The sequence below is a fragment of the Helianthus annuus genome, chromosome 15, assembly GCF_002127325.2.
Source record: "Helianthus annuus cultivar XRQ/B chromosome 15, HanXRQr2.0-SUNRISE, whole genome shotgun sequence".
NCBI classification, from domain to species: Eukaryota; Viridiplantae; Streptophyta; class Magnoliopsida; order Asterales; family Asteraceae; genus Helianthus; species Helianthus annuus.
Genome location: NC_035447.2, coordinates 64,094,423 through 64,166,511, shown reverse-complemented (window position 1 = coordinate 64,166,511; position 72,089 = coordinate 64,094,423). Strand labels below are relative to the sequence as shown.

Below are 72,089 nucleotides of genomic sequence, written 5' to 3'. Positions count from 1 at the left end.
AGTGTTGCTTAAAGTATCACCCTGGAAGGGGGTGATGCGTTTCGGCAAGAAGGGTAAACTGAGTCTGAGATACATAGGACCTTTTGAGGTCATTGAACGTGTCGGATCGGTTGCCTATAAGTTGAACTTGCCAGAAGAGCTCAATGGAATTCACAATGTGTTCCACATCTGCAATCTCAAGAAGTGCTTCGCCGATGAATCATTGGTGATCCCACACACAGATGTGCATATAGATGAGAGCTTGAAATTTGTAGAGAAGTCGTTGTCGATTGAAGATCGACAGGTGAAAAAGCTTCGAAGAAAGCACGTACCGATTGTAAAGGTTAAATGGGATGCTCGTAGAGGTCCCGAATACACGTGGGAAGTTGAAGCCACGATGAAAGAAAAATACCCCTATTTGTTTGAGTAAATCTCGGGTCGAGATTTATTTTAAGGGGGTGAGGATGTAACACCTCGAATTTTTGTGTCCAATAATATGTTAACACGTGTCATTAGTTACACGTGGCATTTAATATTAAATAAAGGACTAATGTTGACAAACCTTGAAAGTATATAAATTCGAGGGTTATAAATGTCAAACAAGGGTAAATATACTGTATAGTAACCCTAAGTGATGCTTGTACCTTCAAACGAATAAACCATGGATCGTACGGTAGCGAAACGCGGAAGAAAGTGAGAGGTTACAAGCTACAGGGGTTAACTGTGTCAACATGTTCAATTATACCTCTGAGTGACCCTTTAACGCTCCCGAGGCTTTGTAACAGTATTATACGCTCACTAGAATATACTGTATAAATTCCGCGAAGTTCCGTTTTAAAACGAGAAAGTTGTGGTCGAATTCGTATAAGAAGGGTTAAAAGCGTCAACAATGAAAGTTAAGGCTTTCAGAATAATTAATAAACTAACCGGGGACTTAACAATGCGGGTAAATAACACGAGGTCCTTAGTTGTAATTAACCGAGGGCCAAACCGCAAAGTTACCCCTTCAAACCCGAAAGGTCAGGTTAATAATTACGAAAGATTTCGTTATTAATTACCAGGATTTCGTCATGATTACAAAAGATTTAAAAGTTCTGAAAATCTAACCTCTCGCGACCCGCGTTATGTTTTGGGTTAAGTGGAGGCGGGCCGCGAGCCACCTCTTATTCGCGTCTGATTTTTAAACATCAGGCGGCCCGCGTTAAAATGTGCCTAAACCTCCAGGCGGGCCGCGTGGGACGCCCAGATGCAGAAACTTTGGATTTTTATGCCTTTTGAGCTAGTGAACGATCAAACAACCAATAAATGAGGCATGGGCGCCCCCTACTCGACCCATAGCACCATGGGACACCTGCCCATCATCCATGATCAGTTGTAGACCAATGTGTAATGATCTAGAGGCATGTTGAGCACTATAAATAGGCATGATATGTGCATAAGTGAACTCACACCTCAAAACTCAACTACTGATCATTCTAGGAGCTCTCAAGTTTTCTTCTCTGTTCTTAAGTCTTGCCTTAAGCTTCTGTAAGTATACCATACCTTCCATAGTTCTGTTTTTGCTTAGTTTAGCTTATAAACCTAACCGTCGTAACTAACGGTTGTCATGGCAATAATTCACGAATGGTCCAGTGAATTGACGAATCAAAAGTAGTTATGAGTTGGTATCTATGTGGGTAATAAACCCCTAAAAGGGTTCCCTCTGATCACCACTCTAACTAGTTCAAATGTCGAGTCAAACGAATGCTTAAAAAGTCAACAGAAAGCTATTTTAGCGATTCTTGTATAAATTGTAATGCAGATGATATGAAACCTGTTTTCACACTTATAAAACATGATATTAAGTATATAAACTTGTCTAAGCTCGTTTGAATCGACCATTTGCTATATTGACCCGGTTCGGAGCCGAATGTCGCAAAAGTTTGACTTTTGCTTTGACTTCAGTTCTGACCCGTTTTAGTGAGGTATAGATATGCCTTAGGACTCTCTTAGGACCAGGTTACATGATGGTATAACCCTCTGTGACCGGTTCATTGTTTGTCCGAGTCTTTTACGCATTTCCGTTAATCGCCTAAAAGTTGACCGTAACGCCCTTTTTAAAATAAAACGAGTATTTCGGACACGTGAACGGACCATAACCTTGCTTACTAAATTATAAGCATGTCCTTAAAGTTTCACGTCAATCCGAGGTCTAGAATGGGAGTTATGCTAAATAGCGCAATTAAAGTAAACTTTTGTAATAAACGACACAATTAGCATAACGCCTATTTAAACCAAGATTTCGTCACCAAAACTTTTACCCACTGTTATAAAATAATATTTTGGGATTTTTAAAGATTTTTAATAATTTTTACCTTGCTCATAACCTGCGGTTATGGCTACGGTTCGGTAAATACCGAATATGCCCTTTTTGGCCGAAACTTGAGTTCTACAAGGTCTTTTGACCCGATTCCAGTTGCTACTTATTTTAAATAATAAATAAAGTATTTTAGACTCTATAAACTGTTCGGGAAACTCAGATTTCCTGTAGAACTCGAAAAGCTCTTTAAAAGTCTTTAAAATGACCGAAAAACCCCTACGGGGCGATATATTAACTAAAACTCGTTACGGGCATCACGGAAGGTATCCTACTGATACCACAACCTCTTTAAGGCATATTAACTTAGGAAATAAGCGTAGGACTCTCATGGCTAACCGTTTCGCCTAATGCGCGCACGGTTCGGCTTATGAAACTAGTTTTCGTAAATTAGCCGATATGGGTCAAATTATATCATTGTGACCCCAAAATCCAAAGTGTGAACCTTAAACCCATATAAAACAAGTCTCTGAACTTGTTGGGTCAGAATCACACTCCATTCTCGGTTTCCGCCTTTTCGCGCGGTTAAACCATATCTATCTTTTGAAACCGACCGGTCTAGGCTACGGCTAATATAAAGACCTGTTAGGATTCTAATAGGTTAATTAAAACCTTCGTTCCAGAATAGGAGCCCCAGTAAAAGCTATCTGTGACGTAATCCAATAAGGAATATACTTGCAAAGGTAAATACTTTAACTTATTTTCCCTTATACGGGCTTGGGATACGGTATATTAATACCGCTTGATTGAGCATCATATCTTCCATCGCTTAGGTGGTTAATTGAATAATGTGATCGGCTCATTTAAACAGTCTTGTTACTTAAAAGCCTTTGGGGGGTTAATGACCGTTGTCCCGGATATCCTTGGCATCATTTTACGAAATGGCCACGACCTCGACATCCCGGTGTAGGCGTACACCCGGTATATTATGTCGACATTATTATTATTAAAAGACGTAGCCGTTGGTTTTTACACTACGGTTTTACGCAATGTGGTGTGTCTATTAATCTTTAACCCGGACAGGATCCGGGCTACTGAACGCATAAAAGGACATGTAATTCGTTCACAAGATTTTAATAATTTTCCCAAGTTATAAAAGAGTTTGTGCCTTGTGCATTCAAATCAATTTTAATAAACATTTTCAAATGTGTCAGTTGAACGTATTTACCAGTGTAAACTGACGTATTTTCCCCAAAAGATTAAGTGCAGGTACTACACGAAATTTGGCTGGTAATAGCTTCCTAGCATCACGAATAGTCTCGCAAACTTGATGCTGTATCTGACTGAACAATACTTTATTTTATTTATGATCCCCTGTGGATACAATTCGACTTCTGTAATACACTTGATATTACATTCAAAAGGTTGAATTATATTTATCTTTATGCTTTCGCTGTGCATTCATATAATTGTGTGGTTTGACTATATTGTTGCCAACTACGTCACGGTAATCCCCCACCGGGCCCACCGGTGAGACACGTGGAAATCGGGGTGTGACAAGTTATCTACAGGAATTTTGTTCAAGGTTTTGCCAACTGTCTAGTTTTTCAGACAGTGGTTTAGCATCTCAGATGATGAAGACTTTTCTACTAAAACTACTCATTTTGTGTCTAATTACTTGAACTAGAACATGAGTGTCTAGTAGTTTCAAAATCAATTTGCAATCAATTTTTGATCAGTGATAACCAAACTTGAGCTTAACATGACCTTGATATGAGTGTCATTTCCTTTTGATCAGTATTAAGGATAGTAATTTCACACAAAAAATTAGGAAATTACATCCTGACCAGAGATGAACTTTTACTATCAAAAATGAGTAAAAGAACAAAATATATTCTATAAAAAATAAAATGTATCTGGTTTTATTTAAAAGAAAACACCTTAAAAAAATTAAAGAATGTTTAGAAAAATAATCAAAAGGATCTGACAACTTTACAAATAAGTTTATGATTATATCATTCTCAAGTACTTTTGACCACTATTTGAGGTCATTTTCTTGTCAATTGATTGTAGATTCCTTTTTAAGCACCATCACTAAAGATGCTATTTTTACCAGAACAATTCCTGTATTGATGAATGCACACAGTTGCACAATGACCACTGATGACCTGATTTTAACCTCAAGAGTGTTTTATGCTTATACTCTTTTCTTTTGATTTCAAAAGTTTTGAGACAACTACACTTTGAGATTTGTTCATTTTCCTTTTCCCTCTATACCCCTTTTTATTCACATGTTCAGAAATACTCACTAGGAGATTATATTTTGAACATACTTTGTCCATAATCACTTTGAAGTAATGTTTTGAGAAATTTGACCATTTTTTAGCATGTTTTATTACAGATCTCACATTACTTATGATTAGGACTGTTTTGACACCTTATTTTCTTAATGTGTTTTGGACACGGTTGATTTGATCCTTTTGAAGGTTTTCAACCTGCCTTTGAGCACATGAGAGATTTTGACAAAACATCACAAATATCAAAACAACAATTGAAATCAATTTTGGAAAGTATCGAATGAACCCATAATTTACCAGATACTTTACAGATCTGAAAACTATGAGTTACATGTGCATGATAACACTTGTTGTGTGAGATTTGTGTGTAATATGACATCTTGGTTGATATACAGAGTTTCTGAATAATCATTTTGATCATGATTCACTCGTTACTCTGTTTTTCAACTGAATACAACCATCCCTTAGTATCAATGAATTTTTGAGCTGAACTGTTATGTCAAATTGATTGTTAGATCGAATTTGACTGTCCGAGCTCTGATACCAATTGTTAGGATCCGTGGCTCTCATGATTGTGTTTGTTTGTATGAACTTGACATATCAATAAATGTAAAACAATGTAAAGTGCAGCGGAAATGGATACAAACTTTGTAAACACAATCAAAGAAAGAAAATAGTTTGATAAACACATGCTTTTCATTGAGTCGAAGGATTAAACAATACAAAGCAAATGATTACAGCATGTTTACATACTAAACTCCCCCTCAGCCTGATACTCCAGAGTTGGTTGCACAAGATGAAAGGATTGAATTGAGGAGGAGAACTCACTCAAAACGAATCAAATGTAACATTACAGAGTACCGCTCCATTTATAGGAAAACCAAACTACTGATGTACCTCAACTGACGTCACCATGATAGTGACATCTAACGACCTAACAAACTATAAACACTGACCTATACAAACTACTGTTGTCTAAACAACTGATAGATAATACAATACAATACAAAACAAGTCTAACACTGTTCACGTTCCACTGTTGTAGCCTAAGCACTGATTACTTGAACATCAGTGCTTTCTTCAAAAGGAGATCAATCTTTGAATGAGCAGTGCTTGAATCTTCAGCAGTGCTTATGAGACAGCAGTAGATAGAGCTCAATGTTTGTCTTCAGCAGTCTTTAAGAGTATCATCAGTGTTTGGTTCATCAGTTGTTGTAGTTGAGCAGCACTTAAAGTTCATCAGCTGTTAGAATACCACTGTCAAGGGGATAGCAAAGTGTAAATTGCTGCTTATTGTGAATCCACTGTTGTGATCAGGTTTTGGCTTTACATTATCTGTTCCTCTGATAGGGTTCAATCCTAACACACCTCGTTCAATACTATACTTCATAGAATTGTCAAAGTGTGGGGCCATATGCTAGCCGATCGGCTGGCCTGGTCGATCGGCTGTCATATCCGATCGGTTGGGCTGTTCGTTCGAACAGCCTAACCGTTCAGCCAACATCCTGACCTGGTCGGCCTGTTCGTCTAACACTTGGCTGTTCTGATTATTTGACATTATATTGAGGTAGTTTGACAACGAGCTAAACCAAGGAACCTTCGTTCTTACTTGTTTCTCCGGTTCGGACGGGAACCACCCAAGTCCGGCCGGTGAGCTGTTCGGAATGGTAGTTTGATGTTTACCCCGAAGTCGGTGAACCTCGTAGATAGAATCCGAATCTTGAACCACTCACCTATTAGAATGATCGGTGAGTTGACTCAAGCTCCGTTTCTACCAGTTTGAAGGCATTGAGTGTATAAGAGTTGAAAGAAAGTTGGAAATCCTCCTTTCAATCCTTTACATCATGTAATTGTTTAGATCTATGATAGATCTTAGCTTGTTTATGTGGAAATCGGTTAGATCCGAGCGATTCATGGTGGATTAAGGCCAAAACATGATGTTCTTGAAGAAAACCATGATGACGTCATCCTAGAATGCTTAGATCTTGATGATTTCATGGTTAGAAATCAAGATTTGAAAGATAGAAAGGTGTAGGAGTGTGCATTAATCAAGAAAGTACAAGATTTAGGATGAAAACTTACCGGAATCGGAAGAAATCTGAGAAAAGAGGAGGAGCACGAGCTGGTCGGTCAGAGAGTTTCCAAAAGTGGAAAGAATGACAATGACAGCCCTATTTATAGGCTCCAAAAGAGGAAAGGGCTGGCCGATCGGCCGGGCATCCCGATCGGACAACCTGCTCGATCGGACAGTCTGTCCGATCGGCTGGGCTGTTCGATCGGCTGACAGCCTGATCGATCAACAGCCTGGTTCGAGTGTTCGGTGCGACGATTTTCGATATTTCGATTTCGATTGAAGATGATACGAATACGATAGAGTTTCCTATTCAAATTACTTTTAATCCCAACCACTATATCTATCATACAATCATCTATATTTCACACTATCCTTACATTACCATCCGACATAATTCGATTTCGTTTGCATTCGATTTGAGATTCGAGTTTCGATTCGAGTTTCGATTGATTCGATTGAATACCACACAGGACATAAAGTAAGCACGCACAGGTAACACATAAGGCACACACACAAGTAATATAACACCAAATTCGCATAGTTCGAGTCTCGAATTCGATTGATGATTCGATTAGCTTGATTATTGATTGATTAACTTTATCGCATTGTTACTTCCTACTATTCACAGTCGTAAGTCGGTTCGCGTCGATCAAACATTCGATTACTTCGATTCTTTCTTGATTACAACACTTACTCCACATAATGCAAATAAAACACAAAATAGACTAATTATAGTCAAAGAAGTCAAAGCTGACTTGGACTTTGACTTTGACTTTGACATTCGAAAACACGGGGTGTTACATGTGGTGTGAGATAATGGCAGAGAAGAAGAAGCGAGTGTATATAATGGGAAAATGAGAGCGAAAATGTATATTGGGATTGTTGATATGCACAGTAGATATGTAATCATCACCTGTCTATCAATAAACACTTTACAGCTGATTAGATTAGGAGAAAACTTGATTAGATTCGGAAAACCCAATTAGTAAATGTTAATTTACCATATTACCCTTGCATAATGTACACATGATCAAATGATGTGGCATCCTTTCATTTGTCCAAAATGGTTCTTACGGTTCTCGCAACTTGGCATGGTTTTCTCTTGAACCGGATCCTATATATATATATATATATATATATATATATAGGACAAAGATCCGTTAGGAACCACCTTTTATTGCGAGAACCACGAGAACCAATGTAAACACAACAAAAAATGCCTAAAAATAACTAAAAAACACACAAAATTTTTTTTTTTAATATTTTTTATAAGAAAATCGCTACATTTAGTAGCCAAAAAAAAATATAAAAAAAAAAAATTTTTTGGCTACTAAAAGTAGCGATTTTAACATAAAAAATAGTAAAAAGAAAAATTTAGATTTTTTTTTTATTTTTTTAGATTTTTTTTAGGTTTTTGGAGGTTTAGTTTTTAGCATTTTAGCTTGAGGGGGGGGGGGGTTTAGGTTTTTGGGGGGTGGGGGAGGGGGGTTTAGGTTTTTGGGGGGTGGGGGAGGGGGGTTTAGGTTTTTTTGGGGGGGTTTGGGGGGGGGGTTAGGTTTTTTTTTAGGTTTTTGGGGGTTTTAGTTTTTAGCATTTAGCTTTTTTTTTGGGGGGGGGGGGGTTTAGGTTTTTTTAGGGTGGGGGGTGGGGATTAGGTTTTTTTAGGTTTTTTAGCTATTTTAGGTTGTGTTCACATTGGTTCTCGCGGTTCTCGCAATAAAGGTGGTTCTCGCATGAACCTTACCCTATATATATATATATTGTAGGGTTCATGAGTGAACAATGATGTATTTGTGAAAAAATGAACTTATCCTGACCATTGATTTTGTAGATCTAGATTTTTTCTTTAGTGACAATTATCTTTTGTAACTTACATGTATTTTAATAGATACAAGGGTATAATTGTATTTTTCTCTCTTCATTTAATTAATTGACTTTTTTCTATCTTCTTATTTCTTTTTCCAATAATAAGAATATTTAATTACATTCTCTATACTTTTTTCTCTCACAAATTACCTAAGTTAATATTTGATAATTTTAAAAAAATACAAACATTATCAAATATTGTTCCATCGAGAACACGATTATAAAGATTTAATTACATTCTCTATACATATATGTATTAGATCAATGTTTGATGAAAAGATGCTTGTGGAAACAATATATAATAATACACAAGTGTATAAGTCTGGTATATACTGACCTGTATACACTATGTACTTGACTTATACACCGGCGTATACGTCTGATATTGTCACACCCCGATTTCCACGTGTCTCACCGGTGGGCCCGGTGGGGGATTACCGTGACGATGTTGGCAACAATATAGTCAAACCACACAATTATATAATGCACAGCGGAAGCATAAGATAAATATATAAATTTCAACCTCTGATTGTAATATCAAAATGTATTACAGGGTCGAATATATCCACAGTGGATCGTAAATAGATATAAAATATTGTTCCATCAGATACTGCAATCAAGCTTGCGAGGCTTATCCCGACGCTAGGGAGCTAATACCAGCCAATTACGTTTAGGTACCTGCACTTAATCTTTTTGGGGAAAATACGTCAGTTTACACTGGTAAATACATTCAACTGACACATTTGAAAATGTTTATTAAAATTGATTTGAATGCACAAGGCACAAACTCTTTTTAACTTGGGAAAATTCATAATGATCTTGTGAACGTTTTACATGTTCTTTATGCGTTCAGTAGCCCGGGTCGTGCCGGGTTAAAGATTTATAGACACACCACGTTTGCGTAAAATCGTAGTACAGAAACCAACGGCTACGTCTTTTAGTTTTAATGTCGACACTTTATACCGGGTGTACGCCTACACCGGGATGTCGATGGTCGTGGCCATTTCGTAAAATGATGCCGAGGATATCCGGGACAACGGTCATTAAACCCCCCAAAGGCTTATAAGCAACAAAACTGTTTAAATGAGCCGATCATATTTAATCAATTAACCACCTAAGCGATGGAATTATATAATGCTCAATCAAGCGGTATTAATATACCGTAACCCAAGCCCATATAGGGGAAATAAGTCAAAAGTATTTACCTTTGCAAGTATTAATCCTTAATTTAGATCAAGTCACCGATAGCTTTTACTGGGGCTCCTAATCTAGAACGAAGGTTTTAATTAACCTCTTAGAATCCTAACGGTCCTTGTATTAGCCGTAGCTTAAACCGGTTGATTCCGATATATGGATATGGTTAATTCGCACGAAAAGGCGAAAACCGAGAATGGAGTATGATTTGGACCCGACAAGTTCAGTGACTTGTTTTATATGGGTTTATAGTTCATACTCTGGATTTTGGGGTTCAAATAATATAATTTGGCCCATATCGGCTATTGCACGAAAACTAGTTCCGTGGGCCGTACCGTGTGCGCAAATAGGCGAAACGGTTAACCATAAGAGTCCTACGCTTATTTCCTAAGTCAACATGCCTCAAAAGTATTTTGGTATCAGTAGGATACCTTCCGTAATGCCCGTAACGAGTTTAAGTTTATATTATGCCCCGTAGGGGCTTTTCGGTCATTTTAAAGACTTTAAAAGGGATTTTCGAGTTCTACAGGAAATCTGAGTTTCCCGAACAGCTTATAAAGCTCAAAATACTTTATTTATTATTTAAAACCAGTGGCAACTGGAATCGGGTCAAAAGACCTTGTAGAACTCCCGTTTTGGCCAAAAAGGGCATATTCGGTATTTACCGAACCGTAGCCATAACCGCAGGTTATGAGCAAGGTAAAAATTATTAAAAATCTTTAAAATTCCCAAAATATTATTTTACCACAGTGGGTAAAAGTTTTGGTGACGAAAACTTAGGTTAGATGGGCGTTATGCTAATTGCGCCGTTAATTACAAAACTTTCTTAAAAGTGCGCCTTTTAGCATAACTCTCCTTCTAGACCTCGGATTGACGTGAAACTTTAGGGTCATTCTTATAATTTAACAAGCAAGGTTTTGGTCCGTTCACGTGTCCGAAATACTCGCTTTAATTTTTAAAAGGCCGTTACGGTCAACTTTTAGGCGAATGACGGAAATGCGCTAAAGACTCGGATAACTCATGAACCGACCACAGAGGCTTATACCAACATGTGACCTGGTCCTAAGAGAGTCCTAAGGTATATTCATACCTCACTAAAACGGGTCAGAACTGAAGTCAAAGCAAAAGTCAAACTTTTGCGACTTTCGGCTCCGAACCGGTTCTATATAGTAAATGATCGATTCAAACGAGCGCAAACAGGTTTATGTACTTATTACCATGATTTATGATTGTCAAAACAGGTTCCATAACATATATATTACAGATTATGCTTAAATCGCTAAAATAGCTTTCTGTTGACTTTTTAACCGCACGTTTGACTCGATAATTGACATAGTTAGAGTGGTGATCAGGGGGAACCATTTTAGAGGTTTAATACCCACATAAATACCAACTCATAACCATTTTTGATTCGTCATAAGACTGAACCATTTGCAAGATATTGCAATGACAACCGTTAGTTACGACGGTTGCGTTTATGAGCTATAACTATGGAAATGCAAGACCAAATTGATTGTGAACGACTTACAGAAGTGTGTTCTTGATTATAGAACAGAAGAGAATGCTAGGGAGCTCTTGAAATGATCAGTTGTAAGTGTTTTGTGTTGTGTGATTTGTTATGCACAAGGTGTGGCTATTTATAGCCAAAGGAAGCAACTTATGATCATTACAAGCACTACAATCAGTCCAGAGCTGATGGGTAGATGTCCCCTAAGTGTATGGGTTGAGCATAGGGTGCCCATGCCCCATAATTATGTGCATGATCGTTCACAAGCTCCAAAAGTCAAGAAACTACAACTTTCTGCATCTGGGCGTCGTACGCGACCCGCATGGACATTCCATGCAACTCTTACGCGGGTCGCCTGGGATCAGAAAATCAGACGCGTAATAGAGGAGGCTCGCGGCCCGCCTCAACTTATGTTTAAACCTTACGCGGGTCGCGTGAGGTTATATTTTCTGAATTTTTCAAATCTTTTACAATGATTACAGAATCGGGCCATTAATAACGAAATCTTTCGTAATGATTTGCCTGACCTTTCGGATTTGAAGGGGTAACTTTGCGGTTTGGCCCTCGGTTATTTACTGATAGGGGCCTCGTGTTAATTACCCGCATTATTAAGTCCCCGGTTTATTTATTAATTATATTGGAAAGCCTTAACTTTCACTGTTGACGCTTTTAACCCTTCTTCTACGAATTCGATCGTAACTTTCTCGTTTCATATCGAAACTTCGCGAAATTTATATATATTATTTTAGTGAGGGTATAATACCGTTACAAAGTCTTTGGAACGTTAAAGGGTCACTCAGAGGTATTATTAAACATGTTGACACAGTTAACCCCTGTAGTTTGTAATCTCTCACTTTCTTCCGCGTTTTAGTTTTGTACGATCTATAATTTATTCGTTTGAAGGTTTACGCATTATTTAGGGATACTATACAGTATATTTACCCTTGTTGACATTTATAACCCTCGAATTTATATACTTTCAAGGTTTGTCAAAATTAGTCCTTTATTTATTATAGATGCCACGTGTAAACAAATGACACGTGTTAACACATCATTGGACACAAAAATTCGAGGTGTTACATCCTCACCCCCTTAAAATAAATCTCGACCCGAGATTTACTCAAATAAATAGGGGTATTTTTCTTTCATTGTAGCTTCGACTTCCCACGTATATTCAGGACCTCTACGAGCATCCCATTTGACTTTTACAATCGGTACGTGCTTTCTGCGAAGCTTCTTCACCTGTCGATCCTCAATCGACAAAGGTTTTTCTATGAACTTTAAGCTCTCATCTATATGCACATCTGTGTGTGGAATCACCAACGATTCGTCGGCGAAGCACTTTTTGAGATTGCAGATGTGGAACACATTGTGAATTCCATTGAGCTCTTCAGGCAAGTTTAGTTTATAGGCAACTGATCCGACTCGTTCAATGACCTCAAAAGGCCCTATGTATCTTGGACTCAGCTTGCCCTTCTTGCCGAAGCGCATCACCCCCTTCCAGGGTGACACCTTAAGTAATACTTTTTCACCCACTTCGAAGTGAAAATCCTTACGCTTTGGATCAGCGTAGCTCTTCTGCCTATCGCGGGCAGCCTTGAGACGTTCCCGGATCTGGACAATCTTGTCCGTCGTCTGGAAAACAATCTCTGGTCCCGATAATTGGACCTCTCCTACTTCCGCCCAACAAACAGGCGATCTGCATTTCCTACCGTATAATGCCTCAAAAGGCGCAGCCTTTATGCTGGTGTGGTAGCTATTATTGTAGGAGAATTCGATCAGGGGTAGGTTCTTATCCCAGTTACCACCTAAATCGATCGCACATGCACGAAGCATGTCTTCTAGCGTTTGGATAGTACGCTCACTTTGACCGTCCGTCTGTGGATGGTAAGCCGTACTAAAATTTAAACGCGTGCCCAAAGATTGCTGGAAACTTTTCCAGAAATGAGATGTGTATCTAGTATCCCTGTCGGAGATAATAGACACAGGTATGCCATGTAAGGCTACAATCTTATCAACATAAAGTTGGGCTAACATATCGGAGCTATACGTCTCCTTGATGGGTAGAAAATGAGCTGATTTAGTCAGCCTATCGACTATGACCCATATTGTATCGTTTCCTTTCCTGGTTTTGGGTAACTTGGTTATGAAGTCCATAGTTACGCATTCCCACTTCCACTCGGGAAGTTCAGGCTGTTGTAGCAAGCCAGACGGCTTTTGGTGCTCGGCTTTGACTTGAGCACAAGTCAAGCACTTTGCTACATGGGCGGCTACAGACTTTTTCAAGCCTATCCACCAATAATTTGCCTTTAAGTCTTGGTACATTTTGTCAGCACCAGGATGGACTGAGTATTTGGAACTATGGGCTTCCTGGAGAACAACATCTCGTAGTTCTCCATATATCGGAACCCATATACGTCCATTCAGCCTAAGAATTCCATCCTTGCTAAGAGTCAACTGCTCCTCAGTTACTCCCAGTTTTTCATTTGGATAATTAGCTCCCAATACAGCCTCACGCTGCGCAGCTAATATCCTTTCCATTAAATTATTTTTAACTTCAATGCTCTTGGCATTGATTCGAATAGGTTTTACCCTTTCCTTCCTGCTCAAGGCATCGGCGACTACATTCGCCTTGCCGGGATGGTACCTGATTTCGCAGTCATAATCATTCAGGGTTTCCATCCAACGGCGTTGTCTCATGTTCAACTCCTTCTGGTTGAACAGGTGCTGGAGGCTTTTGTGATCAGAATAAATCACAAATTTAATGCCATAAAGGTAGTGCCTCCACAACTTAAGTGCAAATACAACGGCACCCAACTCCAAATCATGGGTGGTGTAATTCTTTTCATGCACCTTTAATTGCCTTGAAGCATAGGCAATCACCTTGCCCTTTTGCATAAGAACACACCCCATGCCTGTGTGTGATGCATCGCAGTAAACTACGAATTCATCTGTACCCTCAGGTAAGGTCAACACGGGTGCGTTGCTTAGCTTCTGCTTCAGTATTTCAAAGGACTCTTGCTGCTTCGGGCCCCAAATGTACTTTTCTTTCTTCTTGGTCAAGGAAGTCAAAGGCGCAGCAATCCTTGAAAAATTTTCAATAAATCTCCGGTAGTATCCTGCTAACCCCAGGAAACTACGTATTTCGGTAGGCGTCTTTGGCTCTTACCAGTTCATGACTGCCTCCACCTTAGCGGGATCCACTTGGATACCACGCTCACTCACAACGTGTCCTAAAAACTGAACTTCTCGTAGCCAGAATTCACACTTCGAGAATTTGGCGTAGAGTTTCTCACGCTGTAGTAATTCGAGAATGCAACGGAGGTGCTTCTCGTGGTCAGCTTGGTTCTTGGAATAGATAAGGATATCGTCAATGAAGACTATGACGAATTTGTCCAAGTACGGCTTGCAAACGCGATTCATGAGATCCATGAACGCAGCCGGTGCATTTGTGAGCCCAAAAGGCATCACTAGGAACTCGTAATGACCATAGCGAGTCCTGAATGCAGTCTTGTGTACATCTTCATCTCTGACCCTTAGTTGATGATAGCCCGACCTTAAGTCGATCTTGGAGAAGTAGCTTGCTCCTTGCAGCTGGTCGAATAGATCATCGATCCTCGGTAAAGGATATCTATTCTTTATGGTAACTTTATTCAGCTCTCTATAGTCGATGCACAACCGCATTGATCCGTCCTTCTTCTTTACAAATAGGACAGGAGCTCCCCAGGGAGATGAACTAGGTCTGATAAAACCTTTCGCCAGCAGTTCATCCAACTGGGTCCTCAGTTCTTTCATTTCCGTTGGCGCTAATCTGTAAGGTGCTCTTGCTATCGGGGCTGCTCCAGGAATGATGTCAATTCTGAACTCCACTTGTCTATCTGGTGGCAAACCAGGTAGTTCTTCAGGAAAAACCTCGGGGTATTCAGAAATGACCGGAAGATCCTCGATCTTCGGCTTTGGTTCTTCAATTATCACCTGAGCCATGTAAATTACACAGCCTCTGTTCAAACACCTTGAAGCTTTCAGCATAGATACGTCTTCGGGCAATCCGTAATGCGTATCACCTCGAATGGTAAGAGATTCACCACTCGGAGTTTTTAAAACTATCTGCCTTTTGCCGCAAATGATTTGGGCCTGGTTATGGGATAACCAGTCCATGCCTAGCACGATGTCAAAACCCGCAAGTTTGAAAGGAAGTAGAGATAAAGGAAAAGAATGGTTCCTAATGGATATTTCACATCCTTCTAGAACGGTAGAGACGGTTTCTATTGTGCCGTCTGCCAACTCTACTTCGTAATTTACGTCTAGGGTTTTGATTGGCATATTTAGTAGTTGGCAAAATTTCTGGTCTACAAAGGACTTGTCAGCGCCAGAATCGAACAGTACTCTTGCAAATACATTATTTACGAGAAAAGTACCTGTAAGCACATTGTCGTCCTTGACCGCTTCCTTTGCATCCAAGCGAAAAACTCTCGCATTTGTCTTCTTAGTCTCTTCTGCCTTCTTGGCATAGTTCGGGCAATTACTCTTTATGTGCCCCTTTTCATTGCAATTAAAGCAGGTTGCATCCTTTATCTTTTTGCACTCCACTGTCTTATGATCCTTGGACTTGCATAGCCCACAGGGTGGAGTCCTTTGTTGCGACTGTGAACCAGACGCAAACCTACACTTCCCGGAGTGAGGTTTCTTGCAGACCTTGCAGTAAGGTCTTCCATCAGCTTGCCCTTCCTTCCTTGTCTCCGACCCTTTCTTGCCCTCACCGTTTCCACGGTGCTTTTTACCGGACTTTCGTGAGGTATCATCCTCACGCTTTCGCTTCTCAGCCTCCTTGCTCCTTTGTGCCCTCAGACGGACAGCATCAAGTGTAAGAGACAAGGAGAGGTCAGTAACTGACCTGAAGGTCGTTGGCCTAGAGGCTTTTACGCTGGCCTTGATCGCCGGCTCTAAGCCCCCAATGAATCGGGCAATCCTTCGTGGTTCTGGTGTCACAAGATATGGCACCAGGCGTGACATAGTGTTAAAGCTTGTCAGATAAGCTTGACAATCCAGGTTTGTCATCACTAGTGAGACAAAATCAGCCTCAATCTTCTCAACCTCGTGCTGAGGGCAGTAGTTTTCTTTTATGAGGGTAATAAACTCCCCCCATGACATTTTGTACAAGGCAGACTTACCTGAAGCCTGCACCAGAGCTCTCCACCACGCCAGGGCCTCGCCCTTGAATGACTGGGACACAAACTTAACCACGTCCCTCTCAGCGCACCCGCTGATGTCCACAATCGTGTCCATCTCGTCCAGCCAGGTGATACAATCAACCGCACCCTTCTCCCCTGTAAATTCACGGGGCTTACATGATACAAAGTATTTGTAGGTGCAGCCCTTAGCACTGGACGCATCAGTATATTCTCTGTCGCGATGAACGCTGTGCTCAGTAGACGAATGCTTGTCGTCATCTTTCTTGGGTTCAGAGGGTGGTTTGGAGTGTGTCTTTGGTTTAGAGGGTGGTTTTGACACAGTTCTGCCTTGGGACTCTGTATGTTGACGATCAATAGCTGCCTGAACAGCATTGTTAATCAGAGCCTTCAGTTGTGCGCCGGTCAAGTGCACTGACGCGTTGTCATAGTCATCTTCATTCGTGTGGCTGTTCTCTCCATTGGGATCCGCCATTTGTAACTTGAATCTGTTACAGAAGATAACAAAATTTTAATTTAGGAGATTATTATATGATTGTCTTTTATGACAATTTGTCAACCATGGTACAGAGACCATATCTGGTTAACTTTTTATTTCATTATATATTAGGATCTGAATATCTCCTATTTCAACTATGTAAATAGTATTGGCGGCATAAAGCCTAATCATGACGATGTTTTATAATATTAGCCGAGATTTCATAGAATCAAAGGCATAGAGATTTGAACCGTAGTTCTTTTATCTCTTTCTGATAGAGAGTCATAGACTACCACTGCCTTTTGTCTTTATAAGACAATTATTATGGCCCATAGGCACTACACCTCTAATGGATGTCTTAATATGGTCGGCCCGTAGGCACTACATCTCAAATGGATGTTTTTAATATGGTTGGCCCGTAGGCACTACATCTCTAATGGATGTTTTTAATAATATTGGCCCGTAGGCAATGCATCACTAATGGATTTCTTTATAATACTGGCCCGTAGGCACTACATCACTAATGGATGTTTTAATAGTTCTGGCCCGTAGGCACTGCATCACTAATGGATGTTTTAATAGTTCTGGCCCGTAGGCACTGCATCACTAATGGATGTTTTAATAGTTCTGGCCCGTAGGCACTGCATCACTAATGGATGTTTTAATAGTTCTGGCCCGTAGGCACTGCATCACTAATGGATGTTTTAATAGTTCTGGCCCGTAGGCACTGCATCACTAATGGATGTTTTAGTAGTTCTGGCCCGTAGGCACTGCATCACTAATGGATGTTTTAGTATTGATCACCTTCATTGGTGATTTAACCCACGATTTATAAATCATTTAGTTGGGTTTGAAATCCTTTAAAGGATTATTGTATAAGAATGACGTGCGTGATTTTAACGAATCACATCTGCCATGAATGTTAACATGCGTACAGAGGTTAACAGGGAATCAGAATCTTTTCAGCTAGGTCGTACCATCTTGACTGATCTTAAAAGACCCCAAGCTAGGTTTCACCCCCTTAAGATTCTTTATTTAGGTAGATCAATGTAAAAGGAATGGTTTTGATTTTTTTTTTTTTTATATATTAAAACAAACTCATAACATACATTCCAAAATCTCAAATACAATTACATATTGCCCTAAACGGGTCTTTCAAATAATACATACCTCCATAGAGGTTTTTAAAATAAGTGACAAGTCCACGCAGGGACTAATATAAGATAGGTGTCCATGCAAGGACTAAAGATAAGTCCACGTAGGGACTGAAATACGATAAGTTGTCCACGCAGGGACTTATTTCAAAGTAGAAATTACAGTAGTACTACTATTAAGGGCTAGTGGTCACGTTTCTTCTTTTTGCCCTTTAGTAGATTCGCCAAGCCCTTGAGAAATCCTCGGTGGCTTTTCTTTTCTTCCTCGAACTCTCTCTCCACACGATCTAGTCGATGGAGTATTTCTTCCTGTTCAGGAGGAGAAAATCGTGGTTGTGGCGCTTGATGCGGAACTGGAGGTCTGGGAGGTATTGGATACCCATGAGCTGAGTAGTCCGGTGGTCCCATGTTTCCATGTGCTCCGTCAGGGTAGCGCGCATTATATCTTGCCGACACCACATATGGGTCGCGCTCATAGCCGTAGTTGTATTGTGCCTGTGACGGTTCGAACGGGTTGTAAGCCGTTGGACCCGTATAAGCTGGTATGGGTTGGTCATACCCAAATGGTGGCGAATTTCGTGCAGTAGGTGCGGAGTTCGCCTCCTGTATAGGACTTGAAGGTCCTTCTTCATGTAGTGGCGGATAGTGGCTACTACTAGAATGTCGAGGAGTGCTGAAGTGGTTACCCCCTCCTCCTCGTGTAGACATACGAGCATTTGTTCTCCTACGCCTCGGCGGATCAGGTATTACTGGTTGTGCCGGTGGCGGAGGTGGTGGCGTAACTGCCTCAAAGCGTGAATCCTCAGATGGATCCTGTGGATGTCTTGGTTGCGATGTCTGATGAGATGGTGTGTTGTACCACTCATGTCGGTCAAACAAGGCCATAAAGCTGTCTGGGCCTTGATACTGCGGACCATGATATGAAGATCCATCAGATACTTCTATCGGATGCGTGGGCGTACCACGAGCTGGTTCAGTTGGATCCTCATCTTCCTCCATGGGATCTTCAGAAAAATGGTCTTGTGGCCCTAGTGGAACAAAACCTGAAGGTTCCTGTATGTAGTCAGCCGGATTAAACTGAGCTACGTAGTATGGACTAGGGTCGTCGTAGTTTCGGTGCGATACCGAACGTTGTAGAGGTATGAAGGAAGGTTGTGGGTTATTGGGATCATTTTCCGAATTTGGCCCAAAGGAGTGCCGGTAGGATGGCGTCGAGCTGTGCGAAGTGGAATGCCTCGCTGGTTCGTATAGATCTCTTCGTCGTTGTGGCTCTTCGCTTCGTGTCATCGAAGGATGTCTTGTACCAGATGGCCCAGCTTCTTGATCGTGATGTGTCACGATTTCTCCTCGGCCTCTACGTCCCCTTCCTCTTCCTCGGAATATAACAGGTGGCATTTTCCTGCTCCAAAACTTATTAAAAATCAAATTGAAAATGAAGACAAAAAGGAGTAATAATCCGAATTTGTCCTAAGTTCTTGTCTAGACTCAAGTATGTGCAATTGTGTCACTGAGATTAAACACAATAGGATAGTGTTTAATTCACTCAATGTTGGCTCTGATACCAACCTGTCACACCCCGATTTCCACGTGTCTCACCGGTGGGCCCGGTGGGGGATTACCGTGACGATGTTGGCAACAATATAGTCAAACCACACAATTATATAATGCACAGCGGAAGCATAAGATAAATATATAAATTTCAACCTCTGATTGTAATATCAAAATGTATTACAGGGTCGAATATATCCACAGTGGATCGTAAATAGATATAAAATATTGTTCCATCAGATACTGCAATCAAGCTTGCGAGGCTTATCCCGACGCTAGGGAGCTAATACCAGCCAATTACGTTTAGGTACCTGCACTTAATCTTTTTGGGGAAAATACGTCAGTTTACACTGGTAAATACATTCAACTGACACATTTGAAAATGTTTATTAAAATTGATTTGAATGCACAAGGCACAAACTCTTTTTAACTTGGGAAAATTCATAATGATCTTGTGAACGTTTTACATGTTCTTTATGCGTTCAGTAGCCCGGGTCGTGCGGGGTTAAAGATTTATAGACACACCACGTTTGCGTAAAACCGTAGTACAGAAACCAACGGCTACGTCTTTTAGTTTTAATGTCGACACTTTATACCGGGTGTACGCCTACACCGGGATGTCGATGGTCGTGGCCATTTCGTAAAATGATGCCGAGGATATCCGGGACAACGGTCATTAAACCCCCCAAAGGCTTATAAGCAACAAAACTGTTTAAATGAGCCGATCATATTTAATCAATTAACCACCTAAGCGATGGAATTATATAATGCTCAATCAAGCGGTATTAATATACCGTAACCCAAGCCCATATAGGGGAAATAAGTCAAAAGTATTTACCTTTGCAAGTATTAATCCTTAATTTAGATCAAGTCACCGATAGCTCTTACTGGGGCTCCTAATCTGGAACGAAGGTTTTAATTAACCTCTTAGAATCCTAACGGTCCTTGTATTAGCCGTAGCTTAAACCGGTTGATTCCGATATATGGATATGGTTAATTCGCACGAAAAGGCGAAAACCGAGAATGGAGTATGATTTGGACCCGACAAGTTCAGTGACTTGTTTTATATGGGTTTATAGTTCATACTCTGGATTTTGGGGTTCAAATAATATAATTTGGCCCATATCGGCTATTGCACGAAAACTAGTTCCGTGGGCCGTACCGTGTGCGCAAATAGGCGAAACGGTTAACCATAAGAGTCCTACGCTTATTTCCTAAGTCAACATGCCTCAAAAGTATTTTGGTATCAGTAGGATACCTTCCGTAATGCCCGTAACGAGTTTAAGTTTATATTATGCCCCGTAGGGGCTTTTCGGTCATTTTAAAGACTTTAAAAGGGATTTTCGAGTTCTACAGGAAATCTGAGTTTCCCGAACAGCTTATAAAGCTCAAAATACTTTATTTATTATTTAAAACCAGTGGCAACTGGAATCGGGTCAAAAGACCTTGTAGAACTCCCGTTTTGGCCAAAAAGGGCATATTCGGTATTTACCGAACCGTAGCCATAACCGCAGGTTATGAGCAAGGTAAAAATTATTAAAAATCTTTAAAATTCCCAAAATATTATTTTACCACAGTGGGTAAAAGTTTTGGTGACGAAAACTTAGGTTAGATGGGCGTTATGCTAATTGCGCCGTTAATTACAAAACTTTCTTAAAAGTGCGCCTTTTAGCATAACTCTCCTTCTAGACCTCGGATTGACGTGAAACTTTAGGGTCATGCTTATAATTTAACAAGCAAGGTTTTGGTCCGTTCACGTGTCCGAAATACTCGCTTTAATTTTTAAAAGGCCGTTACGGTCAACTTTTAGGCGAATGACGGAAATGCGCTAAAGACTCGGATAACTCATGAACCGACCACAGAGGCTTATACCAACATGTGACCTGGTCCTAAGAGAGTCCTAAGGTATATTCATACCTCACTAAAACGGGTCAGAACTGAAGTCAAAGCAAAAGTCAAACTTTTGCGACTTTCGGCTCCGAACCGGTTCTATATAGTAAATGATCGATTCAAACGAGCGCAAACAGGTTTATGTACTTATTACCATGATTTATGATTGTCAAAACAGGTTCCATAACATATATATTACAGATTATGCTTAAATCGCTAAAATAGCTTTCTGTTGACTTTTTAACCGCACGTTTGACTCGATAATTGACATAGTTAGAGTGGTGATCAGGGGGAACCATTTTAGAGGTTTAATACCCACATAAATACCAACTCATAACCATTTTTGATTCGTCATAAGACTGAACCATTTGCAAGATATTGCAATGACAACCGTTAGTTACGACGGTTGCGTTTATGAGCTATAACTATGGAAATGCAAGACCAAATTGATTGTGAACGACTTACAGAAGTGTGTTCTTGATTATAGAACAGAAGAGAATGCTAGGGAGCTCTTGAAATGATCAGTTGTAAGTGTTTTGTGTTGTGTGATTTGTTATGCACAAGGTGTGGCTATTTATAGCCAAAGGAAGCAACTTATGATCATTACAAGCACTACAATCAGTCCAGAGCTGATGGGTAGATGTCCCCTAAGTGTATGGGTTGAGCATAGGGTGCCCATGCCCCATAATTATGTGCATGATCGTTCACAAGCTCCAAAAGTCAAGAAACTACAACTTTCTGCATCTGGGCGTCGTACGCGACCCGCATGGACATTCCATGCAACTCTTACGCGGGTCGCCTGGGATCAGAAAATCAGACGCGTAATAGAGGAGGCTCGCGGCCCGCCTCAACTTATGTTTAAACCTTACGCGGGTCGCGTGAGGTTATATTTTCTGAATTTTTCAAATCTTTTACAATGATTACAGAATCGGGCCATTAATAACGAAATCTTTCGTAATGATTTGCCTGACCTTTCGGATTTGAATGGGTAACTTTGCGGTTTGGCCCTCGGTTATTTACTGATAGGGGCCTCGTGTTAATTACCCGCATTATTAAGTCCCCGGTTTATTTATTAATTATATTGGAAAGCCTTAACTTTCACTGTTGACGCTTTTAACCCTTCTTCTACGAATTCGATCGTAACTTTCTCGTTTCATATCGAAACTTCGCGAAATTTATATATATTATTTTAGTGAGGGTATAATACCGTTACAAAGTCTTTGGAACGTTAAAGGGTCACTCAGAGGTATTATTAAACATGTTGACACAGTTAACCCCTGTAGTTTGTAATCTCTCACTTTCTTCCGCGTTTTAGTTTTGTACGATCTATAATTTATTCGTTTGAAGGTTTACGCATTATTTAGGGATACTATACAGTATATTTACCCTTGTTGACATTTATAACCCTCGAATTTATATACTTTCAAGGTTTGTCAAAATTAGTCCTTTATTTATTATAGATGCCACGTGTAAACAAATGACACGTGTTAACACATCATTGGACACAAAAATTCGAGGTGTTACAGATATATACCGACCTGTATACACGTATGTACTTGAATAATAAATAGGTGTATAAATATGGTTTATACCGACCTGTGGGAAGAAGATGTAATAATACACAAGTGTATAAGTCTTGTATATACTGATCTGTATACACATATGTTAAAAAACATAATTTAATTAGGTTTAATATTTAATTATAAAAAGTTTATTTAAAAAAACATTAGCCCTTCAATCTCTTATAATTAAAATAATGGAGAAATAATTAAAAAATGGTCAATCTTACTCTTTTAATCTAAAAAATGATCAAGGGTCAATATTAGTTCACTTAGTTCACTCTCAATAAGTTGTTCACACACACACACACACACATATATATATATACACACACACACACGCAAAGCTGTAGAGCTGTAAGCGGGCGGATGAACACGATCGAACCATGTTCGTGTTAAGAACATAAATGTGTTTATGAATGGTTCATTAACACTTACCGAACGAGCTAGATTTTATGTTCATGTTTGTTTATTGACGAAATAATTGCGAACGTGTTCGTTCGCTAATGATACGAAAGAACACAAACGAACGTAAATGAACACAAATGAATGTTCTTGAAAACAAATGGACATCCATGAAAACAATAGTCGAGAACCCCTGATGGCCGAGAAGACGAAGTAGGTGGTGGTCGAGAAGATGATGTCGACAATATAAGCGGCGATTTGCGAAGGTTATGAACTCTAGATTGTTAAAAGGTATGTAATATACAATACATTGATAATTTATTAGTGGGTCTAGATTGTTAAAAGGTATGTAATATACAATACACAGATAATTTATTAGTGCGTATTTTATAATATTTAAATAAAATATAAAAAATTAATAAACCTAATGAACTATAGAACACAAACGGACATAAGAGAACACATTATCGAATGTTCACAAACATAAATAACATAAATGAACGAACACGACCTCTGTTCATGTTTGTTCGTTTAACTAAACAAATGAATTTTCTTGTTTGTGTTTGTTCATTTATTAAATAATGAGTAAACTGCTATTTTGGTCCCTGAGGTTTGGTCACTTTTTCCACTTTAGTCCAAAACTCAAACCTTTTAAATTTGGGTCCCTCTGGTTTCATTTTTGTTGCCATTTTGGTCCAAATGTGAAATCAGGTGATATTTGTCTAATAAAATCCTGTTATTTTGTCCTTTTCCTCAGGGAAAAAATGGTCAATATAATTTTATTATAACACATTATTAATTAAATTAAATAACCCTTTGACCTTGACCCTATAAAAGCAGACTTATCATCTTCATCTTCCCGCCAAACCCAAACCCTAACCCATCATCTTCTCTAAACCCCATTCTCCTGCAACCGAGCTGATCGACAATGGTGGTATACACATGTGGAGCCCCAACCCAACTGAGAACATCTTGGACAACACAAAACCCGGGTCGTCAATTCATCGCCGCAACAAACCATCAAGCTGTGGATTCATTGCTTGGGCTGAGCCACCGAAGATTCAGAACCCTACTGTGATGATTCCTGCACTGTTGGACACCACCAAGCGGCACGAAGAGAATGTAAGACAGATGGGAAATAGGAACAGGGAACTTGAAGAAGAAGTAAAAAAATTGGCTCTGGAGAAGAAGATGCTAAAACTTATATTAGGTTTTAGTTTGTTCTTGTTCATGGTTTACTATGCTAAGTCTACGTAGGATGTGGCTTTTGTGGGGCTTTTGTAAGTTTGGTCTATATTATCAACTATGGTTTTGTAAGGGATTTTGTAAGTTTGTAATGGAATGTACGGGGCTTTTGTAATGGAATGACTAACTTATTGACCAATACATGTTTAGTGCAAATGACCTGCAAATATGGTTACCTAATGTTCAAACAATGTGGTAATGACCAAAACAGAAGTGCAAATGACCATAAGATAAGTGCAAAGTGCTTATGACCAAAACAGAAGTGCAATTCGCAAATGTCCAAAACACATGTGCAAATGACCAAAATAGAAGTGCAATCCGCAAATATCCAAAACGCATGTGCAAATGACCAAAATAGAAGTGCAATCCGTAAATGTCCAAAACACATGTGCAAATGACCATTAACATTAACAGTACGAAACAACCATTAACATTAACAACCAAGATAGAAGTGCAATACCAAATAACCAAAAGTTATAGTTTAACAACCAAAATAGAAGTACTAAACAGTTTGACATGAACTATTGTATCAAAACAGTTTGACACAAACTGTAAACATCACAGTTTGGGACAAACTGCAAAAATGTCAATTGCAGTCAAAAGATATACTTGCTGAATGAACTTGATGCAGCAACCTAAGCCTGTGCCCCTTCCTGTGCTTATGCCCCTTCCTATGCTTGTGCCCCATTCCTCGTGTTTTTTCCACAGCTCCTCTTGTTATGCCCCATCATCTTGCAGATCCGACATGTCACAGAGTTTCCCTTCCTTGGCAACTTACCAATTGCAGAGATGTTGTTGCTTACCTTTTCAACAACCATTGCAGCCTTTGCCTTCTTTTTTTACCTGTGAAGATGCAAGTTTACCCTCTGTAACCTCCTGTGCAAACTTCGTCCTTCTCTTCTTCGTCGTCCCAGTTTGGATATGATACTTTGGAGGGATCAAAATTGTTGGGCATGTAGATTTAGGCCACAAGTCACTGCCTAGTTCTACATTATGCTTGTAAACATCTTTCCAAGTCTCTATCCAATACATTGGATGCCCCCATTTTTCAGGGATTCCATCTCCTTTTCCATGCAATCCCATGTTCCAGATACATGCCAGTACATGTCTACATGGGATGCTTCTCAGATCCCATCTTCTACAGGAGCATGTTCTTTCATCCAATATCACAACTCTTTGGTCTTGGTGATGTGTGCTCACCTGAAACTTTGTTCCTCCAGTCCAAATGACAGTGTATTCTGTAGCCTCAGTCTTGACATTTTGTAACACAACAGTTGCAACTGGTGTTAATGGTCCTTTGCACTTGTCAATCAACTTATTCACCACAACAATCTTCTTCATAAGATACTCTCTGATATACTCAAGGCAGGTTATGATAGGCTTGTCCCTACCTTGTATCAATTGCCTATTGAATACCTCACAACTGTTATTAGCGATATATCACACCTAGACCTACCTGTAATATGTTCAATTAATTAACAAGGTTAAAACAAGTCAACTGAAAACAAGTAAACTGGTAAGTTCAATGCTAAATTACATACCTTTGAAGTAGTCCCTTGACCAATGTTTGCTTGGAATTTCTTTCAGCCAATCATGTAGTCCTTTGTCCTTATTAAGAACTGCCTTCATAGCCTTTTCAAACTGTGGAACGGTTGTTGCAGATGCACAGTTCCACAATAGGTTTTTGTATTCATCACCACTCTATTTTGGTTTCATATTTTCGTGTATATGTCTGAGGCAATATCTATGCTCTGAACTTGGATACACTTTCGCAGGTATTAATCCCTAACATCAGAGTTACAAAATGGGTTAATAGTTTAATAACAAAATGCAAACATAACATGTAAATTATTGAACAATAATTACCTTTTTCCTGTCACTTATGAAGGTGAAATTAGTGTTAGGTTCCAGATCAAGATCATCACCTAAGCACTGAAGAAACCATGTCCAACTTGTAGTTGTCTCAGCCTCCACCACTGTATAGGCAACAGGATAAATCCCATTGTTGCTATCCACTCCTATTGCTATCAGAATCTGGTTAGGGAATGGCTCTTTCAAAAAACATCCATCAAGCCCCAGTATAGGTCTCCCTATCAGTTTAAATCCAGCCTTCAATGCACCTAAGCAAACATAGATCCTCCTAAATTGCCTTGTGACTGCTAGGATTGCAACAAGGTTCAACATCTATCTTAACTGTGCTTCCAGGATTAGATTTGAGAAGCTCCTCACCATAATCCCTGAGATTCTCATATTGAGCCTTATAATAACCCTGCACTTTCTCTGTTACCTTCATCTTAGCCCTAAATACTTGATGCAAAGTCACTTCCACTTGATATTTCCTTTGTAGATCTTCTTGTAGAGCTTTAAGTGGTTTCCCAGGATTGTTTTTAACAGTGTATTGAATTTTCTTGGCTAACCAAGCAACTGTGCACAGTCTTACATCTCTGGTGTTCAAACAGACATGTTCTTTGTTTAAGGTTTTCATAATCCAGGAGCCTTCTTTTTTAACTTTGGAAACAAATAGCATCCATGGGCAAGTGGGTGGTATGTTCTTTTTAGGGTTAGGGTTAGGTGTTGAATTCCCTGAATTGCCCTTTGTTGTTCCCATGTGTGAGGGCCCCTCTGCCTTTTGGGTCTTTCCAGAATTGCCCTTAAATGCAGGTGGTTATGAGGTCCATTCAACATTTATTTCACAACGGCTCAGTTTTGGAATCCCACCCAAACATATGACCCGGAATCTAGTGTTATCATTCCTTGTAATATGGAGTTGTCTCCTTGTATCAATTACATGATTCTTGACCATCAGCTTAATACTGTCCTTATCAGCAAATGACTGGCCAAGATAAAATGGACATTCACCTGATGTTTTACACCTTCTCTTATTTTTCCTAACACTCCTACAAGCTTTTTCAAGAGCTATGTCAACAACTGAGTCAGTTAAACCTTCGAAACCATCTAAATCAACCTGGTCATTGTTTTCATCTACATCATTATCTTTTTCATGTTCTTCACCAATGTCAACATCTACTGCAGCCTTATATTCATTCGTATCTACACTATAATCTTCCACTACATTATCTTTATCAAATATGTAGTCTGGATCTTCATCATCCTCATCCTCTTCTTGACCCACCTTATCAGTTTTATCTTTCCTACTCTTAGCCTTTACACTTTTCCTAGCTGTAGATTTTACACGTTTGCTGGGGGGTTTGTACATCTTTCATTACTACCATCAACACTATCACATTCACTATCTTCATCCTGCTGATCACTATCCTCATAACTTCCCTCATCACTCAAGTCTAAATATTCAGGTTCTTTTTCAACATAGCTAAGCATTCTAATGATACCACTGTCCATGCCTAGAGGCCTTAGACCTACCATTAAATCTTCCCCTGGAACCCCAAAATGGTAAACCACAACATCCTCTTCTAAATAACCTAATGCTAACAACATATCATTCATAACTATTAATGAAAACATACCATAATTCACATTATCAACATAGTCTACCTTACCCCCGCCGTATTCAAACTCAATTTCATCGGTGAAATCACCAGCATGGTGAACTTTCAGGGTGAATAATTCAGGCCGATTAGCTGTAGAATAAGAAAAAAAAGGATCATTCAACATCCCCTTAACAATTTTTGAAAAAAATGGCAACAAAATTCCAAGTTATCAATCAGAAATACGTACCGTATTTTACATCAGGATCAAAAGTGGAGCCTTCATTTCGAATAGAGTAGCTAAAATCCTCGTAATCATCCATTGGAGAAGATGATCGTTGGAGAAGATGATCGTAGAACAGAGGGTTTAGAGAAGATGATTTTTGGGAAAGATGATAATATTGGGCTTTTTATGAGGTCAAGGTCAAAGGGTTATTTAATTTAATTAATAATGTGTTATAATAAAATTATATTAACCATTTTGCCCCTGAGGAAAAGGACAAAATAACATGATTTTATTAGACAAATATCAGTTGATTTCATTTTTGGACCAAAATGGCAATAAAAATGAAACCATAGGGACCCAGATTAAAAGGTTTGAGTTTTGGACTAAAGTGGTAAAACTGACCAAACCTCAGAGACCAAAATGGCAGTTTACTATTAAATAATTGAAACTTTCCGTCGAATGGTTCACGAATTCTTCTCTGAATCAGAGACCAAAATGGCAGTTTACTATTAAATAATTGAAACTTTCCGTCGAATGGTTCACGAATTCTTCTCTGAATATTCGTTCCTTTGGAGCCCTTGCGCATCTTTCCATCGAAAATGTGTAGAAACCCACTTCTTGCGATGATTTCTGACAACGTCTAAGAAAAGCTCTTGGGAAACAATTTTGACACCTTTTTATTTTGTCCCGAGTTGTCGTAAAATTAGTGTTTTAAAAAAAATACACCGTAGAATTTCCATTATTCGAATATGTATCGAAAATTTTCGTAAGAAAATATCCACTAGTGGTGATGGGAAACTTTTGCCATAGAACTTATTTGTAGATAAAATTAATTATATGGGTAAGATTATTGTACAAATAAGCTTAAAATATTGAATGTGTGATTGATTTTTCTTATCTTGTCAAACACATAATTTAGTCCCAAAATTTAAAATATAAATTTCGTGTATTTATACTAGTAGAGTAATTAGGTAACCACTCTAGTGTAATTGCACATAATTATTCTACTATACTAATTACGCGATTTTTTTTTTTTTTTTTGCATTTTACAAGTAAATATCATGTTTAAGTAGATCGAAAAAATTAAAAGAAAAAAAAATCTTACTTCACTTATAATGTTTATGCCGTGTTTGGGGTTGAGTTTTGAAAATAGATTATGCGTTTTGAATAATTAGAATCAGATAATTAGCTGTAACAAAACGTGCTGCAGAAAGATAGTGTTTGGATTTGATTATGTTGTTTGATATCACAATAATCAGATAATCAACATTGTTTGGATTTGATTATGTCGTTTTATATCACAATAATCAGATAATCAACTATTTGAGTGTTTGGCAAGTATATATATTTTAAAAAAATAAATAAGTGTAAACGTAAAAAATCAGTTTTTGAATTATCACGTTTTCCTGCAGCAAGGGGTGACCTACTTATGGATTATCACGTTTTGAACTCTACAAAACGTAAAAAATCACTTTTTATTATTTTTTTACCAAATACTCAAAATAGATTTTTTGCGATTTCAAAACACAATAATCAAATAATCAGGTTGAAAACGCAATCCCAAACACCCCCTTAGTATGTTAAGAGGCACTTAAATTTAAAGACTAACTTTGGAATATAAAATATTTTCTTTCTTTCTAGATGTATTTTGTATCCGTGAACTTACACACCTTCAGACTACGCTATACGTGTTTGTCACGTTAGCATAAGGGGGCTTTGCCCACCAAGCACCACAAACCACGAGGTGGTTGTGGGCGCTTTTTGTACCCATCTTTCTTATTTTTTTTTTAATAAAATAAAAAAAATATTTATATTAAATAAAGCAATAACGTTACATAAAATTAAAAAAATACTGAAAATAATAAAAAAAACTAATTAAAAAACATACTAAGTAAGACTATACTTTTGCATGATTAGTTAATTTCCTCTTTATATTTATCTTTCAGGGCCGGCTAGGTGATCGATGCTCAGAGTGAGGAGTTTCATGTCGTCTCATTTTTCTTTCGCCAGTTGTTTCTTCTATTTTAGATTCAATTTTTCTTAAAAAATCACCCGAATGCTTTTTCTTTACTCGAGTTTTTCTTGTTAAATGTTATTGAACGTACAAATACATTCATTTAGCTCAGATAAATGTTCGGTATATTCCACACTCGAAGTAGATGATTTTTGTGAGCACTTTTTTGATTTATCTCTACCGGGTAGGCGGCTCGCTTCAACCTCGACATCATCATCGCTTAAGTGTAGATCAATGTCGTTACAAGCATCCGAACGAGTAGAGAAGCTTGTTTTCGTATTTTGACGATTCACTCGCAAGCGGTACTTTCATCCGTTTGTTATGGTACCTCGTCACTTCCCGTGAATAAATTTGAACGGGTGTTTCTTTTTTTTCCTTGATAAGTAGTAAATGACTCATCACAAATTCGGCTTCAGTTTACCGCTTTTTGGGTTATTCTTGATGTTGTGGTAGTAATCATTAAAGGATGTGACGACGGTATTTATTTCACTATCATCTTTCTTTTGGTACAAGTCTCATTTCAATGTTTCATGATAAAGATCTTTTATAGGATCCCAAAATTCGGTTTGGTGTTGATTTGTAGCTATTTAAAAAAAATTACATATTAGTAAAATATATATAATACTAAAAAAAACAATATATATTTTTTTTAAAAATAAAACATAGTACCGATCACCGGGTTCTCCAATACGTGTATCCAATATTTGGTTAAAACTAATTTTTCTGCGAATGTCCATTTTACCGAAACTCGGTCACTGCTTTGGGCCTTCTCATCATTGGTTATCTTTCTATGGCTTCTCTTTTTATCCTTTGGAGCTGATGGTTCATCAATATTTTGCGGTTGGGTTTCTGGCATGAAGTCGGTTGTAGGGTTCGTTGGGGATATAAGAACGAGTTGTTGGTGAAGATGTTTGGTGGTGGAAATTGAGACGGGGGATATAGGAACGGGTTGTTGCTCAAATAATATTGTAGATAAAACATACTGGTTAAAAGATATGCGTACGTCACTATGTCGGGTGAATTACCCGGAATTTAGATTACGGTTTTGAGGCGGCCTAGGATTCGGGGTTTCGGGTTGGCCATATGGATTGTTTGGGTCAAATGAACGGTTGTGTAGATGCAATTTCTTTATAAATTAGAACAATGTTAAAAAAAATTAGAGTGGGGTAGAAGAGAATTGTTAAAAAATGGTGTGATTAATTTATATAGTATTCGAGAATATTTAATTTTTAATTAGAAAATTTTATTTATTATTTTTTTTTTAAATCTAGCCATTCTACATCGGCTCCAAACAACATCCACCAACCAATCGTTGCTAGTGCCCCCAACCCCGTCTTCCCCTCCAAGCCCCTTGCTCCACGCTATGTTCACACCACCATACGGGGTGATGTTGAGGATGCGGAAAGGGTTCACATCTCTCGCGGTGTCTCCACATCGCATGATCTAAGAGAAAGTAACTTTTGAGCCACCGTATATTTGCTTTTTCAAAGGGTGTACTATAAAAGTTGCAACTTAAATATTGACAAATTCGAGTAGTCCATCGTCCTCTCTTGACCGTAATTCAAACGAAAAAACAATATTTTTTGCAATTTTAAATGTTAGCAGCCTATCCATCTCTCTCACGATTTCATTTTATATAATATCTTGTTCGTACAATCTAATTATAAATGATTTATGCATCCATGTTGTGATTATCTTACCGAACCTATTCGTAAAAAACTTTAGGTGAACATTGACCTAGACAATTTGAAAAAATGTAATGTTCTCATTATTTAATGTCGAACACATGTTCTTTTTATAAATTGGCGTCGTGATATTAATATATATAAACAAAATTTTCACATGCATAGAAACGTTTAAAAATTTTGACATGCATATTTACACAGTTTAAAAGTAAGAATATTTAGTTAAGTTGCTCGACCTTGTATTACTGTACAAGATCTACATTTATAAGGAAAGAAATATAAATACATAATAAATCTTAATATTCTTTTTCACCTAAAATTGTTACGTTAGAAAAAATGTTCACACTAATGCCAAGGAAAAAGGCTCGATTCCAGTTTTTTTTTTTTTTTTTTTTTTTTTTTTGGTGTTAAACCTAATTTATAACATGGTTCACGATAATGTGTTATTCTTGATGTGTTTAATGGATGTTAACCTTTATAGTTACCTTATTTAAAGTAGAAGCCACTTAGCGTAACTGACTTTTAGCATCCACATTAGGTTGATTGGCTATGGAGAGGCTGCGACGAAGGCTCCATGGTAGCTGGCATCACATTTTACCAATTCGATGTATTGATAGTTTGATACAATGATTATTTCGTTTGTAAAGACTAAACTTTTTGCTGCATTTGGAATTGAGTTAATTACACAAATGCGTCCTGTGGTTTATACCTAATTTCGCCTTTGGGTACTAACTTTTTATTTTAACAGATTTAGGTTCTATGGTTTCAATTTTGTAACACCTTTGAGTACTAACACCAAAATTAGTTAATTAATGACTAAAATACCCTTGCATTTTTTTAAGTTTATCAATGTAACACATTTGGGTACTAACACCTAATTTTATTTAAGTTTAAATTAATTTTACAAAATCTATTTATTTTTTTATTTTCATCTTTTTATTATATCTCTTAATTAACATAAAGTCTATTTATTTTTTTATTTTCATATTTTTATTAAATTTCTTATTTAACATAAAATCTACTTGTTACACCAGTATTTTTTTAAATAGATTTTTTAAATAAAATCTACTAGCTATATAGTTTTATGTAAATTAAATTTCTTACTAGTTTTAAATAATCTAAATCTTACTCGTTTTGAATTTTGGATACATATGATTGATGATAATAATAATAATAATAATAATAATAATAATAATAATAATAATAATAATAATAATAATAATAATAATAAATATCTTTCATGTAAAAAAATTACGCCATTTTTAACTCGTTTTTTGTTCATTTACATTTTACTATTTTAGAAAGATATTTAATTTACATAAAATCTACTAGTTGCACCAGTAAAATCTACTAGCTATATAGTTTTATGTAAATTAAAAATCTATTTTACAAAAAAACGAGTTAAAAAAAGGCTTAAATCTTTTAGTTTTATCTAAAATACCTAGCTATACAGTTTTATCTAAAATACCTAGCTATATAGTTTTATGTAAATTAAATATCTTTCTAAAATAGTAAAATGTAAATGAACAAAAAAACGAGTTAAAAAAAGGCTTAAATTTTTTTACATGAAAGATATTTATTATTATCAATCATTTCAATCCAAAATTGAAAACGAAAATTTAATTTACATAAAACTATATAGGTAATAGATTTTATTTAAAAAATTATTGGTGTAACAAGTAGATTTTATGTTAAATAAGAAATTTAATAAAAATATGAAAATAAAAAAATAAATAAATAGAGTTTATGTTAATTAAGAGATATAATAAAATAGTGAAAATAAAAAAAATAAATAGATTTTGTAAAATTGATTTAAACTTAAATAAAATTAGGTGTTAGTACCCAAATGTGTTACATTGATAAACTTAAAAAAATGCAAGGGTATTTTAGTCATTAATTAACTAATTTTGGTGTTAGTACCCAAAGGTGTTACAAAATTGAAACCATAGAACCTAAACCTGTTAAAAAAAGAAGTTAGTACCCAAAGGCGAAATTATGTATAAACCACATGACCCATTTATGTAATTAACTCTTTAGAATTTAATAGTTTTATTTTGAACTATCTACCAAAGAGTAAATTCAACAAACGAAACCACGGGCTTGAGATGTTTCAAGTCTATGGTAACAAATAAGATTTACGAATAATGGAGCTGACGCCCGAAAACCCCGATAAAGAATGATTTAATATTTAGTGGTTTGATGTGTACACTTTTGTTTCCAATTACAAATCTCTCCCCTATTTTGATTTTGTCAAATAGGAGTACTGGTATCAAAAGGGTTATTAGGATAAAGGTAATAATATTCTTTATTGTCAAACTATTACAACTTTGTTACTCGACAGTCAATTTTTTCATTAAGACAATGTGATGTGGTGAATGTAAAAAAAGTGTATTACGTAGGCGGTGGTGGCTTTTACATTTCACACTTATGAACATGTGTTATGGAAGAGTGAAATGTGAAACGTGATATAGGTGGTATATGTTAAAGTGACTTTATATGATTGGCTATTATTTAATATTTAGAAACAATGAAAAGTCATCACAATTCCGCCCCCACGACCATAGTGACCTTCACGCCGGCTCCACGCACCCTTAGCGGTGTAGTGTCTCGTGCCCATCTTTGCAATGGTGGCGGGCTTGACATAGCGTAATGTATGTGTTAATAGTTTAACATATCAAGTATTCAAATATGAATCAAATTATTTTAACCTGTAAAATATCTATGGATAGAAAGAAATAGAATAACATAGAAATTATAATATAAACTTGTTAATTTAAGAATAACATAGAAATTTCTTATTTGGTAAAGAAACATAGAAATTTCTTATTTGGTAAAGAAAAAACATAGAAATTTCTTATTTGGTAAATAAAAATATTCTCAATTTTTTAATGAGAGATATCAAATAGAACCTGGTCCCTTCATTGAAGTGGGCTATAGTATAATTTCTGTCCCAAAAATTATGTTGAAGTGTTTCGATTAAAGTTTTCTTTAGTCAAATCTCGGTTTTTCTTAAATGTGAGTTCTGATTTTGTTAAAAATAAATTACAAAAATGATAATACATACCAAATTAAATTAAAATGGTCTAAAATGTCAAACATTTACCAATATCATAATTATAAAAATATTTATAAAATTATATTTGTGACTGAGATCAAGATTTCGGTTAAAAAAACCTTTACTCAGGAGCCATACAAGAATGTATTGAACTCAATCAAAAATCATATATCAATTTCAAATTATACATAATGAAAACCAACATTTAGCTGTTTATATAATCAGCGGTAGGATAGGTCACAAATTATAATTTGCACCTACCAAACTCTAAGGCTGTAAATAAACCGAACGTTCAGCGAACAGTTCGTGAATTGTTTAATAAGAAGTTTGTTTAGTTAATGAACGAACACAAACAATATATTCCGTTTGATTAGTTAAATAAACGAAAACGAACAAAGGTCTCGTTCGTTCGAGTGCGTTTGTTAACTTTCGGTAACATGTTTGTTTGTTTTTGTTAATTTGTTAAGTTTTATTTCCCTCATAAACGTTAGTTAATAATTATATTAAGAAAACAGTAAAATATAAACCCTTATATAAACATATGAAGAAGTTGGACACTAATTAAAGACATTCTTTTGTGATATATCTAAGTAACTTGAGATAATTATACATTATGTTAGCTAAACTTGATTTCTTGTATTATGCTTGTAGTAGACTTCTTGTGTCTTGAACTCTTGATTTATTATTTAATGGTTGTATTTGGCTACTTGTCTTGGATGTTTACAGATGATGGTGTGTTTTTTTAATTTCAAGTTAAATATTCGTTTGTGTTCATTTGTATTCGTTTGCGTTTATTTGTTAATAACTATATTAATAAATAGTAAAATATAAACTCTTATCTAAACATATGAAGAAGTTGGACACTAGTTAAAGACATTTTTTGTGATAGTCTAAGTTACTTTAGATAATTATGCATTAAGTTGGCTAAACTTGATTTATTGTATGGTGCTTGTAGTAGACTTCTTGTGTCTTAAATTCTTGATTTATCAATTAATGGCTGTATTTGACTATTTGTGTCGGATGTTTAAGGATAATGGTGTTTTTTTTTTTTAATTTCAAGTTAAGTATTCGTTTGTGTTCATTTGTATTCTTTTGTGTTTATTTGTGTTGGTGACCAGAACAATCTGTTCGCGAATAATTTAAATTCCTTAACAAACAAACAGGAACATAAACTTCCGTTCGACATGTGTTCGCAAACAATTCACAAACATCAGCATTTCCTTAACGAACACAACCATGGTCTCTTTCATGTTCATTCGATTCGTTTACAACCCTACCAAACTCTAAACGAGATCCATTTCAAAACGTTGTTCAAGTCGAAACAATAAACCATAATTGATGATAAAATTAGTAAAACAGATCAAAAGTCTTAATTAAAATGTTGCTACTTAGTATTGATTATAATTTTACAAACTAAAACTAAAGAATACACATCTAAATTAACTGTTTCACCTTACAATAATTACAAAAATAACACCATAAAATTATTTTCAATTATAAACCAACAAAGCCTCGCTAACTAAATGACTTTGTCCAAGATCGATGTTATTCGTAAAAGTTACTTCTATATCAAAAGAGTTGTACACACACCGACTATATATAGAATCAAGATGTCAAACATGGTGTGGTATATATGATGCGTATGAAATATATAATAATTATCATGCCTACCCTACTTATATATATCATAATTATAAGATTAAAATTAAAGTAAATGTTAGTGCTTATAATGCCCTGAAGGAAGAAATTAAAATGAAAATGATAGGAGGGAAAAAGCTTCTCCAAAGGGACCCATGACATGCCTCCTCAATAGAAGACTCAGTATGTGATCAACTTTTCCTTCTTCTCCTACCCAAACTTTATTTTTACTATTTTTCACCTGGATCATCATAATTTTTCCCAAAAATACACAAGAATTGTCTCCCGAAAACGTACCTTCATGTCAATTAACATACCAAAAGATCCATCTGAAGGTTCATCGCGATCAGCAACCGCGGATCAGAGCCATCATCCAGCACCTTTAAGTCGTTACGAATCACAAAAACGACGCGACTGGAACACTTTTGGACAATATCTGAAGAATCAAAGGCCTCCGGTTCCTCTCGCACAGTGTAACTTTAGCCATGTTCTCGAGTTTCTTCGATACCTTGATCAATTCGGAAAAACTAAGGTTCATATACTTGGGTGTGCCTTCTTTGGGCAGCCTGACCCTCCTGCCCCTTGCACTTGCCCTCTTAGGCAGGCTTGGGGCAGTTTGGACGCCCTAATTGGGCGTCTAAGAGCCGCGTACGAGGAGAACGGCGGCTCTCCCGAGAATAATCCGTTTGGAAATAGTGCGATTCGGGTTTATTTAAGGGAAGTGAAGGAGTGTCAAGCTAAGGCAAGAGGAATCCCATACAAGAAGAAAAAGAAGAGGAAGAATCAAATCAAAGCTAGTGAAGAAATGAAGGCTCCAAAGCTGCAGGCTACTTGAACTTGCTTCAATCTAGTTTTGTCCACACTAAATGGTACATAACTCTATTTTATAGTCATACATATGAGTACTTTTTATATCTACTTGTTGGTTTTGAAAACTAAGTTTTATCAAAAATAGTTAGCTAGTGACTTTAAATTTTCTTGCGATCATTGACAACCCTAAAAACCCATGAACCAAAAACCCTAATTTTCCATGTTTAAATTCTATATATATTCTTGAACACATAGGCATCTCTTGAAACATCTACAGAAACATATAAACACATCGTAAGAATACAGCGGGCATGATCAAGCTGGACAACACAGTCTCTCTCTCTCTCTCATATCATGCAAAACACTGTTTACGAATGGTGTTTAAATTAATATCTACTTTATATTGGTTTTGTCCCTTTTGGGATTCGCTACGATTTTGTGCCCCCATGGATGACCGTGTAATAAATCACCTACATTGGACTTAGATCATAGAGTTTGTCTGGTCGATGACAGTACGAAATAAATTTAAACATAAGAACGAACCTTCACTTATAAGAAGAATAAAACAAAAACAAAAACAAAAACAAACGGAAGCCACAATTATGAACAGATAAAAATGAAATAGTAATCAATAGTATTTTACCTATGAGTTCTTGTCCAAAACTAGGCAACAGCCAAGCTGTCATTGTACTCCTATCATGTTTAATGTTAATTTCTTCTCGACATTGCGTGTTTAAGATTAGTATTTGTTTTTAAAATATTATTAAAAGTCCATTAGAAGATTCTATAATCATTTATCTTAGCATTATTTTAATTTCCTTGGCTATTTCATTATACTAATATTTAGATAGGGTCAGTGTTTTTTCAAGTAATTTAAGCTGTATTCTCGTCCGTAGTGCTACTTCAGTAATGTTAGTCAATTATTAGTCACTTCTTTGGTTTATACTTTGTAAGTTGTTGCAAATCTTGGGGGGGGGGGGGGGGATGCTACACTTGCAAGGTCATGGTTATTATACAAATACTTGCAAGCTACTATGTGTTGTTACATTTGTAACTTATAATCACATTTTCTAAGTTTCATATTCTTTCTACTGTCTTTAGATTATTTAAGGATTTTCGTTCTTTCTACTATATATCTTTAGATTAGATTAGATTAGATATTTTCATTTATACAACAAAGAAGATGTTAGCATGAGAACTCATACAATTAAGGTTACATCTCAAACTCGGGTTAACAGTATCACAACCATCTACTTACTGTTGCCCCCCCCCCCCCCACACACACACACACACACACACTTCTATCCTAGTCATTAACTAATGTCTGGAGAGTTTCATGTGTTATTTCGTGGAGCTTCTCTTAAAATGTTTTGTGTTAGGCTCAAATTCTGCATGTAGTTTGAATTTTTCATGTAGATTTATTATGGAGCGATCCAACATAAACTTCTTTTTGCTACAAGGGTTTCTAAAGTTTTGTGAAGAATAAGATCCTCATTCATGTGTGTAAACATAGGTCACATTACTAAACCACGTTAATCTTTATTTTCTTGTAGGTGTACACAACTTTTTCCTTCAATTCTATATACGTCAACCATGTTGCACTCTAGAGATAATAAGTTGACTAGTAGTTTGAATCTATGGATCATCACGAGAACCAGAATTAATGTTTTCCCTAATGCCTATTAATCTCCAAGATAGATGTTTCATAAGTAGTACCGGCTATTATCTCAAATAGTTTCTCAACACTAGGTTCTAGTTAAAGCACCACCATTTGTAGGTTTATGCAAAGGCTTTTCTGCTGCCCATGGTGATTTTAGGTCCACTCAGAGGATCAAGTTTACCTACTTCCTTGTTATACGACACGACACGAGTGTGGAATCCAAGTGTAGGTGCAAACCAAGCCAAAGAACACACAAAATACAAGAAGGATTCAAAGTTAAAGCTCAATGTATTATTTCCAGAAGAGTTTGTTTACAAAGATGATACAATAAGAATTTCTCTCAAACTTTCTGATGTGTTCTACTCTCTTATCTGTTCTGCAAGCTGTCCTTTTATAGCCAAAGTAACAGTACCATACGAAACATGGTACTGGGCCCGATAAAAGCCCACAAAAAACCAAAACCCACGAAAGACACTTATGTCTTTCGTCCAAACCTAAACCCGCGAAATACCCCATGCGTACAATGTTCTTCGTGAGACTTTATATGCATGGCAGGTTCTTCATTGAATGTTCGTTGTTGCATGCATTTGATTAAAGAACATGACATCATCATGGTGATGTCATGATGATCGCGGCTCTTCGTGCTTCGGGTGTCGATCTCTGGGGCGCACGATGGAGGAATGTTGGGACGTCGGACTTGAACCAAACCGAACCGAGCCACATCCACATAAAACTGTATCAACAAACTCCCCTTTGGATGTTGCTAGTGATGGTTCGTTCTTCACACTGTAGGATCTTCAAAGTCTTCACGTGTCACAAAAAGGGAGTGAATCAACAAACTCCCCCCTTGAATGATGCTCGCGAATCTTTTGATCTCCAATACTTCAGATCCTTTTGGTGTTGATGAGTGGTCAGCTATAACTCGATCATCTGGATCCCATGATTGCATCAATGTCGTGTCTTCATTCCAAAGCTTGTCATCGAACACGTTCTCTTTGCCTTTAGCCGGTTCGGATGCCGCATCTGCACACACAACAGAGCTAAACGCGTAATGAGAACAACCTCTTGGAATATAGTTGACATAAACAAATGACACACATATGACCAACTCTTAATCAACTACCGACCGACACAGTTTGAAAATTTAAAAATGTGATCAATTTTAGATTTTAACTTTCAAAACTTGTTAACTTCGACCGTTTATAAAGATGCAATTGTTTTAGGTTTCAATCAGGTTTCAGGTAGGATAAGACTCGAGTTCCAACATCGGGCAATAAAAAATAAAATAGAAATAAAATCTTTTTGGTTTTTATAAAGTTTATATTAAAATACACCTAAAGTCCTTTTGGTATTTTTGAATATTTCAAATATAAAGACGGAAAGCAATAAATAAATATTTACAGACATTCTTTTTGCGAGTTTCGAGGGTAAGAGAATCATATCAGTTTACGGTCATGCCAAAACACTCTTGTTGTTCAATTAGTTAACATTTAGATAAGCATCCTATAATGATTATCGGTATTGTTGTCCACTTAAACTCAACTTATCAGATGTACTCGCGGTTAGGGGATACGATTAGTGTATGATTTATACTTACCGACCGGTGTTCATCCACACATGACACATTCCCGTATCAAGTTATGAACGAGAGTTCATCTTACTGGTGAGTATACCATTTATCATCGGTTTTCAACGTATATGATGTGAGATACTCACTTATTCGAGGATGAATACAAGCCCTATGTGATTAAATCACTTATTAATGAGGAACTTGATATTCAATGCATGCAGGGCACGAGAGCAAGTCTATGAACAGGTTAGTATCATCGTACCGACAAAGAGACGAACTTGACTCTCGGATGGTAGATGTGATTTATAATTACTTATTCGGGGGTGAATGTGATATTTTATCACTTATTGATGGTCGAATGTTTCATGTATTATATACATGTTGTATGGTATGTACACGTATATATGGTATCATGGAAGATCTAGACTTGCGTCCCCGTTGTTTTTCACTAAAAGAAACAACCATGACACCCACATGATAAACAGCATAAAGACCACACATCTCAGAACCTCGGCAGTCTATCAAGCGAAATTTCGGTACCAAGACCATATGTCAATCAGCGGTTCCCACACGGTCTTCAGTCGATTTAGGTTTATATCACCCTGCACACTTTAAAATGATTGTGAGCCTACCGATACATCTTATATAGAGCTGCTTATCGTTTTTCATTTTAAGTTTAAAGAGCTTTCGACAGACCACTGATGTACTATCATTTTCTCTTTTTTTTTTTTTTTTTGCTAGGAAACTCATTTTTGTTTTTCTATTGTTTTTATATTATTCTGATTTGGAAATTACTCCCCCTAAAATTCAAAAAGTAAATTTGAACTTTTAAAAACATCTTTTTGGATTTTCTCAAGAAAAATATTCACAAAAACGATTTCCCGGTGTGGATTAACTCATGTTTTACCTCGATGCCGTTTACCAAAATTAATTCTAATCAGAAATGATTTATTGAATTTTGGAAAAATGAGTTGGCACGTTGGTAATCGGTGTGGACCAAAACAACATTGTCGAGTTTCATATTGAAACAATCATGTGTGAGGTGATATTTGAGATCAACGTGTTTGGTCAAGGAGTGCTTTATGAGATGTTGGTAATTCATAAAGCAACTTAAATATCGACAAGGATAGGAGAGATTAGAAATTTGAAACCGTAGTCCTGCAATTTCTGCGTGCATTGTCAGGAATATGTGTGTTCTCCCAACTGGATATCCACCCGGTGTGGATTTCAAGGTCGATTTTGCAGCTACTTCCATTAACCGAGAAATCTCTTCACAGCAACAAGATCAGAAACCTCTGGGTCCGGCTGGTAAGTGGCATCATCATTGGTTGGTCGGTCCATACATGATGTCTTCCACATGCTTTTGCACCAGCAAAGGTCTTTATCTTTCTCCTTGAGAAGTAATGTGCGGTTGTTCAATCCATACCAAGATATCCGCACACCCGGTTGGTTTGTTCAACAAACACATTTTCTTCAACACACCGAAGAGAAAATGTACACTGCACGTTTATCTTGTAGACTTTGAACTTCTTGTGGAAGATATAAGACATGAATCTTCAAAAGCTTCAGACGTGCTGCAGGCGCGTACACTTCGTTGGAATCTTTCCTCTTGACCCAGATCAAAAAAAACATAACAATCAAAGATAGGCACATTTTTCATTTTGTCGAATTTTTCAACTTTATTCAACCACATTCTTTCACAATCATTCCTTCATCTAACATTTTTTTTCTTTTTCTCTCTCCATCAAAGGCAACAATATTCTCCTAGATGTAACAATGTTTCGGAGCCTTATGTCGCCGATCTTGTGCATGGATGCTCCACAATCAACAATCCTAAGACTATCAATAATTCTTCCAGGAACATCATGTACACTCATTCAGAGATTAGTTAGAGAGGGGGACCCAAGCCTTCATAGACTTGGGTCGTCCGTCATCATCGAGGATTGTGACATCCATTTCCCGATGATTGGGTATTGATGGAGCTTCCCCTGAAACAGTTACCGGTTTTGGTTTCCAAATATGTTTTTGTTTTTTATTTTTAACATCTAATTTAATAGACTGTGTTTGGATAACCTCTGGTTTTAAAGCCTTTTCAACTTCTTTTCTTTGTTTCTTTTTTTTGTTTCATTTCTTGTCGTTTAACAAGACGAGGGTCCTGTTTTGGTGAAACAGATCTTGTATGGTAACTCTTACCACGTGGGCATCAACTTTTGCCTTTCCTTTCATGAGATATGGACAGTTTCTGACAATGTGCCCATACTCACGGCTTTCAAAACATGATCTCCTCTCAACAAACCTCGGAGTATCATAATTGTAAGTGCTTGATGATGAACTTCGTGATCTTGAGGTACTTGGTCCTACATCACATCAGTTTGTGTGTTGTGTGTAGTTGTTTTGACTGTTTCTTTTCAAAATTTTCTTTTGCATAACAAAATATGTGTTTGATTTGTTTTCAAAAGATTCAATTTTATCAGTCCCTTGGGATTTCACGAAGTTCTCCTTCTGAACCTTCTTCTTGTTTTGGCTTTGTTTGCCTTTTCCCTTTCCTTGGGTAGCGTGATTTTGCTTTCGCTGATTGTTTTGTGGTTGCAATTTTTGATTCTCGTATTTCTTTCTAACTTCGGATTTTGGGATAGGAGCACACTGAGTTACTACAACTCCTGGGCTCGACTTTCACAAAAACTTACTAGTAGAATCTTCGAAAAATTTATCAATCAAGGATTAATTGACATTTTTTATTGGGAAATCCTTGTCTGGATATATTTTATGAGATCCAATCAACGTGTAAAGCAAATTCACGCTTTCACAACTCTCAGCAGAAGATTCAATTGGTTTGACTGTAGCAGTCACAAACGGTTTTGCAAGTGGATCACAAAGAATGTGATTTTCGAGAGGTATGTTTTCCTCTTTTGTTACCGTTTCTGACTGTTCAGGTTTGTCCTCATCCGACTCATCATCCGCACTATCATAATCCTCAACAATGACTGGAGGATCCTGATTCTGTACGATTGTGGAGTCCTTGACATCAGCTGGTTGAGCTTGATTGGAGGATATGTCCTTTTTGTATCCTAGCCCAACTGCGAATTCCTCAACGTCTAATGGAAATGATGGCTCAAAGTGAGGCTTATCTTCCTCATAAGGCATTGCGGTATAATTGTGTCTAACAGGTAGAGGACACTTCTTATATCCAATGGACGTGACATCTTCTTTCTTTTTCTGTATGTCAATGATGTGATCCAGCACATACCTCGAGTTTGAATAACTATCTAACTTAAGCTGGATCGCCTCACTTTCACACTTAACACAGGCCAATTCATTTTGTGTTTCCTCGAGCCTATTGATGTAATTGTTTATTGCAGTTTGTTTTCTTTAGCTCGGAATTATCTTCTTTTAATGTGTTAATTACCTTCTTAAAATCCTTTTTATGAATTTTATGAAACATATTGGCCTCTGTGCATTTTGAAAGATCCACGATCAAATGTTGATTGTGGATAAATATCACGTCATATTTGCTTTGCAAATCATCATATTTGCTTTGCAAATCATCATATTTGCTTTGCAAATCAGACAATTTGCTTTTCAAATCAGACAATTTGGCACTTAATTCAACACAACCGTCACACCTATCAGATTTTGGTTTATCGACACATACCTGACTGGATTCACCCTCAGACATTAACCCCTCTCCCTCAGAATCAACAACCTACCTCGATGATTCATATTCAGATCCATCCTCGCTTGAGCTTGTAACATCTTCAACTGAACTACCGCCATGTTCAGAACTGTCATCATTTCCTGAGGACTCACCATTGCTGACGTCCTTGACTATTTTGGCATAAAACGCAGTTCTTGTTTGACTATTTTTCCCCAACTGTACTGTCGGACCACAATCGACAGTAGATTCACCCCATAGATTGATTTTTAATGGTGGAGGGTTATTTGACGGTGTGGGAGACTGAAGCCAAGACGGCACTGAACCCTTTTGCTTATACGAATTGTCCGCATTTTATTTGACGGTATAGGAGACTGAGCCCATGAAGGCGTTAAACCCTTTCCCGTATGATGATTGAGATCCCAAAAGTGCTTGACCCCAAAGGTGTGTACTCATGATGGATTATAAATAATCAACTTTCAAAACTGGGAAACTTCTATGAATAACACAGTCCACGAAGTATTAAGCCCAACGAAGAATAAGCCTAAATGTTTGTTTCTCACCCCAATTATCTTACGAAGAAAAGAATGGTGTCAGGCCCAAAAAGAAGTCTATGAAAAACTCCCACTGTTTCGTGAAGTTTATAGACCACGAAGAATGGAAAGTATATTAGGCCCAATCCTCAAATTAGTTGCCAGGCCCAAACAATTCAAATAAAACCCACGATGTATACGCTAAGCCCAACTGATTTTTCATGGGTTGATACTTAGTGAGAGAATGATTTGGCTGAAAAACTCAAACTCCAAACCCCACGAAGAATAAGTTTCGTGAGTGTGGGCGAATCATTTCAAATGTTTCGTGAGATAGGCCCAATTGAGAAGATAAAGCCCAAAACAATCAACGGAGGATAAGAGTATTTCGTGAAAACTGAAAAGTAGGCCCAGAGGACGAATATGTTTCGTAAGGTGGGATTTTTCATTGAAATGAAAACAAGACAAAACAACAAGTTATTCGTCAATATAGGTTCTTCGCCAAAAAGAAAATTCTGCAGTTGAGGTTTTTCGTAAAGTGGTAGGTGAAAAGATTTCCTTAAAAGATAGAATATGGTTTCTGAACATAAAAAGAAAACTGGTGATATACTAGATTCGGATAAGTTGCAAACACACAAAAATCAAACTTTTCAGCAAGATTTTGAAAGTTATCTTCTAAACAAGCATATTCCGGTCACTTTTCCAGCCAAACACCTCACCGGAAAAATTGGCGAAACAAGATTTTGCAAGAGATTTTAAGAAAAACCCTATACTAACATGTCTCCATGTATTTTAACAAGGTTTTTGTAAAAATTTTAAGCAAACAACAAGTTTTCTTAAACTTTTAACCCATTTTTGTTTCAAGAACTTGAATATTCTTGTTTTAAACACACTAAACTTTTAGAAACCTTCAACAAACTTGCTCAGAACACAACCAAAAGCTTGGTTTTAACAAGGAAGAGAGCCAAGGCTCTGATACCACTTGTAGGTCCACTCGAAGGATCAAGTTTACCTACTTCCTTGTTATATGACACGAACATGAACACGAGTGCGGAATCCAAGTGTAGGTGCAAACCAAGCCAAAGAACACACAAAATACAAGAAGGATTCAAAGTTAAAGCTCAATGTATTATTTCCAAAGGAGCTTGTTTACAAAAGAATTTCTCTCAAACTCTCTGATGTGTTCTACTCTCTGTATCTGTTCTGCAAACCGTCCTTTTATAGCCAAAGAAACAGTACCATACGAAACATGGTACTGGGCCCAATAAAAGCCCACGAAAAACCAATACCCACGAAAGACAGTTATGTCTTTCGTCCAAACCTAAACCCACGAAATACCCCATGTGTACAGTGTTCTTCGTGAGACTTTATATGCATTGCAGGTTCTTTATTGAATGTTCATTGTTGCATGCATTTGATTAAAGAACATGACATCATCATGACATCATCATGGTGATGTCAGCTCGCAGCTCTTCGTGCTTCAGGTGTCGATCTATGAGGCGCACGACAGAGGAATATCGGGACGTCGGACTTGAACCGAACCGAACCACATCCACATAAAAGTGTAATATCAATAGTGATGTTATCATAGTTTCCTGCATTTAAGACACGTGATGAAAGCAAACTAGTAGATTCATTCTAGTAGAAGATATACAAGGTACATGACCCATTATGATTCAAAGACTCCACTATCATCACCATAAGTTTTATACTGGCTACATAGGGAAGGAGGCGCCTAGAGATACTTGTTTTGCTTCATTATAGCTACTATTTTTGTGTTCCTTTTACATTCATCTTGAACAATGTCAAACAACTAGAGAGTTTTCTCATAGTTCGAACTTTTCTTTTGAAGTGTTTAGGAAACTTATGTACTAGCTTTAATTTGATTTGAAAGACCTCTTTTTTTGTTGAGATTAATACTCTTCAAGAGTTTTTACTCATTTTGATATACTCTTAAAATCCTTCATACAAAATGGGGTTTTATATATAATAGAATCTGAGTTTGTGTAAATCAACATTTTAAGTGTTTACATATTTCCGGATAACCATAAATATAACAGAAGTGTTTTATGTATCTTGTCACTACAAGAAATGAGAGTGATAGCGAAGAAAATAGGATTGTCGCCGCTAATGCTTTTGAATCTGGGTGCGGGGCGGAGGATGATTCCTCGCTCTTGATACATGGCTTGATCCAACGACCACTGTTTGTATCCAATCAATAGCAATGACCTAAATACTGTCAACATGTCGCCGCTACTGCTCGAAACAATTCTAGATTTAACCCACCAAAAGTTCCCTCATTCATTCCTTTTCCACAGATTTGCTACTTATACTTGCTCTGAGTCTCAACGTCTCCTCTCACCACCAACCAACATCGACTTCCACCTGCAGCGACTTCGCCGCCTACGACCGCGCATCATCTCCCACTGTCGGCTGCCACCACTTCACCAACCACCGTCTCCTCCCATCTGCAGTTGTCTCTGTTACTACACCACCTCCACCTATGTCTCAAACTTTTTAATTTGTCTAATTGCAAATTAGTTTAGGTTTAATGGTTAGTTTATGCAAAACCACCGAATTGTGCTTTGTTTGTTTGATTTTGTATATATATGTGTGTATGTATGTATATTTATATGTGTATGTGTATATGTATATGTGTGTATGTATGTATGTATATTAATGTGTGTCTGTATATATAGATATGTGTCTATGTATGTATATTAATATGTGTATAGGTGTGTTTGTGTATGTATACGTATGTGTGGGTATGTATGTATGTACGTATGTACATATGTACGTATGTATGTATGTATGTTTGTATGTATATATGTATGTATGTATGTATGTATGTATGTATGTATGTATGTATGTATGTATGTATGTATGTATGTATGTATGTATGTATGTATGTATGTATGTATGTATGTATGTATGTATGTATGTATGTATGTATGTATGTATGTATGTATGTATGTATGTATGTATGTATGTATGTATGTATGTATGTATGTATGTATGTATGTATGTATGTATGTATGTATGTATGTATGTATGTATGTATGTATGTATGTATGTATGTATGTATGTGTTTATGGGTGTGATTGTGTGTATGTATGTACATGTATGTGTGTAATAGTGGTGACAATTCCTTTAAGGACGGTATATCGATCATTATCAGTCGCCGCTATTGCCTTTAGCGGTGACAAAGATGGATAATAGCGACGACAAATGTCGCTGCTTGCCCTCTTTCCTTCTAGTGTGTATGCATCATCGAAGTTAACTTCTTGATGTATTATCCAGAAAAGTGTGTTTATCGGTTGGAAAATATACTCTCCATACATGGCATCTAGTGTAATTCTATAGTTAGAAGTTCCCTTGATTTGGTGAGCACTCCATATGGTGAATACATGGCACGAGTGTAGGCAGATGACAAAGAGTTTAAATTAGTGCATTTGGTGGTCAATCCATGATCATTATGTGATATCAACAATAAACCTTTTGTAAAAATTTTGAAGTCTTCCTATGAGGTCTTTGTTTGACTTCACAGGAACATATTGGTTCGGTACTAGTACAATATCAGATTTCTAGTACTTGGCTGCTTTAGTTTTTCCTTTTTATTTTTTTACCTAATCTCCATTATCGATTGATACGAACCATTGTATTATGAATTACTTTAAAATTTCATACCGATTTCTAGTACTTGGCTGTATCTATGTTTCCGGCACTGTCACTGTTTTTTTTTCAAGCCAAGGTTCACCATCGTCAAATCATGCAACATTTGAGGTACTTTTGATGGGAATCAACTCGTCTCTCTATTTCCATAAAAACCCCATGGTTGGGTTGTTATTCTATAAAATTCGAAAGTGAATTTTGCAATGTAGGCCATGGGTGTGAAATAGGGTTCCTAATGGGTGATAAACTTATGGAGGTTGTGATGTGGGTTATGAGCTTCATTCTCAGAGTTGTGGAACTCACAAGGCATACCCGTTCCACCTACTCGGCTTGATTACGATGGTGTACCCGCTCAACCCGGCATACTTAACGGTGTTGTCACTATGACAAATGGTTTAGGGTCCACATTTGATGAACCAACTCTAGCATAAAAATTACTAAATTTCATACCTAAGAGATTCATTCAAATAGTTGCATTCATAAAGCAATACTTGGACTTAGACATTATAACTTTAGATGAAACAATTGGAAGGCCAAAGACTTTCGAAGAACGAGTCATATCTCAGAAGGCATGTCTAATAGAAAATCAAGGTAATTTTTGTTCAAGCGGCATGATAACAGTTTTAAGTCGCGAGCAACATTATGGAAGACAAGGACAAAGGAAGTTTGTTCCACGATGATGAGGTCGTGGAAAATTCACACCATCAACAAGAGAAGATTCTATAGATAACACGTCCAGAGGCACTAACAACTACATAGAGAAGAAGTTCAAAAGGGACTTAAATAAAGTTAAGTGCTTTAACTACAACAAGCATGGACATTATGTTTCAATCTGCCCTTAGAAGGATTCTACACATGATCAGGCCAATCTAGTTCAACAAGATGAGAAACCAGTAGTTCTTTTGATGGTTGTTATTAAAAACTATGGAATTCATCACGAGGTTATCTCATGTTTATTACATTCCAAGTCTAAAGAGTATTATTTGAGTCTTGGACAACTAACAAAAAATGGATGTAAAGTTGTCATAGAGTACAAGTATTTGCGTCTTTATGACATAAATCAGAAACTTCTCATAAAGGTTGCACCTTCAAAGAATAGAGTTTACAATGCCAATTTAAGAATTGGCACACCAATTGAATTGCTAGAAAGTTTAGATGATCAAGTATGGTTATGGCATGCATGATTAGGTCATATGAACTTTAATGCGACTAAAGACATGGCTCGAAAAGGATTAGGTCAAAGAGTACCTCAAATTAATCATTCAACACAAGTCAGTGATGCATGCCTTCTTAGAAAACACAATATAGTTCCATTTCATAGACAAGCTCAATCTAAATCAACTAAACCATTAGATATAGTTTATGGAGATCTCTATGGCCCCATTTCACCACCAACACACTCAAGAAAGAAGTATATATTCCTTCTAGTTGACGAATGTACTAGTTATACGTGACTATATTTCCTTGGCTCAAAAGATCAAGCATTTGAGACATTTAATAAATTTAAGTTGACGGTAGAAACGGAGGTAGGAACGAAACTAGAGATGTTCAAAGAGGATAGAGGTGGATAATTCACTTCAAATGAATTCTCTATATTTTGCAAGGATAATGGAATAGCAAGACAACTTAATGCATCATACTCATCTCAACAAAATGGTATGGTAGAACGAATAAATAAAACTATTTTATCTGCTACAAGAAGTATGTTGAAAGCAACTAAAATGCCTCAAAACGCTTTTGGGAAGAAGCAGTAAGACACGCCATTTACATCTTGAACCGTACACCAACCAGTGCACTAATAGATAGTACACCTTATGAAGCTTATATTTTTTGGTTTCAAAGCTTAAGCAAAGGTTTTATTACCACATCTAAAGAAGTTGGATGATAGAAGCGTGGTAATGATATACTTAGGAAGGGAGCTAGGATCAAAAGCATATAGAATATTTGATCCAATATTAAGAAAGATATCCATCGGTCGAGATGTAAAGTTCTAAGAAAGAGAATTATGGAACTGGAGAGAGAACAATGGGAATTATAGTCAAGAAGAATCTGAGTGGACATATTACATTGTTGAGGAGAATTCGACAACTAGTCCCCCCACTAATGATGAAACACAAGTTGAGAATGTTGAAAGTGATAACCATAAGAAAGAAGCTCCTCAATCACCTATTAGCTCACCAAATTCTCCTTTCACCCCAAATCCTATGAACCAAATTCTGAAGAATCTGCTACTTACACCTCAACAAACAAGCTCATCCTGACCTTATGATCATACACCTCTACAGTATCAAAATCTAGAAGATGTTTATTATCGAGCACCTAAAATAGAGTTAGATGGAAATGAGCTTCTACTAGTTGAGGAAGAACCACAAACGTACAAAGAAGATGGAAAATGGATTGAAGGCATAAAAAATGAATTGGACTCAAAGAATAAAAATAAGACATGGAGTTTGACCGATCTGCTTAAGGATCAAAAAGTTGTAGGTTTAAAATGAGTATTTAAAACCAAAAGGGATGCTAGTGGAAATATTGTAAAACACAAGGCAAGTTTGGTAGCAAAAAGCTATGTACAACAATACAAAGTGGATTTTGAAGAAGTCTTTGCACCCGTAGCATGAATAGAAAGTGTTTGTCTAATCCTAGCCTTAGCTGCTTACAATAAATAGGAAGTACATCATCTAGATGTAAAATCTGTTGTCTTGCGTGAAGAATAGAAAGAAAAAGAATACGTCTCACGCAACCTGAAGGTTTTGTGAAGCTAAAAGACAAAGGGAAAGTCTACAAACTCTCAAAATCATTGTATGGACTACGACAAGCACCACGAGTGTTAAATGTGAAGTTGGATCACACACTAAAGTCTCTAGGATTCGAGAAGTGTTCGTTTGAACAAACAGTATACAGAAAGATAAATTCGAACTCTAATCACATAGTTAGAGTTTTTGTTGATGACATGATACTCACTGGAACACCAAAAAAAATTTGACAAAGTCAGATTACAAATGGAATAAAAGTTTGAAATGAGCGACTTAGGACTATTAGCTTATTATTCTCAATAGAGGTCACCCAAACAAGGGGTGAAATCTTAATCAAGCAAACATGCTACGTGAACAAGATTCTCAAGGATGCCGAAATGCTTGAGAGCAACGAGACAGAGACATATTCCAATGGATCCAGGAACCAAGTTAACAAAAGTGGGTCCATACAAGAGCATTAACAAACAAAGTAACTGGTCAGGTATGTATTTATGCTAAATTTATATTTTAAAGTCGAAGTGTCATTATAAATAGTTTAGAGGTTGTATGTGTCAAAATACAAAGTCTAAAACTGTTGAATACATATATGTGTGTCGTATCAATGAATCGATGTGTCAATTCTTGTGTATCGGTATATAGCCGACACAAAACTTTATTCCAATGGTTACAAACCCAATCTATATTCAAGTATTATTTGCGTTTAAATTTGTGTTATTCATTTGTATTATCAATTATGGGCAAGTGGTGTTAACTTCTCGTTTTTTTTTCCTATTTCTTTTTGTCTTTTCTTTGCAGTTACAATTATTTTATTCTTGTCAATTTGGACGAAGCTTTTACGTACGTTGATGTCTATATTGTCCATCACATTTGTCCTATTATGATCATATCTCTCTAATTAGCAATTACGATCTAATATATATGTTTTCATCATATACATACCCTTTATGACAACACAATTAGTTGAAAATGCCCATCCCAAAATGACTAACAAGTGTACGAATGCAAAGAAGAACCAGGTGATCAGACTTGAATATTTTTTCAGGTAGCTAATCTACCTGAGTAGATTTAGGGTTTCTATACAAAATTCCAAGATAAAAAGTAAAGAGGTTTATATATATGAATTCCAAGATAAAAAGTAAAGAAGTAAACTATATATATGAATCATTTGAAACCAAATATAGAAAGTCATTAGATACAAAAGCATATAATTGAACTAATAGTCACTCAAAAACATAAAAACATTTCTTCCCAAAACTGGATCTAGCCACGCTCATCTTTGCTGCTGATTTGCAAACAAGTCGATCTCACTTGATATCTTATTCGTTAGTCCTTGTTCTTGGTTTTCTATATATAGTCATACAACGAATGATTTTAATGTTTTGGTGGGTTGGAGAAGTTTTCATGGTTTCTAGTCAATTTCGGAAACTTGTTATGATATTAGGTGATCCACTAGTTGGGCTAGGTGACGTGAATAACACATCTGCTAGTTGAACTAGCAGAACTACTTGGACCCCCTCGTTATAAACAGTAGAGAAGAGAATCTTATGATGACATTCAACTAAAAAATCTGGTTTTGCCACCTATACTTTGTGTTTCTTCCGGATTTATGTATATATATAGTTGGAATTGCTCTTTAACTGCGTGTCGAATCACTTATAATAGATTCGTACTGTTTTTGGACAGATTTCATATGCACGTAATTAACATAAGTTATTCTTAAGTCATATTTCAGGTAGATGAATTGGATGATGAAGTTTACAGAAGGTAGAAATTCTAAGCTTCGGGAATGGAGCTACAGGATTCTCTCCTTAAGGTATAATTTATAAGAACACACATTAGATTGCATATACCTTTAAAATAATTAAATGTGTAGCACATTATGTACCTTTAGTTTCATTGCTTTTTAAGTTAAAAAACCGTATTTCAACTAGAACAAAAAGTCTGTAAATCGGAGCAGTGATCAATCTTTTGCCACTTTTTTCATACATGTGTATTGTTGATATCCTTTCTCTTTCCGTAGCATATGCATTTCATTTTCGGTCTCAAGACTTTCATAATTTTTGTTTAATGATTTAAAAAGATTTAATTTTAGATAAGTCTATAGGCCTACATCCACTATTAGAAAATGGTAAATTTCCTACTGAAATTTTCTACGAAAATTTTGCTTGAAATAGTCGTTTCCTACGCATTTTTTGATCGACGAATATTGGCCTAGGAAACGATCCAGTTCTAGAACTGATATTGCTTGAATTTTTTTTTTTTTTTCTAAAAAATATCGATTTCTTAAACACTAGATTTTAATGGGCCTGAATTCATCTTAACCATACCGATGATTAGAAAAAACAAGTGTTAGTATGCTTAGGTGATCGGGTTTCAATGGTTTTTTTTGGTTGAGATAATGATCAACACAAACAACATACTTTGAGCGTTTTTAATGTTAAAAAACCCGTTAAAAGAATGTGTAATGGTTTCACAAGTTTTTTATGCCATGCTAAAAAGTGACTCCAAATCACTATTACGTAGACATAAACTTTCATAACTTTTTTCATCTTTAGTGTGTAATAGTGTGTAATAGTTTATAATTTTTCACTAACCACCACCCATTTAAAACATATTTGAATTAACTAAATTAAAAAAAAAAAGAAAAAGAAAAGGGCAGTATGATTGGTTAAGAGCCTTAGGGCCCACTAAACCCTTCTCATTCACCCGTGAACTCCCCTCCTTTAATGCTTTTGGTAATGCCCTATGAGGCGGTGTCTAACGCCGGTAATGTTGGCTTCCAATACCACCTAACAAGGGTGTGAGGCCATTAACGTGGTCTAACACGACGCAATATACGTATAAATTCTTTTATTGGTTAACATAAAAATTCTTTTCGTAAACACTTGTTCATTTAAAAATGTGTACATTCTCTATCAAACTGATTTTTAAACTAACGGTAAAACAACAAATGATTTTCTTTTTGATGCTATCGTACATGTTTTTTTTAAACAGCTGATTTAGTTAAAGACTCGACTAGCAAGAAAATAAGTAGGTTGAAAAAAAAAAAAAAACAATTACATGAACATAAGTGGATTCTGTAATCACTCAATCCAACTAACATTAGACTTCTATTTGATCTATTCAAAACCACAAAAAATCTCGTTTTACACGTGTGATCTTTGCGCGAAAGCCATGCTAACATTCTCTATATCATTCTGATTTTTTTATTGAATGTCACCGAAGGTACACCGTGGTACTCATATACAAAAACAAAATTTCTTAATGTTATCCGTTATTTGACTAATACTATACTAACAGTATTTATCCCTTCTCCATAAGACATTTAGTGTTTGCCAGTGAGTTTTAAATCAATTGGTTTAGGAGGAGGCAATCCCATACCTTTCAATGTGGAGGTCATATATGGGTTGGAGTCCTACTTTGTTTCAAGTGGGCTAGAGATTTTATCTCAGTATGCCTTTAGGGATTGGGTTTCCCCTAGAATGGTGGGCTAGCTAGTCTTGTTTCCAACGTCTACCAATGAGTTTAACCGGATGACCGGACTTGTATAGTATTTGTTGATCGTTAAGAAAATAACAATGAAAAAAAGTATATTAACTTCATTTCACATATAAAAAGTAGAAAATCACATCGGGCTGCATGATAAAATGAGTAACTTTTATATATTTTCATGTATATTTATGTAGGTATTGCACACCTAACATCATTTATGGAGAGGTTTCATTTGGGCTTTATTGAAAAAAAAGTGTTTGTTATGTGTGTGTCACGTATCGCACTTTATTTCACCTTTCACACCATCAAGGAGCTTTTTTTGAAATGTTTATTGAGTTGAGATGACTAGATATAATTTATTGGTATATTGTTTAATGTTAGAAACGAGTTAACGTCAACCCGCGCGTTGCAGCGGGACCGGTAAACCAAACACAAATTAAAAGTTAACACGTTGAAAAGAATAACTAATTTGAAAGGATAAGATTGGTTCGTTATGACCCGGACACTCGCTTCAACATAGAAAACCCAAATGTCGAAAAAAAAAATCGATCCATCGAGAACCATAAAAATAAATAAAAATAAATGTTGTTTTGATTTTTTTATATGTAAATGATAAAAATATTCATCTATCTCCTAGAAATGTTCTAGCATAATATATAACAAATAACAACTTTTATATTTTTCTCTTTGAAAATCAATAATTAGATTAATCTTTTATTATGAGGAGATATGTTACGGTTTGCGCATTTTAAGGTAAACATCGTATTTGTTAAATTATTTTAAAGCAAAAATCATATGCCAATTTTTATACATATGTCAATTTATTTTTTCTAGAATGATATATTATATGTTTGGTAAACCAAAGCTTGTTGTAAAGACGAAGGTTTGGCAAGTTGGAAGATAGGCAATGAGTGAAGTGGTGGTGCTAATCTATTTAGGTATCTTCCATGTTTTAAGTTTGTCATTCAGAAGGAATATAAGATTGTTAACTTTGAACATATTATTGCTAAAAATGTAAACCCGATCGGTTCAGCATTTATAGTTTCGCTAATCAGTTAATTGTATAAAACAAATTTAATACATATTTGAGTCTAGACTTTTATACATTACAAATACTCAAATACTTAAAGATTATTTAATCTCAACCAAAACAATAAAATTGTCACATTATATCAAACAAATCGTTTTAATTGCTTGGTTATCTAATGTTTCAATTCAATTTTGAAATATCATACCCTATTAAAAATCTTTAATTAGTTCTAATGTAAACCAACACAATAAAATTATGAAATAATCATACATTCATCTAAAAAATCTATATAATAATTAGGTTATCTAATGATGGTGTTTCGTTTATACTAATATATAAGATGTATATACACAAAGTTGGGTAGATGTTAAAACTGTGGGCTGCAAAGTACCAAATAGTCAAACTCAATTCAAATACCACCATACCAAATCTGTACAACCCAAATACATTCAAGAACAAAGTTGACAGTTTCTTCTACACACTCAAGGAACCAAGAAACGCCACCACAACCACATAGCCGAAACCACCACATCACCACCATCAAACCGTCGCTACCCCCTCAACAGCACCAACGCTGAACCACAACCATCACAGCACCGTCAGCGATTCACCGCGACCACCGTCGTTCAATTTTGTAAATCCTAAAGTCTTCATCAACCATTACCGCCACAACTGTCGGCCATGACGATCTCTCTCCATTTCTCCGTAACCGCCATGGCCGGAAAACGGTAACCGCCATGGCTGTAGATTTTTCGCCGTTGACATGTTTTCCGTTGATAACCGATTCTTCGCCGTGTTCTTCGTTGGGTTTCATCACCGTCTAGGATTTGTTGCTCTTGTGTTGTTTCTTCCATTCGGTACATCATATGAATATGAATTGGGTGTGGTGAATTTACTTTGTATGCCTTTTCATTTACCTGGATGGGATGATTTGTATGGAGGTTATATACATTTCATGGCGGTGCGTCGTTTTGTTTTAAAATAAAAACAGACGGTGGGGTTGTTACCTTTTCAAAGGGGGCGTCTGTTACTTCTTCCGGCCGTGTCTTAAGGGTATAATTGAACGCTTCGGTGGCATCAAATTGAAACGGTGGAAGTTTTGGTTTTTAAACGTCACGTCTTTCCATCCTTATACACGCAACTCAAGTTGCTAATTGTATAAGGGTATAATATAATAAAAAATCATCAAAATGAACCCATACCAGCAAGTTTCCTGAAGCCCTCGCCTCACGGCCTTTTCGGTGTCCAGTGTAACGCTGTTCTCGCACCTTGGTTTGCTGATGTGGCTTGGATGGCACCCCTTTGGAGCCCCATAACGCATGACCTAAATGGGGTAAACACACCATGTAATGTGTAATTAAAACCTTACAGGCTTGAACACGCATATGTACCGAGTAAAATGGATTACACACGCATTTGCACTGTGTAATGGCCTAATGGGTATGGGTGCATTGTTGTCGCACAATGATTACACTAAGGGATGAGCAAATAGTACCCGGTACCGAATTTACCGAACCGGTATTGGTACCGAACTGTACCGTACCGGATATATTCGGTACCGATATCCACTTTTGAGGATTTTCGGTACCGGTACCGAACGGGTACCATCCTCATCCCTAATTACACCTATTAAAAAGTGACATTTCTCTACAAAGTATATTACAATAAGATATTCACGTTAAATGGAATTGAATGAAGTTCTTGATTTTGTTACAGAACTATATTCTGGAAAGAAAAAAAAAATTAAACAAGACGAATTTCTAAATTAACAGCTATATATACACCATGTGTGTGTCTATTCGAAACTAATATTGAAAAAAAAAATCAGTTTTCACCAATTTTCTCTGGGATATTTTAAGTGTAGTTCCGTTCATCAAACATCATATATTCATACACTAGGTACAATAATATACGTACTTTCTAAATAAATCAATTGCATGTCATCCCTAAGTTCCAGTGACATATGTCCTGACAAAGACATGCATCATTGTGTCACATTTATGTTTATTCGCTATTGTTGTGTCCCTGACATCAAACAAGACCAGCACAGAAGTGTAGCAATAATGAATCTGAACCTCCACATACAATTATCTCAGCTTCATCAAATCAAAATCGCCTATGAAAACAAGTGGTTTTTGACCTAATTAATCAAGGCTCAGACTATCCGGACACCTTTTCCGCCTATTTTCACACTTTTTGAAACCTAGACGCCTCGTATAGCTCTATACGAGGCGTACATGCACTGAATTCGATGGGGTCTCAGAGGGTGTCAGGCACGATGTGTAAGGAACCCTATACGAAGGGTATAGCCCTATACGAGGCGTCCATGTTTGTTTTTTTTTTTTGGCTGAAATGAGGGGTGTTTTGGTGGGTTTTGGTATGGTTTTTTGGATAGTTTTTGAAGATGTGTTTTTTTGTTGAAATTTTTTTTGGTTTTAAAAAAAGTTTTTTTTCTTTTTTACACTATAAAAAGTTTTTGTTTTTTAAAAATCAACTATTTTAAAAATCGTTCTTTTTTGGTTTTTAAAAAAGTTTTGTTTTTTTTTTTTTTGTTTTTTACACTATAAAAAGTTTTTGTTTTATATCGATTAAATCAACTATTTTAAAAATCGGCTCTTTAAATATATTATATCGATTAAATATTATATTGTTTTTAACATTTTACTTTTTTAAATATTATTCTTTCGATTAAAATTTTATTTCTTTCAAATATTGTTTCCGTATTATATTCAGGGGGTTATATTGTTTCCGTATTATCTAAATTTAAGACAACAATCATTAAGTAACCGAATAACTGAAAACAAACATAAATATGACATATATAAGATAACTTTTTACATCCATAACAAAAATATATAAGATAAGTTTGTACATCCATAATAACAATAAAAACAACAACAGGTCTATGCATCCAAATCCGAATCTGAATCCTGATGCTGCTGCTGCGGTTGGTGTTGCTGATGTGGTGCTCGAACCGGTGGAAGCGGTATCGGGGGTAATCCCTCTCTCTCTCGTCTATCCTGCTCCGCCCGTACCAGCCAACCTACCAAATCGTTGAGCCTGTCAAGCTCGGCTCGTACATCCGGATGTAGCGCAGCTCCTGGGGCATGACCTCGAATAACGTGACGTGGAAACTGAGGTGCCCCGGCAGGTGGCGGTGGCTGTGGCGGAGTTGCACCGTCTAGATCCTCCGAAGGGTCCTCCACGGGCACTACATTAGCAGGATCTGCAGGAGGATGAACGGGCTCGAAATGCTCTGGTAGGGCCTCCTCTCTCCATACGCCCCCGTCGCGGTTTTTAAACCGCGGGCCAACGGGGAACCTCTTGATAACCCCCATCCCCCATAGCGACTGCATACCCATCCGCGTCGGCATGATTGCCGGCGTCCGTAGATGTGGGTCCTGGTGTGGTACGAGGCCCAATGAACGGGCAATGACGGTCACGTACGCCCCGCCATACAAAAATCCGCGCTCCTGCCGGTGATGGCCGGAGGCGAAGTACTGGGCTAGACCGTGTGCTAGCGCGCACGGCCTCCTATACAACAAACAATAAAGGAAAAAAAGATCTGTGGTCGTACACCACTCACGGTTGTAGCCGCGCGCTGAAATAGAAGTGGCGAGCAAATGGTGCAGATACCTGCAGATAGTGTTAGCGAAATACAAAAACAGAGATTAATAAACAGTGCATATAATCACAATAATTGCAATAATAAACGTACATACCTGTATGGTGGGTCCCTAACAAACGACACCCTCCCCTTCGACTTTTCGTGCTCCCAATGATCCGCCCCCGCAATCACCTGCCAAAACCCTACAAGAGTGGGTTTTTCAACCACCACTAGCCCCGCTGTGTAAATCTCAGTCTCGATCTCCTCCTGCATGTATAAACCACAATGCACCGCAAACTCTGCTAGCGTCATCGAACGCATAACGCCAGCAAGCCTGAAAGAAACCTCAGGCGGATGGGGAGCGGATGGGGAGCACCTGGGTACGGAAGCGGCACTGGCTCCCCAGGAGGGTGAAATGTGAATGACGAAAGGAACTCGACCACCAGCTCCCTGTAGGTCGGCGTGTGCGCCAAATCAAAAAGACGATGCCACAGCGAATCGATAGATATAAACCGACGCACTCTCGGCGTCTCAGCAATCTCATCCATCGCATCTCAGTCGATCGATGCATGCGATCCAACGTGCATCCTCCTAAGCTTCTGGCAATGACGGGCGGCGTCGGTGCCGTCGGGAAACTCTAGATATGGATGCCCCTGCAGCGTATCCACAGGCGGTCGCTGTCTCCGTCATGGACCCTGCTGAACCGGCTCTAAGTGAATGTCATCGCCCGGCATCAGATCGTCCTCCATAATAAATACTGTATACGTATACAAACAATAATAAATAAAACAATAATAAATAAATAAATAATTAAATAATAATAATATAATAATAATATAATAATAATTAATAAATAATAATAATAATAATTAATAAATAATAAATAACAATAATAATAATGTTTTTAATAATAATAATTAATAAATAATAATAATATTAACATTAATTAATAATAATAATAATAATAATATTTAATAACAATAATAATAACAATAACAATAATTAATAATAATAATAATATTAATAATATAATAATTAATAAATAATAATAATAATATTTAATAATATAATTAATAAATAATAATAATAATAATAATAATAACAATAATAATAATTAATAATAATAATAATAACAATAAACAATAATAACAATAATCATAATAACAAAAAAAAAAATTCAGAGCCTCGTATAGCCCTCGTATAAGGCTATACTCGGCGTCCTGTTCTACATGTTCATCATCATCCTCATACTCAAACCCCCAAAATCCAACAAAATTCAAATTTTAGGGCAAACCTACGGTCTAAAGGCATAAACGAGACAAAAATACTTAACTACGGGATGAAATACGTACCAGTGATGCTTCAAATCTTCAAAACTACGGTTGAAAATACGTACGAGGCGTATGGATCAGTCTTCAGCGTATGTGTGTGTGTTTTGTTTGGGTGTGTGATCTGTGTCGTCTAGCCCCCCCCCCCCCCAGAGTTATACGAAGCCTAGACGCCTCGTATAGATCTATACGAGACGTCTATGCTTTTTGTTAAATGACCATTTTGCCCCTGTATAGCCCTCCGTATAGCCTTTTTTCAGGGGCAAAATGGTAATTAACCAAACCAAAAAGATATTTCTGGAATGGTTAATTACCATTTTGCCCCTGAAAAAAGGCTATACTGGAGGCTAAACAGGGGCAAAATGGTCATTTAATAATACTTTTTAATAATTAAAAAAGGAAAAGGTGATAAAGTTGCCGCCTCAGTTGTACTCCTCGTACAGACCTGTACGCGTCGTATAGGCTTGAAATTACCTTTGAGCCCCTGCTAAATGGCTATACTGGGGGCTAAACAGGGGTAAAATAGTAATTAACCAAAAATATTTTCAAAATTCAAATTTAAAAGAAAAGAATTGTTACCGCTCAAATAGACGACCCGTACAGGTCTATACGAAGCGTCCATGTTCAAAAAATTCAAATTTTGAAATTCAGATATTCAAAATTTAAATTTTCAAAAACCCGCTCAAATAGACGCTCAGTATAGCCCTATACGAGGCGTCTGGTTTAAGTAAAATTACTTTTTAGCCCCTGAAATAAGCCTAGATTGGGGGCATATCAGGGGCTAAATGGTCTTTTGTGCAACAATATACGAGGCGTCTAGTTCTATACGAGTCGTATAGTTGTATTTTTTGTAGAAAATTATAGAAAAATACTATTAATTACAAAAAAATACTATTAATTACAAAAAAATAGTATTAATTACAAAAAAATACTATTAATTACAAAAAAAAAATACTATCAATTACAATAAAATACTATTAATTACAATAAAATTCTATTAATTACAATAAAATACTATTAATTACAAAAATCATTCTTCCGTGTAACTATCTATGTAATTAAGACTGGGGTTTGATCTTGGCCGAGGATTCATTATCGATGTATACCATTCTAGACGTGGCAAGTACATATCTTCCCATTGTTCTGTATGGGGTCTTCGGTGGGTCAACCATAGCCCGTGTGCTGGTGGCACAGGATAATCCCCTTCCAGCTTAACATGTATGAAGTGGTTCTCGTTAACATGTGTAAGCGTTATGAATAATGGTTGTTGATTAGCCGGAGGACTTAGTATTGGGAAGTAAGTGGAACTCGCACCCATGGTTGTCGTTAACAGGTGCACCCCGATACCGTACGTTTGTGCAATAAGAAGTCCTGCAAAGGGGAAGTCCATCCAGTGATTCTCCCCACAACCGGCCACTGAATCCCAAATTAGGCCCTGACGATGCGTGTAAAAATAACCATCAGCCCATGCTTCAAATATTGGGAACCAGATCGATTCGTTCTGATCCATTTCTTGGACAAGGTCCCTCCTAATAAGCCCCCATGAACTCGGATCCATCCCTAAGCCCACAGCCACAGACCGAAACCCACAATGACCGTCCGGCATCACATCTCGTATGCACGAGACGTACGGATGGAACACTGGCGGAATGTCAGACTTAAACCGTTCGATGATTCCCACGTACTCGTCCCCAATGATTAAAGGAAAACCGTGATCATCTCGTGTCTCTTTCTTCTTAGAACTCTTTGAACGGCTTAGGGTCGCTTTGGGTTTTTGGGACCTTATAACCGACTGTTGTGAGGCCTGAGACGGAACGTACGAGCTGTGGCGAGGTTTATCGTACTTACTTTGTCGTGAACCTTCAAAGCACGTGTTTGCATCACCGAAGGAGCTTCTCCTCAATTCTTCATCTATACGAGAGGCCTCGTCCAACCTTTCTTGTACCTGCTTTGTTGTTGGTCGGCCACGAGTATTTTGTTGGACAACCGGTGGTTTCTTGGTAGATTTCGTTGGAGTCAACACCGCTTTAATCTTTGAAAGCAGGCTTTTTTGCTGAGCTGGGGGGTGCGACTGTAATTGTTGTCTAACAACATCTAGCTCTTCGACCACGTCAAGGGAGTCGTCTATCAATTTACAACTTTGGAAGTTAAGTTTCCGCCAGAAGACGTCTATGTCTTCGAGTTGAATCGAACGCTCTGCACGGTTAAAAACAATATTGTTTAAGTAAAATGAAAAAAGGAAATATATCACACAAGTGTTGTACGTTCAACAATTATTACCTTCACGCATGTACTTTTCTATCCTACAAGCACAGGGCAACCCACAGCTGTGCCACATTTGGCAACCACATGATGAATTAAAGCGCTCCAAGACATCTAGCTTCCTAATTGCCTCTCCATGCAACAAGTCAAGGGCTTTGTGGGATACTTTTCCAAGTAGGTGTTGAAACATCGGGTGTTTGTGGTGTTTCATTGTTTTTTCGATGCTTTCTCGAAAAGTCTTCCTTATTTCACCGAACTGTGTCTCAACTATATCCCGGACACAACCAACTACACGGTCCAGCGAGCTCCTATCTTCGACGTATCTCTTTAAGTTGGCATGTTGGCTCTCAACTCTGTTTGTAGTACGATTACCAAAGTTGCGCCTCTTATCAGTCCACGCAAAGACAAACATCTCCTTATAGTCTTTTAGCCAGTTATCGTACATGACGACGGGGGTAGCCCAAGGATAAACAAAATGATCAATATGCAAAGAGCTTAAAAGGTTGAAAGGTTCATCGGATGAAAAGCTGTAAATTGAGGGAATCGAGAAACAGTAACTAGTCATGTCCAAACAGCTCGTCCCACCAACTCACGCTCACCAACCCACAAAGTCAGAGCAGGTCTGCACAAGCACACTCTATTAACCAGGGGTCCAAAGCCTTCAACCCCAAAAGGGGAAACCCTCCATAAGCAAACAGGTCTCGCTAGTATAGTCCATACCATTTCGGGAGGTGTCTTCCACTATAAGAAGACAGCTCATAAACACTTCAAAGACATTCCGAAAAGGCAGAGAGATTCCTTAATCTCTGGTCATTCAAAGAGTTCTTTGTCATTCGAAATAACTCTTCATCAAATTCACCTCATTCATTCTATTTGCTTTCTTTTCTGGATCCGAGCCGGCCTTGGAGAAAGAACTTCAAAGCAAATAATCCAAACATACTAGTGAACCTCCTTCCACGTTTTGCAAACGTGGAGGGACCCCGCGACCTGCGTTAGGCAAAGTTGAACCCTTCAACCCTTTTGCCTGACCAGCCCAGCTACCATCCTTGGTCCCGTATTTGTTGCATCAACAAGTTGGCGCCCACCGTGGGGCTACGCCGCTGTTTCTCCTCAAAAGAGACCTGGTACGTGTAGCTCCTTCCATCCCAAACCGCTATGTCAGAAAGTGGATCTCCGGGAGAGGTAAACCAGATCCCTAACACCTCTACCCCGGGAAGTGGTCAAGCTCACACAACAATAACAACGCCTTTTTCAACTCCGGGGAGTACACCCGAGTTCCTCACCTTTAACACACCAACCCCATCCAGATCTGGAGCTCCGTCTCCCAACGTTGGTGTGTCTGACACTCCGACACGCGTTGAACTTACCCCCGAGGGGGTCGCTCATAACTTCCTTGAGCTGAGATCACTTCTTAACCAACATGTGAACAGAGAAAGGGAAAAGGGTGTAAGGATTCGTCTAGATTACGACGAACCTGAGCCAACGTTATCTCCTGGACCACCTCTACCACCCTTCGTTACAAGAAGTGAAGCCGGTCCTAGCAACCCTTCAAACCTTCACCCTTATCTGTCCACTGTGACAAACCCCACTGTTCATCCTATTCTCTCTTCCCAACCAACTGTTAGTGGTACTCCTCTAGGACACGAGTTAACACTCGACCAACTCCTACAATCCCCGGTGACCAGTTGTCCCACTTCTCTAACTACCACATGGGAGCAAGCCCTATCCGTGCTCCCTTTAGCACGAAGTGCTGTGGCCAGCACCCCCCTTGGGGTAAGTTGCTCAGTTGGGCCGGGAAGCCTTCAAGGTTTCAATTTCATACCCAACATGATGTCTCAAATGATGGCCAACTTCCCCTGGCAACACTTCATCAATCAGGTGCTTGCCACCCAGGGAAACCCTGGCAACAACAACAACGTAGGTACAAGACATGAAGAAGACCTGGCTAAACCTTACAAGCCAAGTAACCTTTCATGCTTTTCTAGACAGATAGCTGATTATGATTTTCAGTCTAAAATCAAGATGCCAGCTCACATCAGAACGTATGATGGGACTGAAGATCCCGAAGATCATCTTCAGATCTTCACTGGCGCTGCTCGAATAGAAAAATGGACGAACGCTGAATGCTGCCTAATGTTTATGCAGACTCTTGTTGGGTCCGCTAGAATCTGGTTCAACGACCTACCAGCTCAAAGCATTCGAAGCTTCGACGATCTCAGCAGAGGCTTCCTAGCAAACTTCTCCCAACAAAGGAGATACGTTAAAGACGCGACAGTGATCTTCCAGATAAAACAACGAGATGATGAAAGCCTACGAGCATTCATTGAACGGTACAAGAAAGAAGGGCTAACCTACGTGGGGGCTGATGAGAAAATGAGGGTTGCCGGTTTTATGAACGCCATAACCTCTAAGTATCTCACACGAGATTTCAACAAATCTCTACCCAAAACCTTGGAAGAAGCCCTTGAAAGAGCCGAGGCTCACATCCGAGGAGAGGAAGCTGTTGATATCAAAGAACAAAGAAAAAGGGGTTCCGGTTGGCGAAGCAGCAGCCCAGCCAGAAAGAGAGGAAACTTTAACTCTTACGACAGGCGCTCAAAGGGTTCAGACCCTCGAAGGGTTGAAGGGCGAAACCCTCCAAGCAGAGATAAGAGTATGAGTTTCACTCCTCTCACCAAAACCCCTCAAGAAATCCTGGCAACGGAAGAGGTCAAGCAAAACTTCAGACCTCCCAGACCTCTTCCCAAAAGTCGGAAAAACGAGAACTCCACTCAGTTCTGTGAATTCCATGAAGAAAAGGGACATCACACCAACGATTGCTTCCAGCTGAAAAAGAGAATTGAAGAAGCTGTCAAGTCAGGAGAACTCGCTCACTTGGTCAAGGGAGTTCGAGACAAGATGGCTGAAAACAAAGGGAAGGAAGTAAACATGGTATGTTCTGACGAAAAGGTCCCTTACAAGAAGCGACGGTTAGAGGATTGGGAGCTTCAGTGTGTCTGCTTCCCCCCAACAAGGAAGGACCCGCTCCCTGGTCCCCTTGTGGTTGAAGCCATCGTGGGTACCTTACAAACATGCAAAGCATACATAGACACGGGAGCAGCCACTGAAATCATGTTCGAGAAGTTTTTCAATCAACTAAGCAACGAGGAGCGTTCAAGGCTTCAACCCTCCGGGACCTCCATAAAGGGTATCGCTGACATAACCCTGAAGCCTTTGGGGCAAATAACCCTTGATGTCTGTCTTAAGGAGGGATCAAAGGAAAGAACCCGATCATTAACCTTCGTGGTTATCAACATCCCTTCCAATTACGACGTAATCATAGGGAGGCCCGGACAATGTGCATTTTACATGGCTGTATCTGTTGGCCATGGCACCGTCAAGTTTCCCACTGAGAGAGGAATTGCAACCCTTCAACCCTCTCAGGAAGCTTACCTGATCGAAGGAGAGAGTTCTAATGACGAGAAAGACAAGCAGGGGTTAGTCATCAACCCTAAGTACCCCGAACAGCGGATAAGGGTCAATCCCAACCTCTCTCAAGATACTCTTTCATACCTTGAAAAGCTGCTAAAACATCACAGCGATGTGTTCGCCTGGTCTCCCGAAGACATGACCGGGATCCCTCGAAGCATTGCTGAACATGAGCTAAGAATACCACCGAATGTCAAGCCAGTGGTTCAAAAGAAAAGAAGTTTGGCACCTGAAAGAAGCCTGGCAGCTTGCCAAGAGGTTGAAAAGCTTGTATCAGCTGGCATTCTCCGAGAGGTTAAGTATCAATCATGGATTGCTAATCCTGTCATGGTCCGGAAACCCGACAACTCTTGGAGAATGTGTATAGATTTCAAGGATCTTAACAAAGCTTGTCCTAAAGATTGCTACCCGCTTCCAGAAATTGACCTTAAGGTTGATTCCCTCACGGGATACCCGTTCAAATGCTTTCTTGATGCATACAAAGGCTATCACCAGATCCTCATGAAAGAAGAGTATGAAGAAAAAACAGCTTTCCACACAGACAAGGGCATTTTCTGTTACCAAAAGATGCCTTTTGGCCTCAAGAACGCGGGAGCCACTTACCAACGACTTGTTGATAAAGCCTTCGAAAGCCAAATTGGAAGAAACATGGAAGCGTATGTCGATGACCTGGTGATCAAAAGCAAAACGGAATACCAGATGCTTGATGACATCCAAGAAACCTTCAAGAATCTTAGAAAAATCAACATGAAGCTTAACCCGGAAAAATGTTCGTTCGGATTTGATGAAGGAAAATTCCTGGGTCATATTGTTGGAAAGCAAAGCATCAAGGCCAACCCCAACAAAGTAAAAGCTGTTCTCGAAGCTAAACCACCAAGAACCAAGAAGGAGGTTGAAAGCTTGAACGGGAAGCTTGCAGCCTTGAAGCGTTTTACCTCAAAACTGGCCGAAAGGTCTCTACCATTCTACAAAACGCTCAAGAATTGTTCAGATAAGAAAGATTTCAGATGGACCGATGAGGCTGAGGAAGCTTTCAATCAAATGAAGCAGCACCTTGCTTCACTGCCAGATATTGCAGCACCAGAAACTGGGGAGCTCATATCGGTGTACCTCTCAGTCGCCGACGAAGCCATCAGTGCAGTCCTCACCATTGAAAGGGACAAGGCTCAGGTACCCGTCTATTTTTTCAGCAAAACTTTAAAACTAGCTGAAACCAAATATCCTCCCCTTGAAAAACTAGCCCTAGCCTTGGTCCAAACAGCCAGAAGGCTTAGAAGATACTTTCAAGCACATCCTATACAAGTGGTCACTGACCAACCTGTCAAGAACGTGCTTGAAAAGCCTGAAAACTCAGGTAGATTGGCAAAATGGGCAGTGGAACTAGGTGAACATAACATCACCTACGTCCCACGAAAAGCAATCAAAGCTCAGGTTTTGGCTGACTTTCTAGTAGAAGTCCCAAGCCAAAAGACTGAAGAAGTAAACACCACGACCACTGAACCCTCCAACCCTGAAGCCTGGAAACTGTTCACCGACGGGGCCTCAAGCGTTGAAGGGTCAGGAGCTGGTGTAATCCTAATCAACCCTGAGGGGCTAGAATTCACATATGCTCTTCGTTTCAACTTTCAGACCACTAATAACGAGGCTGAATACGAAGCACTGATCGCTGGCCTCCGGCTAGCCAAAGAAATGAAAGTCAAAAAGCTTGAAGTGTTCACTGATTCGCTACTAGTATCAAGCCAAGTCAATGACAGCTATGTCGCCAAGGAGCCCAACATGAGAAGGTACAAAGAAAAATCGAAGGAATTAATGAACACCTTCCAGGCATGCAACATCAAACAGATTCCAAGATCCCAAAACAAAAAGGCTGACGCCTTAAGCAAGTTAGCGTCCCTCACATTCGCCCACCTCACAAAAAAGGTGTTGGTTGAAGTGTTGAAGGCTCGTTCAATTGACGAATTGGAAGTACAAGATGTGGTCACCGAGGAAGATCCAAATTGGATGACTCCCATAAAGAAATTCCTTCAAAACAACGAACTACCCAGCGATCAAATAGAAGCTGAAAGGGTAAAGATCAAAGCAAGACAGTATGTGTTGCAAGGAGAAATCCTCTATAAAAAAGGATACCTTGCACCATTGCTAAGGTGTGTGGGCCCTGAACAAAGCAAGTATTTGGTTAAAGAAGTGCATGAAGGAATATGTGGAGCTCATTTCGGAGCTAGGTCGGTGGTTGCAAAACTCATGAACTTGGGATATTTCTGGCCTTCAATGCATCGGGACACCGTCGAGCAATTGAAGAAATGCGATGCCTGCCAAATCCACTCCCCAATACCAAAAAGTGAAAAACATGACTTGGTCCCCATAACTTCAGCATGGCCATTCCATAAATGGGGAATGGACATTGTTGGACCATTCCCTCCAAGCAAAGGGGGAGTAAAATTCCTGTTGGTAGCAATTGATTACTTCAGCAAATGGCCAGAGGTCAAACCCCTTGCCAAGATCACAGGAAAGCAAATCATAGACTTTGTATGGGAGAATATCATATGCCGCTATGGGCTGCCAGGGGTAATCGTCACCGATAATGGGAAACAATTCGCTGAGAAACCCTTCAGCCTTTGGTGCAAGGAGTACAGGATCAACCAAATCTTCAGCTCAGTGGCTTACCCGCAGTCAAACGGTCAGGTTGAAAGGACCAACAGAAGCATAGTGGAAGGCATCAAAACAAGATTGGGGAGATACGAAAGTAATTGGCTGGAAGAATTGCCTAGCGTTTTATGGGCAATCAGAACAACAGAAAAAGCAAGTCACAGAAAAACACCTTATAGCTTGGTATTCGGATCCGAAGCCGTAATCCCCGCTGAAATAGGAGTTGTAACCCAACGAATTGTCAACATGGATCCCGAGGTAAACACACAAGAGACCATGTTGAACTTACAACTCTTAGAAGAGGCCCGGGATCAAGCAGCAATACAAGAAGCCAAATACAAGCAAAGGATGGAAAGCTATTACAACAAGAAGGTCAAGAACGAACGATTCAAGCCAGGGGATCTTGTCCTCAGAAACAACGAAGCAAGCAAAAAAGAAAATCAGGGAAAACTAGGACCGAAATGGGAAGGTCCATACACCATCCTCGAAGCACACAAAGGAGGATCCTACAAGCTGGGAGATCTAGAAGGCAAAAGGCTCCCAAGGCACTGGAACGGAAAAACTTTAAGAAAGTTCTATGTTTAGAAAGTTTGGTTTGTAGCAAAACAAAAACCTTTTGTAAAAGCAAATGTTGCTTGAATGAATGAAGTTACTTTATCAAACTTGTCTTTCTATCCTAATATCAGGTTGAGAACCTAGCAAAAAACTCCATGGCAAGGGCCATGTAAGGGGATGAGCTCCCAGGCCAAATCGCTCAATAGGTTCAAGGGTTGAATGGACCTATATAAGGGGTGAGTTCCTAAATCAATACAACTCCATGAGACTTATCAAAGAAAAACAATAATGTCTCATAGACAGGTTTGAACAGCCTACACCAATCGTTCCTTAAGTCTAAAAAATGTACTCAATAAACAGACTTACGAAACCAAACAAATTACAACGAAATAAAGAAAAGGATAGATACTACGTCTTGATGATAAACACTAAGGCAAAGTGACTGCAGCACTGAACCCTTTAAAGTGTAAAAAACATAAAGACAAAGTAAACAAAGACAAGGCAAGAAAATAAAAACAAACAAACCTATCAACCAAACATATAACCAACAGGTACTGAGCTTAAAAGGTTAAAGGCTTCAACCCATCAGCAACTGTACAAAAAGCTTGAAGGGTTGAAACCCCACAAAACAAAACCAAGCAAATGGAACCAACAAAAACATCAACGATAACCATCATGTCATAGTTAGAAAGGCCATAAAAGACCTTCATAAGATAGTCAAAGCAAGCCCTAGTGGCTTGCAAATTAAACTAGTGTTCAACGGCCATATAGGCCTAACCAACCATAGGAACCTTAAGGGTTCCCAAAACCTAAACATTGTTTAAAACATTACAAAACATTATAGTGTTTGCTAAGAAAGCTACGAATAAATGTCAGTTATCAGAGGGCCTAGAACCTTCACCCTTCGACTTTTTGGCTTTCTTAGTCTTCTTCATCTTGGCACCTTCTTCACCACCAACAGCAGAGGTTTCCAAACCAGCATCCTTTGAGGTTTCAGGCAGACTCGAAAGGGTATCATCACTGTCCCCAGAGTAAGACCTCTTCCTCGACAAAGAACCCAAAACCTCAGCACAAACCTTCTCATTCAACCCCTCAGGCTTCAATCCCTGTAAAACAGACAAAGGCTTACCAGAGCAAGAGGATACCTCATGAATGTAAGGGTAGGTTAGCCTCTCCATCTGCTCAACAGAAGCCTTGAAGATATCAGAAGCCTCGGGGCGAAACATGGGGGACTTCTCCAAAGGTTGTCCAGATTCATGAAGTTTATAGCCAGCAGTAAGGCCTTGATGCTTCCCCAGGTTCAGCAGCTTCGTGTAAACATCACCAAGGGCAGAGTTAAATTCCTTGGAATGCAAAAGGTAAGTAACCACCTGCTGGAAACCATGCTCGATCAACCATTGATTGTCAGCAGTCACCTGACCAACTGAAACTTTCAACCCTTCCTTTTCTTCACGAAAAGCCTGCTGCTGGACAGACAAGGCCTCTCGATCAGCCTTCAGCTTCAACAAATTTGCTTCAAAGCTCTTCCTCAGGTCACCCATCTCAATGGCATGCATCTTCTTCAGATCATCAACCTCTTTCTTCCACGCCGCCTCCTTCTCTGCAAACCCGGCCACTTCCTTCTTCATCGATGCTAGGGAGGATTTCATTTTGTCCTTCTTCTTAGAAAAATCCTCATACTCCCGCATCCTTTGGCGAAAGCGTGTAATCCCTTGAGGAAGCATGGCAGCAAGGTTGCAAGTAGTTAGAACCATGCGAGATAACATAAAGTCATCGTCCATCTCAGCAATGGTTTCACGAACAGAGGGAGGAGCAAGATGACTAAGAGCATCCTCACAGACGGCAGCATCCTTGAAAGTATCATCATTCTTCACTTGCCAAGCAGGCACATAAACACCTTCAGGATCCAACCCTCCAGCGTCCCTGCTTGATGATTCTTGAACAGGGGTAACCTTCTTACCTCGAACCTTCTTGCCATGAACAACCAACTCCTTATCTTGTTCAACACCCGCTTCAACCTGATCCTCTGAAACCTCAATATCATCAGTCAAATCCACTGGCTCAGTGGAAGTGGATTGAGGCCCAGCTTTCAGCAAACGACGAGAAGATCGGCGACTTGAAGATTTAGGGGCAGTAGACTTGGTAAAACCCTTAACATTGGCAACATTAGCATAACCCGTGCCCTCAAACCTTTGCTCAGAGGTTCTCACCACAACATTCTCACCCGGAACAGTTGGAGCATCTTCAAAAACAACATCGGACGTATCGTCACTCTTGATGAAGTCCAAAGCAGACATAACTGCCAAAAA

General features: G+C 38.0%; 2 protein-coding genes across 3 annotated transcripts; one reads left to right on the top strand and one right to left on the bottom strand.

Annotated features, from left to right (window-relative positions):
• The first annotated feature begins 36,872 nt into the window (after window positions 1-36,872).
• Window positions 36,873-53,377, top strand: LOC110911660 (protein LIGHT-DEPENDENT SHORT HYPOCOTYLS 10-like). 2 transcript variants are annotated; one of them, XM_022156280.2, is made up of 2 exons: window positions 36,873-37,614; window positions 53,125-53,377. In XM_022156280.2, exon 1 carries the CDS (start codon window positions 37,047-37,049, stop codon window positions 37,578-37,580), a length of 534 nt encoding a protein of 177 aa, XP_022011972.1. In that variant the 5' UTR covers window positions 36,873-37,046; the 3' UTR covers window positions 37,581-37,614; window positions 53,125-53,377. The 2 variants fall into 2 exon arrangements, with proteins under 2 accessions (XP_022011972.1, XP_022011971.1); XM_022156279.2 differs by having other exon boundaries at window positions 53,114-53,377.
• Window positions 53,378-61,879: 8,502 nt separating this feature from the next.
• Window positions 61,880-63,187, bottom strand: LOC110913729. The gene is made up of 3 exons (XM_022158553.1): window positions 63,130-63,187; window positions 62,698-63,045; window positions 61,880-62,490 (listed from the first exon to the last, which is right to left on the bottom strand). The coding sequence occupies exons 1-3, from the start codon at window positions 63,185-63,187 to the stop codon at window positions 61,880-61,882; spliced, it is 1,017 nt and encodes a 338-aa protein (XP_022014245.1).
• Window positions 63,188-72,089: the final 8,902 nt, after the last annotated feature.

Coding starts and splice junctions, on each gene's coding strand:
- LOC110913729 (XM_022158553.1), bottom strand. CDS start 63,187: ATGTGGCACAGCTGTGGGTTGCCCTGTGCTTGTAGGATAGAAAAGTAC. Junction 63,046..63,129: donor AGAAAAGTACATGCGTGAAG/GTAATAATTGTT, acceptor TTAACCGTGCAG/AGCGTTCGATTCAACTCGAA. Junction 62,491..62,697: donor CTTTGAAGGTTCACGACAAA/GTAAGTACGATA, acceptor ACATTCCGCCAG/TGTTCCATCCGTACGTCTCG.
- LOC110911660 (XM_022156280.2), top strand. CDS start 37,047: ATGTCAATTAACATACCAAAAGATCCATCTGAAGGTTCATCGCGATCA.